This window comes from Pogona vitticeps, chromosome 3 (assembly GCF_051106095.1).
Source record: "Pogona vitticeps strain Pit_001003342236 chromosome 3, PviZW2.1, whole genome shotgun sequence".
Taxonomy (NCBI): Eukaryota; Metazoa; Chordata; class Lepidosauria; order Squamata; family Agamidae; genus Pogona; species Pogona vitticeps.
The window spans coordinates 151867628-151939716 of record NC_135785.1 but is presented as its reverse complement, the minus strand read 5'-3'; the positions used below and the strand labels follow the sequence as shown (position 1 = coordinate 151939716).

Sequence of the window (72089 nt, the reverse complement as noted above, 5' to 3'; positions counted from 1 at the left end):
TTTTCTTCTCCTTGAACCGCTGCATTTCTGCTGCACAGCTAGAAAAATGTAACTAAAACTCAAAACTCTGCAACACGTTTTGTGTGTGATGATACTACTGCTTTGTGTCCAGTGCAGATTATTCTAGGATGAAAATTGGGGAGATAAACATGAAAAGATTAAGAAATGCAGACTACTGGAGATTAAAAGTGAGGTGCAAACGTAGATTACACTTCAATATATATAATTTAATGTAAATTGACAGGAGCCCCATGGTACAGTGGTTAAGCTGTAGTACTGTGCAGTAAAGAGTCTGTTCATTACCTGAATTTGATTCCAGACTCAGATAGGCAGCTCAAGATTGACCCGTCCTTCCATCCTTTTGATATGCAGATAATACCACTTCTGATGGCACAAAGTGAGGAGGATTTAAAGAACCTCTTAATGAGGGTGAAAGAGGAGAGTGCAAAAAACGGTCTGAAGCTCAACATAAAAAACAAAAAACAAAACTAAGATCATGGCCACTGGTCCCATCACCTCCAGGCAAATAGAAGGGGAAGATATGGAGGCAGTGACAGATTTTATCTTCTTGGGCTCCATGATCACTGCAGATGGTGAGAGCAGCCGCAAAATTAAAAGACACCTGCTTCTTGGGAGCAATGATAAACCTCAACAGCGTCTTAAAAAGCAGAGACAAAGGTCCGCATAGTCAAAGCTATGGTTTTTCCAGTAGTGATGTATGGAAATGAGAGCTGGACCATAAAGAAGGCTGACTGCCAAATAATTGATGCTTTTGAATTGTGGTGCTGGAGGAGACTCTTGAGAGGCCCCTGGACTGAAAGGAGAACAAACCTATCCATTTTGAAGGAAATCAAGTCTGAGTGCTCACTGGAAGGACAGATCCAATAGTTTGGCCCTCTGATGAGAAGAAAAGACTCCCTGGAAATGACCCTGATGTTGGAAAAGTGTGAGGGCAAGAGGAGAAGGGGACGACCAAGGATGAGATGGTTGGACAGTGCCATCGAAGCTACCGATATGAATCTGACCAAACTCCAGGAGGCAGTAGAAGACAGGAGGGCCTGGTATGCTCTGATCACAAAGAGTAGGACATGACTTAACAACTAAACAACAACATTTATAAAGCTTATTAAGTACACTGAAATCCTGTACTTGTTTCCTCCAAAGTAAACCACCCTCAGAAAAGCAGCTATATATAGGAGTGCAGACTTTGAATACACATTTTATATACTACATAAAGTGTATACACACATTTCACTTATTTGAAATGTAGTGTTGGAAAAGAGTTTTACAGATAGCATGGCTTGTCAGAGAGATAAGGAAAGCAAATTAAGTGTGGACTCTCACGCTGTGGGCTAAACCGCAGAAGCCTGTGCTGCAGGGTCAGAAGACCAGCAGTTGTAAGTTCGAATCCACGCGACGGAATGAGCACCCGTCGCCTGTCCCAGCTCCCGCCAACCTAGCGGTTCAAAAGCATGCAAATGCGAGTAGATAAATAGGGACCACCTCGGTGGGAAGGTAAACAGCGTTCCTGTCTAAATCACACTGGCCATGTGACCACGGAAAGACTGTCTTCGGACAAACGCTGGCTCTATGGCTTGAAGAGCGGGATGAGCGCCGCCCCCTAGGGTCGGACACGACTGGACAAAAATTGTCAAGGGGAACCTTTACCTTTACCTTACTCACTAGAAGCTAAAATAACTAAACAAAGCATATTGTACTACAGTGGCATCATGAGAAGACAAGCTCACTGGAAAAGGCAGCAATGCAAGAAAAAGTGCAATACAGTAGGAAAAGAGGAAGAATGCACATGAGATGGATTGACTCAATGAAGAAAGCCACAGTCTTTGTTTGTAAGACCTTTTGTTTGGTGTTGCAGTCCCCCCACCATCAAGGATACACTCATTAGGCCCATTAGAAAGAAACTCAATCTGGTGGTGGACGATATTGGCAATTACAGGCCCATCGCCAATGTTTCTTTCATTAGCAAAGTGGTAGAGAGGGTGGTGGTGGATCAGTTTCAGGCACACTTGGATGAAACAAATGCCCTAGATCCGTTCCAGTTGGGCTTCAGGCCGTGCCATGGTACAGAAATGGCATTGGTCGCCCTGTATGATGACCTATTGAGGGAGGCCGACAGGGGTAAAAATTCTCTGTTGGTCCTCTTCAATATCTCAGCCACCTTTGATATTGTCGACCATGGTATCCTCCTGAGGAGGATCCCCGAGTTGGGAATTGGTGGCCTGGTGTTGGCCTGGCTCTGATCCTTCCTGGGGAATCGTCTTCAGAGATTTCAGCTTGGGGAGAGCAAGTCGCCCCCGTGGAGCCTCAACTGTGGAGTTCCACAGGGCTCAACTATCTCCCCAATGCTCTTTAACATCCGTATGAGGCCGCTGGGCAAAGTCATTAGGGGCTGTGAAGTGGCGTGCTATCAATACGCTGATGACATGCAACTCTACATCTCCTTTTTTCCAACTACAGTGGATGCTGTTCTGTCCCTGCAGTGCTGTTTGGGGTCTGTACTGAAATGGATGCAGGAAAATGGGCTGAGGCTGCACCCGGACAAGACGGAGGTCCTGAGGGTGGGCGATCATACCATCAGCAGGTTTGGAAACTCCCTCTCTTTTTGGGGGGGTAACTCTCACCACAAAGAGTGAGATACGCAGCTTGGGGATCCATCTAGACCAGGTGCTTTCCATGGAATCCTATGTGGTGTCTGTAGTCCGCACCGCCTATTTCCATCCTTGGCAGAATGCCCAGCTGCGTCCCTATCTAGATGTTGGGTCACTCACCACTCTGGCTGATGCACTCGTAATCTCGAGATTAGACCACTGTAATGCTCTCTACGTGGGGCTACCTTTGAGATCGATGCGGAAACTACAAATGGTGCAGAATGCAGTGGCCAGACTTACTGGGGTGAGGAAACATCAACAAATCGCTCCCACTCTGGCTGCCTTACATTGGCTGCCAGTTCGGTTCCGCATTGATTTCAAAGTTCTAATGCTTACGTATAAAGCTCTAAATGGTTTAGAGCCTCAATATCTGACGGAACACCTCCTCCCACCTAAATCTACTCGTATCACTCGATCTAGCCAGGAGGTGAGGTTGAGGAGCCTAATGCCGAGGGAGGCCCGGAAAGAAAAAACAAGAAACCAGGCCTTCTCGGCAGTGGTTCCTCGCCTTTGGAATAATCTCCCTTCTGAGATCCGTATGGCCCCTTCGCTGGGCATTTTCAAAGGCCAATTGAAAACCTGGCTGTTTAGGCAAGCCTTCCCTCCAATCACTACTTGATTTACTTTTTTCTTCCATCTTGAGTACTGTCTATTGATGTGCTACCTTGTTCTTATATTTTAAATTGTTTATATTATATGTTGTTAGCCGCCCAGAGTAGTCAGTAGACTAGATGTATAAATTCAATAAATAAATACATAATGCTAAGCACAAATTAAAGCATTGCCTGTAAAGAGTTACTAATGGTCTGTGGTCTGTATTTCTTTCTGTACAAGTAGTTTTGAGAAAAGGAACAAAGGTGTTGAGATGCCACACAGCTAACAGAGTCACCATTCAATGTTTATAATATCAGCACAGTGTTTCCATATCAATACAAACCCAATGGATGGTATTCATTCTTGCTGGATGATTTAATCACACCTGCCTCCCCCCCCCCCCCCAGTGGTGGCCAATGAAGAAGGGAAGGAACTGGCTATAGCAACTTCTTGTGTGTCCATGTAAAGGCAGCCACTAAGTACTCTTCTTGAACTCTTCCTGAGACATACTATCCATTATGGGCTTCCACTAGCTTGCTGCTAAAGTGATATATCAGTACATAATTGAATACGTACAACCAATGTGGTTGTATCACAAATTCAACATTTTTAGTCTTGTACTACAATAAACTATGAGGCCCCAAAGAGTGATTTTCCTTTAGGCCCATACTGCCTTCCTATGAAGTATTGCAGAAGTAGTTTTCTCCACTGAATCCTCCAGAACCAAGGCAGCAAATAGTATTGCAAAGTGGCTTTAAAAAAGCATATTTCTTTCCAACACTTGTCAGTGTAACTAGACTTGTGAAATTCTTCCCAAGGTACTTGCATTGCATGGGTTTGGAACATCTCTTTTGTTAGCCTGCTGAATGAATTGAATCATACTCCACAATGCTTTCTCACCATTAGTAAAACAGAAGAAGTCATTAGGGTAAATGTGACAACGTATCTTTAATACAGTCTTTGAGAGTCATATTTTTCAAACAATAGCAATTTGAAATAATATATTTCTGAAGGACTATTTGTCCAAGATACATATCAAAAGACTAAAAAAATGATAAACCTGTATCAAGTTGTTTACTCTGCATAAAGGTAAAGGTAAAGGTTCCCCTTGACATTTTCAGTCCAGTCATGTCCAACTTTAGGGGGCGGTGCTCATCCCGCTTTTCAAGCCGTAGAGCCAGCGCTTGTCCTAAGACAGTTTTCCATTGTCACGTGGCCAGCGTGACCAGGGAACACCGTTTTACCTTCCCACTGAGATGGTACCTATTTATCTACTTGCATTTACATGCTTTCGAACTGCTAGGTTGGCGAGGAGCTGGGAGAAAGCGACAGGAGCTCACTCCATTGCGTGGATTCGATCTTATGACTGCTGGTCTTCTGACCCTGCAGCACAGGCTTCTGCGGTTTAGCCCACAGCGCCACCATGTCCCCTTTTACTCTGCATAGTAATAGATAAATATTCTGTAGGAACAAATTACCTAAGCAGAACACATTTGTGTCCCTAAGGCTTCTATCCCGTGTATACAGGACAACATTTATTCATTCTTTTAGAATGGGAAGTCAATTCATTCAATCCAAATAAACAGCATTATGCTCAATTCTCAGCTTACCCATGCTATCTTCCACATAGCCCTTGGGTGAATGTTCCAATTTAATAGGGCAGATATTGGTGGATATCTCAGGGGCATATTAGGAGAGAGTGAGCAGGCAAAGAACTATTACTATCCATCATTTATATAACACTTGCCATTTTTACATTGTTCATCCTCACAACCATTCTGGGAGGTAGGCCATTGCTTTTGAAATCTTAAGACTGGAGAACTGGAACTGAGAGAGACAGTGATTTGCTTAAGGGCATCCAGTTAATGGAGGGCACTAATGGAATTTAGAACCAATAATATCCCAGGGCCAAAATGCTTCGGGCCTTCCATGTTGTAGGGTATTTTAATATGGCAGCTTCAATCCCTCCTCATTGGGCACCTAAGTTCATATTTGTGTGGATAGTAAACCATGTAAATGTGGTTATGTTGCCACTGCAGAATTTGGCAAAATGTCCTTTTAGGCTATAACTTCCGGGATGGGTCAGTGTATAGTCAGTGGATTCTGGGAGATGAACTAAAAAAATAAATAAAATAAAAAATAAAATAAAATAGAGAGAGGTGAGGGGGGAAATGTTACAAGCTCTTTTTCTTGCTCACAGTACAAACCCAGCTATTACAGTTGGCATAAATCACACTAATCATGTGTCAACCCATGTCAATCCACAAAGGACTGGTTTAGGCTATATATCTCATTCATGGGGGGACATAAGGACTAAAACTGGAACTTGCAGCCCTGAAAATTATAGCTTTAGGGGAATGTTCCTCTAACGCTAGTAATAAAGCAAAAGATGTTAGTCTTAATTCAAAAAGATACAAAATGTCATTGTCCTTGGCTTAGAGCCAAGCAGATCAAAGCAGGGAACTGAACAAATAATATCAACACAAATAAATCAACCCAAAGCTTTTAAAAACAAATAAACCAAAACTTTGTCAGCTTTCTGGCAGCCAGACAAAATAGCCCCAAGCTGTGATATGCTTCACATGCTATAGTGGCATCACAGAACATGCATCCTGTTGTGGCAAAGTGATCTAAATGGTGCTGTTGGGGCTGAAGGAGAAAAGAAAAAGTACAAAACACTGCCGTTGGTGCATGACATCAGGGAAAAAGGGGTCAGTTGCATGATCAAATCCTCCTCCACATATCAAATTAGTTGTGCTTATAAATCGAGCACATCAGAGCAGACATTTTTTCTGGCACAGACTTCCCCCAATGTACTCTTCCCCTGCAACCCTTCATGTTCAGAAAGCCGGTTTCCTGGTTTTGTTTTCATATTTTTTTCCAGCAATCATAATTAGTGCCATATCCAAAGCAATAAAAATTTGCACATATTCAAATTGTCCTCCTCTGAAAGTAATTTTGCAATTCATCAATTCATTTTAGGTTTGTTAAGTGATTAAACCCAGATGCTTAGGTTTTGGTAGTAACTGTGAAAGTATTTGCGTATTTCAGACGTATGCAGAAACAGGACCTCTCCTTGAAGATGTCTCATCCAGCCATTGTGATTAATGCCTCAACCCATTTGGAATATTATAACATATTATACACAGAGTTGTCTTTGAAAGGTGTTTGGCAATTTTATCTGGTCAAAAGTGTCGTGGCTGGTTTGTAGACCCAGGATGGCTACAGAGAGCATGTGACTCCTTTGTCATGACAATGACCACCAAGTCATTTTCAGGTATAATTCAAAGCATGTTTGTTTATAATATGAGTAAGGGCTTCCTATCTGGAAATCCCTGCCAAGGGATGCAAATTAGAGATATGAACTGTTCAGTCAAAACTGACAAAATGGCCCAAATCAAAGGTATTTGTGTTACGTCGTGATAAAACAAGGCGGAATGAAGAGCCTCTGTATCATATTTGATGGATGTGTAAGGTAAGAAAACAAATTCTAGAAATCAGTTTACTTAAAAATGCAAAATATATTGAAATCTAAATTGCCAATGAAACTTAAATTATTTCTGCTAAGCATAATTACAATTAGAAAAGTAGCAGTTAGAAAAGAACAAAGCAGTATTTATTACATACATGGCAATGGCAGCAGGACTTGTCTATGTGCAATATTGGAAGGTGGAGCAAGTACCAACAGTAGAGGAATGGCTACTCAGAGTCCTTGAAATGGGTGAAACGGCAAAACTCTCAGAGCTACTAAAACACAATGGTCTAGCGGACTTTAAAAAACAACAACATGGAAACCCATATGCGCATGCACGAAGGAGTGGGGGCGCTCAAGTGGGCATGGGCACACTCATGTGCTTGCATGAAGGGCGGAGGGGCACTGGGGGCACTCACACGAACATGTGAAGGCATGAACAAAGGGACTGTACAGAGGGGAGTGTGTGCAGGGAGGTGGAAGATCTGTCTCCACGGCCCGATCTGGCCCAGGCCATGGACTGGCACTGTGCCGTGGGCCAGAGGTTGTGGATCCCTGGTCTACAGGATACCCTCTGTGTTCACTACCATTTACAAAGTGACACCAAGCAGGGGAAATTCTAGTATCCATCTCCCTTTTTCATCAGTTCACCACTTATCCCCAAATACAAAGCAATTGTCAAGTCGGTTTTACAACAAGTTATGTAGGTATCTATTGCTTGGAGTCACAATGTAATCAAAATGCCTAGAAGAAATGATAGTGAGTGCCGTGCATCCCCAGTGTCCTCTGTTTGTTTTCCCACACACACAGGTTCACCTTCGGGCACGACTTGTTCTTTTCACCCTTTTTTGCTGCCACCAGAGGGTAATTACCCTCACTGTACCAATTATGAATGTCAGACTATTGCTGCCAAATATAACCAGGTTTATTTATGGATTAGGAAGTAAATCACAGAAGGAAAATCATGGACGTTCTATTATTATTCATTCAATAAATGAGGATTTGATTACATGTAAGTTTGCTTGGATTCATTCGCTTTAATCAGGGTCTCAATATATTCTGACTGTCTATGTATTTCTTGTTGCTATTAACTCTTTTATATTCTCCAACACACCAGATTTCCAATACCTTGTCTAAGCACTTCACAATCTTCTCTCTAACTGATTCTCTGTCTTACCCAGTTCTCAATCTACTCTCTAATTGACTCTCTGACTCTCCCAGTTCTCTTGACTCCGCCCCTCCTGTCCTGTCATAGGTGTGACAAACCCAGACCTACTGGGATCTGCCACACGCTAACTAAGCTGCCACCAACCATTCCCTTTAAGAAGTCACACAGACCAGGGATGGATTTTTAACCAATAAAAGAATAAGGTTTATTTAAAACAACACACAGGGAAAATAAAATGATTAGGTGAATAAGATATAGTAACGTGGCTTAGTCTCATTCATACATGCATACAGTTTGGTTCACACAGAACCCTTAACTTGAAGCACAGACCCTGAACCTATCAGTTCTGGCTAACCAACAGACACCTGAACCTATCAGGTTGGTACTCTGACACACAGTAGTACCCTGTCTGACACACAGACTCCCACACCAGCTTCTTCTTCCCAGCTGCTGCTTCGTCTCTTCTCAGCGTCTCCCCTTCACCACACAGGCTTCACATATATATACAGTATAGCCCCTCCTCCTGATGTCCCGCCTTCCACTCCCCATAGGATGGAACTTTCCCTCCAAACCCATGACAGACAGGTAACATCAGTGCTGTATGTAACACCTCCCCTCTTTATAAGTTGTTTTGTAGGGGGAAAGCTAAGGTGCTTTTTCCCAAAAAACAACCTGGATAAAACACACAACAACAGTTATACATACCATATCATACTTACTTATACTTACATTCTAAGTTAACCATAGCAATTAGGCATTTAAACATTTACCATATACATTACAACAATTTACCTTTATTCATACAAACCAAGTTCAAAAAACAGGTACATTTAACTTTTTGTCATCAATATATATACATAGTCCATGTTTCTTTCGCCGTCTTCATTCTTCAGGTCTTCTTGACAAGGCGTCAGCAACACAGTTCACTGACCCTCTGACCACCTTCACTTCAAAGTCATAGTCCTGTAGGTTTAAAGCCCACCTCATAAGTTTGCTATTGTGGGTTTTCATTGTCTTTAACCATTGCAGTGGTGAATGGTCAGTGCACAGAACAAAATGTCTTTCCCAGATGTAAGGCTTGGCCTTCTGGATCGTGTAGACTATGGCCAAACACTCCTTCTCCACGGTTGCCAAATGTATCTCACCTTTTTGAAGTTTCCTACTCAGGTAGGACACTGGATGCTGGTCACCATTCTCATCCTCCTGGCACAGAACTGCTCCTACCCCGCTGTTAGACGCATCGGTGTAGATGATGAACTCCCGGTCGAAGTCTGGAGCACGCAGCACTGGATAGTTGATTAACGCCTCCTTCAACCTCTGGAACGCCGCCTCACAGTCGCTGGTCCACGGGATGCGGTCATCAGCCTTCTTCCTCGTCAGATCGGTCAGCGGAGCCGCAATCTCGCTAAACCTCGGGATGAACTTTCTGTAGTAGCCCACCAACCCAAGAAATGATTTGACTTTTTTCTTGGTGTTGGGTCTAGGCCAATCACGAACAGCTTCTATTTTGGCCTCCAGGGGTTTTATCACTCCTCCCCCTACTATGTGACCCAAGCACTTTACTTCTGGGCTACCCAGCTGCAGTTTGTTTTCTTTGCAGAGCCTAGGCCAAAGCACTTCCTCCCCTGGGTCAAAGTGCCTCTCCCTGGCTTCCTGGTCATCCCAAGCTTTCTTTCTGACCTTTTGAGCTTGCAGGGTCTCTGTTGCTAGCTCTAGGTTTCTCTTTAGGTCATTCATCAAGGTGTCTATGTATGTCACAACGTCTTGTGGGTCATCCTGGGTGATCTGCTCCCAATTTTGTTTGATCAACTCAAGGGGCCCTTTCACCCTTCTCCCAAATAAAAGTTCAAATGGACTGAACCCGGTACTGGCTTGTGGCACTGATCGATAAGCAAACAAAAGGGATTGCAGCTTCTGGTCCCAATTGTTTGGATTCTCTGCCAAGTAAGCCCTAATCATGCGCATTAGAGTCCCATTGAACTTCTCAGTTAACCCATTACTTTCAGGATGATAGGCAGTAGTTTCCTTGTGCTTAATTCCACAGATTTGCCATAAGCGTTTCATGAGCTTTGATGTGAACGATGCTCCCAAATCTGTGATTATTTCTGAGGCAAATCCCATCCTGGACATATACCCCACCAAGGCATCTGCCACTGTGTTAGTTTCAATGTTAGTCAAGGGTATGGCTTCAGGGTACCTCGTGGCATGGTCCACAATGGTGAGAATGAACCTGTTCCCCCTCTTTGTGGCCTTGGGCAAAGGTCCCACAATATCCACCCCTATGCATTTGAACGGAGTGTCAATCACAGGCAAAGGGCACAACTTTGCTTTGGTCCTGTCTCGGCTATTCCCCTGCCTTTGACACACATCACATTGTTTACAGAACTCCCTGATCTGCTTCCCTATGTCAGGCCAGTAGAAATTCTGTGTGATTCTCTGCTGTGTTTTGTTCACCCCTAAGTGCGCAGCAAACATGTCAGAGTGCCCCCTTTGTAAGATCATGGGGCGATACTTTTCAGGTACCACCAGCTGACTTCTGATCCCATCTCCCCCTTTTGAGATATTCCTCAGGGTCTCTCTATACAAAATCCCCTTTTTCTCCAGAAATCTCACTGGGGTTTCAGGTGTTAGCTGGGCGTCAGTCACCTGTTCAAAACACTTTTGGAGAGTGGCGTCTGCCTTTTGCTCTTGTCCAAATCTGCTGTCTGTGGTTAAGGTTTCCACCACAGCTTCTGAACTCCCCTCTGCTTCCGTCTCTGGCTCATCATTACCCCCCTGAACTGTCCCCGTGGTGGCTTGTGAACGTGTAATCACTAGCACCCGTTTCACATGTTCAGCCAGGTCATTTCCCACGAGCACGGCTGCTGGCAGAGTCGATGAAATCGCTAGCCGCCAAACTCCCCTCCAGCCTTGAAAGTTCACAGGTACCTCCGCTACTGGCAGTGAGATTACCTGCCCCTCAATCCCTGCCACCTTCATGCTCTCAATTTGGGATTACATACTCCCTAGGAATAATATCTGGATGGCACAGGGTCACCTGAGAACAAGTGTCCCTCAGCCCCCGATACTGATGGTCAAGTATTCCTACGTCCACCCCTGCTGTCTCAAACAACTGAGAATCTGTTCTCACCAGCAGGCAGCGCCTGACCTCTACAAGAGGACCATTTTCCTCAGCCTGATCAGCAGATGTAGCTGTTCCAGATTGAGTCGCCATGGCAACAGGCTCCCTCAGTGGCAATGAGCCTTGCTCTTTCTGGACACAGAACACAGCTTTTGGCTTGGTTCCACTCGAATCCTGAGGCACAATTCCTTTTAGCTGCTTTAATTTCTCACACTCTGAGATTAGATGGCCCTTTCCCTGACAGAAATAACATTTTCTGGTGTATTTTGAGTCTTTCTCCTCTGGTTTTGGTTTTCCCTCCAAAATCTGAGGTCTTGGTTTCATGTCTGAGGGCTTCCCTTCACCATGGGCCCCTCCCCCTTGCTGGTTTTTCCCTGGTCCCTGAGAGTACTTGCTGTAGGTTTCTTTGGGTTTTCCTACAGATTTCTCCTCACCTAAGGGCTTTCTTATCTGATAAATAAAATCTGCGATCTCTGCTGCTTCGGCCACAGATCTAGGTTTCCTTTCCCTCACCTGGAATTTCAGTTCCCCATGCAGGACTGAATAGAACTGTTCCAGCGCTATCAAATCTTTAAGCTGCTGAAAGGTCTCTGTCCCCTCCTGAGATAGCCATTTCTCAAGCAGCCTCACCAATTGGGCCCCCACTTGGGTAAAAGTCTGCTCTGGTTTCTTTGTGAGGGACCTGAATCTTTGCCTCAGCTGTTCCGCATTTATCCCATGTCTTGCAAACACCAGTTTTTTAAACTCTGCAAAATCTCTCATCAGTTCCTGTGGCATCTCTGAATAAACCTCAGCCAGGCTACCACTGATTAAAGATCGCATGATGGTCATCTTCTCAGTTTCCCTCACTGAGAAGTCCACAAACGCTCTTTCCACTAAGGAAAAGAACACCTCAGGACAATCTCCCTTGTGGTACACAGGGAATTTCTTCAGGTCAGCTTTAGACAATTGGCCTCCCTCAGAATCCCTATTGTTATTATTGTTCTGATTCATCAGTTCCAATTTTCTTAATTCAAACGCCATTTTCTCTCTCTCCAATCTTGCTTCTCTTTCCATTCTCTCAATCTCAAATTGCCTTCTTTCTCTCTCTAATCTTTCCTCCATTTCCCTCACCCTCAGTTCATGCTGTTGGGCTAGGAGTATTTTTCTGAGTTCTGGGTTCTGCTCTCCTGTGCTGTCACCTTGCACTGAGCCAAATTCATCCTCAGAACCTTGGTCTACCTGGGGGTATTTCACTTCACCCATTTCTGCCATTTGGCTTCGAGTCAAGGGCATAATCCCCCCCCCAGAACAGGCTGCTTCAAAAAGTCAAGCCTCAAAATAAAACGACCACTTTTTTTTTCTTTTGCCTCAGAACCAGCTTTCCCTATAGATTGCTGCTGTCCTTCAGCACTACTTGCAACTGTAGCCAGCCGGAGTCTACCCCCCTCTGCTGGGCCTCTCAGCAGACAAGCTAGATCCCTGTTACTTTACAGTTTTGCCTCAGCTTTTTTCCCGCCAAAAACAGGCTGCCTCAGAGCACCCTAATCTAGTCTCCCCAGTTGGCACGTTCTTCTACTAGCGCACCTCCCCGTGAGGTACACCTAGAAGATTACCTACGCGCCTCAGATTGTCCCTGACTAGACCCCCCTTGCTCTGGGCACACTTGCCAAGGCTTTGCTGGACCGCTGGACAACTGGACCAGTCGTATCCCACACGCTGGACACCAATCAATGTGACAAACCCAGACCTACTGGGATCTGCCACACGCTAACTAAGCTGCCACCAACCATTCCCTTTAAGAAGTCACACAGACCAGGGATGGATTTTTAACCAATAAAAGAATAAGGTTTATTTAAAACAACACACAGGGAAAATAAAATGATTAGGTGAATAAGATATAGTAACGTGGCTTATTCTCATTCATACATGCATACAGTTTGGTTCACACAGAACCCTTAACTTGAAGCACAGACCCTGAACCTATCAGTTCTGGCTAACCAACAGACACCTGAACCTATCAGGTTGGTACTCTGACACACAGTAGTACCCTGTCTGACACACAGACTCCCACACCAGCTTCTTCTTCCCAGCTGCTGCTTCGTCTCTTCTCAGCGTCTCCCCTTCACCACACAGGCTTCACATATATATACAGTATAGCCCCTCCTCCTGATGTCCCGCCTTCCACTCCCCATAGGATGGAACTTTCCCTCCAAACCCATGACAGACAGGTAACATCAGTGCTGTATGTAACAATAGGCTCCTGCACTACAGCTCTAAAATGACTGACAGGAGTGACGTGTGGGCTGTCCGCCACAGTGAGCACAAGACAGTTTCTTATAGATCGGGGTCCCCAACCCTTGGTCTGTGGCCTGGTAGAGGGCTGTGGCCCTGGCGGAACCAGGCTGCGGACGCAGATCTACTGCCCCCTGAATGCATTCCCTCTGCCCCCTGTGCATGTGTGTGACCACCCCCACCCGTGCGAGTGTGCCCTGCCTACCCATGAGTACACCCCCACCCCCATACATGTGCAGAAGCACTCCCCCAACCCCCGTACATGGGTTTTCATAGCAAGAAGCCAGCTTGACCAAGCATGTAACTGAAATAAACTTGTACCTAATTTTTTTAAGCAAGTGTATTGTGCATTCCAGTATAGAAGCTGTGCATTGCTCTGCCCCGCCTACCTGCGAGCACACACCCCGTTCCCCACGCATGCTTTGGATTACTTTAATCAAATGGTATCTTCCCCAGAACCATAGTCCTAAGTATATGATTGTCTTCTAAACTGTGTCTAGAATTTTCCTTTATAGAATTCTGCCCATTGACTTGAGTGATAATGTCAGCTTAAGATGTATGTTGCCCCCAATTCACTCCATGCCTGAATAAGGTCATGCAAATTGGTGCCTATCCTATCTTTCCCCTTTTGGGGATACTCAGACCTAATGCTTGTCCTGGTCCATGCCAGTATTACTGTGTTTCTGGTTGTCTATATATTTCTTTCAGTGCAGAAAAGCAAATAACAAGGCTGGCTTATAGAATGAATGGTGCAGAAGGACAGAAGGGCTTCTGGCCAGGCAACAGCTTTCTGCAGAGCTGGGCACTGTGTTTTATTTTTATTTTTCCTCTTTTCTGCTGCCAGAAAAAATCCTTGTAGGCTTCCTAAGCCAGTGGGAAGGAAGTGAGTCAAGGACTTTAAAAGGGCAAGAAGCACTGTCCTCTTTGATTCTTTCTTAAACACACAAACCAGTGAGCCTGTAATTCTTTATGCTTGCTGTCCTTTCTCTCTTCTGCTGTTCTTCCTCTTAGTAGTGCTCTGGCCACTATATAGAATTGGATGATTTAATTAATGAATTTACAATACGAAAAGCAAAGAAGGAAGGTTCATTTCTAAGTAAAGAGTATACTCTTCCACTTTGACTTAGCATCTTCCTGAGTTTTTCTTTCTATTTTCCTACTTCTAATCTTGACACATGAGTGGATTTATCATGAGGGATCCATGGGTGTGCTGCTCGGCCCATTAATGCCTCTGAGTTCTTAGATCCACCCCATCGCCACACCAGCAATATGTCAATACCCTTGATTCTGTGCATTTTTACATATTTGTCTGAAGAAAGTACATAGCCTTGATATTAACTAGAACTTCAGAACAGATCTCAATTCATTCTGGAGATGCCTGTGCTCCATGTAATTTTATCTCTGCCCCTGATGTGAACCAACTTGTAGGGATGGGATTTTCAGATATCTTGGCTCACAAAACTTATAATTCCGCATTTTGGGAATTCTATCTGACTTATACATGTCTTACAGACAGCTCACCTGGAATAGGTATCCCTAGTTCCACCCAAGGTTCCTGATCTTGCCCTGAAGCTAGCTAGGAGCTTTCATTCTGAAATGGAAGCTAGGCAGAGCTAGGCCTAGCTAAGCCTGAATGTTTTCCAGGTTAAGCCTTTTATCCCATGTGAACCATAGCTAAGTGTTAATATATGTGTAAATGAGGCAGAACTCACAGAATGGGGAATTATGGGATGTGTAGTCCAAGAAATCTGGAAATCTCATCCCTAATGAATTGTAAATTTGTCTCATTTCATCTTGGAAGCGAAGCTGTCTATTCTACTTCAATTCAGGCTTCATAGAAATCCATTGAAATCATTCAAGCTTGGTTTGTGATTTGAGTTTCAGCCAAAGTCTGTGCATGGCCCTTATGCCAACGCTCACAGAAGCCAACCAGTACAACTTGAAGTTTGCATAGCACATAACTGATTTAGTTTAATTTAATTTTTGTAAACCTCTTTGGGATAAATTAGGTTAGAGAAGGAAAAATAAGGCAATGGGTGAGAGAGGGGAGGGGGGAGAGAGAGGGGGTACTTCTTATGAAAGAGTCTTCTTGGGAAATAGCACTAATCTCTTTATTGAAGCATATGAGGAGGTCTGCTCAGAAATGGATACATTTGAAGTTTTCACTCCCGCAAATTATATATATATATACGCTTCATTTAAAAGTTTAATAATAATTAATAATAACTGTGTGCCATCACATCAATTCTGACAATTATGACCATTTTCAGGGTACTCAGAAGCCGTTTACCATTCCCTTCTTCTGGGAATGCCCTGGGACTGTGCAACTTGCCCAAGACTGCATAAACTGGTACTTCTTATGGGTATCAAACTCCTAAACTCTGGCTTGGCAGACAGAAACCTAACTCACTGAGCTATCCAAGCCTTACCAATAAACAACAGCAATAAAATACAGCAAAATCTGGCCAGTGTTCTAAGAGTATATTTAAACATATGTGATGAGTAAATTCCTTTTTTCATGGAAAAACTGTAGTTTAATAGTGGTTTAATCACTACAAAGACTAGTTGCTAAATTTCTTGTTCTAGAATTTGGGCTGTCTGGACTTACGAGACATCTCAGCAAGGAATTTTCCAGTCCCATGAGATTGCATGCTACCAAACAAGAATGAGATTAAGTATGAAATATAGAATTAGAATTGCATCCCATCTTGGAATTAACATTTCCCACTTTGGACATACTGGGAAATTGCACCCTCAGACCCCCCAACATCAAAGGTGGGCATGCAAAGGGAGTGGTGGGAAGGAGGACCACAACATTCCTTTGCAAGCTGATAAACATTATACAGAGCAAAACTTTAGATGCAAACCAGTCTACCATATGATTACCTAACTCCAGGCAGAGAACTTCATGCTTGGAGAGCTGAATTAAGTTCCCCCAAATTCAAACTGACATTACAGCCATTACAGACATTTTGGTTGTCATGGCCAGACCATCATTTTTATTGTTTTCAGTCTTTATAAATTCTTTTTGCAGTCCATCCTTGTTTTGGTGGCAGTACCATTAAGAAGCTGAACATGCTACAAAACGTAGTTATAGAAGGGGTAGCTGTGTTAGTCTGTGCAATCGCTGAAAACAAAACATCATCATCATCATTAATCTTTAGCTTCTACTAAAGACTGGCACGTGAAAAACATGATTACCACAACGCTTAACACCCACTGATTTTCTCATGAACCAACCATGATCTCTGTATGTTGATATCTATGCCTTGATGCTATGTATACATATTTGTCATGTTATATCTACTTCTTTTATGTCTGATGAAATTGACGTCTCCACAAAAGCTCGCATTAAAAAATTATAGACGTTACTGTTACATACAGCACTGATGTTACCTGTCTGTCATGGGTTTGGAGGGAAAGTTCCATCCTATGGGGAGTGGAAGGCGGGACATCAGGAGGAGGGGCTGTACTGTATATATAGGTGAAGCCTGTGTGGAGAAGTAGAGACGCTGGGATGTGAAGAAGCAGCAGCTGGGAAGAAGAAGCTGGTGTGGGAGTCTGTGTGTCAGACAGGGTACTACTGTGTGTCAGAGTACCAACCTGATAGGTTCAGGTGTCTGTTGGTTAGCCAGAACTGATAGGTTCAGGGTCTGTGCTTCAAGTTAAGGGTTCTGTGTGAACCAAACTGTATGCATGTATGAATGAGAATAAGCCACGTTACTTTATCTTATTCACCTGATCATTTTATTTTCCCTGTGTGTTGTATTTAAATAAACCTTATTCTTTTATTTGTTAAAAATCCATCCCTGGTCTGTGTGACTTCTTATAGGGAATGGTTGGTGGCAGCTTAGTTAACGTGTGGCAGATCCCAGTAGGTCTGGGTTTGTCACATTGATTGGTGTCCAGCGTGTGGGATACGACTGGTCCAGTTGTCCAGTGGTCCAGCAAAGCCTTGGCAAGTGTGCCCAGAGCAAGGGGGGTCTAGTCAGGGACAATCTGAGGCGCGTAGGTAATCTTCTAGGTGTACCTCAGGGGGAGGTGCGCTAGTGGAAGAACGTGCCAACTGGGGAGACTAGATTAGGGTGCTCTGAGGCAGCCTGTTTTTGGCGGGAAAAAAGCTGAGGCAAAACTGTAAAGTAGAAGTGATTTAGCCTGCCTGCTGAGAGGCCCAGCAGAGGGGGGTAGGCTCTAACTCGCTACAGTTGCAAGTAGTGCTGAAGGACAGCAGCAATCTATAGGGAAAGCTGGTTCTGAGGCAAAAGAGAAAAAAAAAGTGGTCGTTTTATTTTGAGGCTTGACTTTTTAAAGCAGCCTGTTCTGAGGGGGGATTATGCCCTTGACTCGAAGCCAAATGGCAGAAATGGGTGAAGTGAAAGACCCCCAGGTGGACCAAGGTTCTGAGGATGAATTTGGCTCAGTGCAAGGTGACAGCACAGGAGAGCAGAACCCAGAACTCAGAAAATTGCTCATAGCCCAACAGCATGAACTGAGGGTGAGGGAAATGGAAATCAGAAGAAAAGAAAGAGCTGAAATCAGTCAGGCAGAGGCAGATGCCAAGAAAAGGGGAATGGACATGAGGATCAAACAGATGGAACTGAAACTCCAAATTAGAATGGTACAATTAGAATTGAAGTTCCTAAATAAGTTTATTAACAATTTATCAGTGGAAGAAATGTCAAAGAAAGAAAAGTATGAGGCTCAGGCCAGACAAAGTGAGCAAGATCTTGAAAAATATAATCAGCAAAAAGACATTAAATTAAAAGAAATCAGAGATAAGACTGAAGAAAAAGTGAAAGAGATAAAAGCTAGGGCTGAGGAAGAAATTTTACAGATCAGGGCTGAGTTTGAGGCTAAGCAAAAGGAGCTGGAAAAGAAACCCAAAGAAACCTACAGCAAGTACTCTCAGGGACCAGGGAAAAGCCAGCAAGGGGGAGGGGCCCATGGTGAAGGGAAGCCCTCAGACATGAAACCAAGACCTCAGATTTTGGAGGGAAAACCAAAACAAGATGAGAAAGACTCAAAATACACCAGAAAATGTTATTTCTGTCAGGGAAAGGGCCACCTAATCTCAGAGTGTGAGAAATTAAAGCAGCTAAAAGGAATTGTGCCTCAGGAATCGAGTGGAACCAAGCCAAAAGCTGTGTTCTGTGTCCAGAAAGAGCAAGGCTCATTGTCACTGAGGGAGCCTGTTGCCATGGCTACTCAATCTGGAACAGCTACATCTGCTGATCAGGCTGAGGAAAATGGTCCTCTTGTAGAGGTCAGGCGCTGCCTGCTGGTGAGAACAGATTCTCAGTTGTTTGAGACAGCAGGGGTGGACGTAGGAATACTTGACCGTCAGTATCGGGGGCTGCGGGACACTTGTTCTCAGGTGACCCTGTGCCATCCAGATATTATTCCTAGGGAATATGTAATCCCAAATGAGAGCATGAAGGTGGCAGGGATTGAGGGGCAGGTAATCTCTCTGCCAGTAGCGGAGGTACCTGTGAACTTTCAAGGCTGGAGGGGAGTTTGGCGGCTAGCAATTTCATCGACTCTGCCAGCAGCCGTGCTCGTGGGAAATGACCTGGCTGAACATGTGAAACGGGTGCTAGTGATTACACGCTCACAAGCCACCACGGGGACAGTTCAGGGGGGTAAGGATGAGCCCGAGACGGAAGCAGAGGGGAGTTCAGAAGCTGTGGTGGAAACCTTAACCACAGACAGCAGATTTGGACAAGAGCAAAAGGCAGACGCCACTCTCCAAAAGTGTTTTGAACAGGTGACTGACGCCCAGCTAACACCTGAAACCCCAGTGAGATTTCTGGAGAAAAAGGGGATTTTATATAGAGAGACCCTGAGGAATATCTCAAAAGGGGGAGATGGGATCAGAAGTCAGCTGGTGGTACCTGAAAAGTATCGCCCCATGATCTTACAAAGGGGGCACTCTGACATGTTTGCTGCACACTTAGGGGTCAACAAAACACAGCAGAGAATCACACAGAATTTTTACTGGCCTGACATAGGGAAGCAGATCAGGGAGTTCTGTAAACAATGTGATGTGTGTCAAAGGCAGGGGAATAGCCGCGACAGGACCAAAGCAAAGTTGTGCCCTTTGCCTGTGATTGACACTCCGTTCAAATGCATAGGGGTGGATATTGTGGGACCTTTGCCCAAGGCCACATAGAGGGGGAACAGGTTCATTCTCATCATTGTGGACCATGCCACGAGGTACCCTGAAGCCATACCCTTGACTAACATTGAAACTAACACAGTGGCAGATGCCTTGGTGGGGTATATGTCCAGGATGGGATTTGCCTCAGAAATAATCACAGATTTGGGAGCATCATTTACATCGAAGCTCATGAAACGCTTATGGCAAATCTGTGGAATTAAGCACAAGGAAACCACTGCCTATCATCCTGAAAGTAATGGGTTAACTGAGAAGTTCAATGGGACTCTAATGCGCATGATTAGGGCTTACTTGGCAGAGAATCCAAACAATTGGGACCAGAAGCTGCAATCCCTTTTGTTTGCTTATCGATCAGTGCCACAAGCCAGTACCGGGTTCAGTCCATTTGAACTTTTATTTGGGAGAAGGGTGAAAGGGCCCCTTGATTTGATCAAACAAAATTGGGAGCAGATCACCCAGGATGACCCACAAGAGGTTGTGACATACATAGACACCTTGAGGAATGACCTAAAGAGAAACCTCGAGCTAGCAGCAGAGACCCTGCAAGCTCAAAAGGTCAGAAAGAAAGCTGGGGATGACCAGGAAGGCAGGGAGAGGCACTTTAACCCAGGGGAGGGAGTGCAGTGGCCTAGGCCCTGCAAAGTGAGCAGGTGTCAGCTGGGTATCCCAGAAACAAAATATTTGGGTCACATGGTAGGGGGAGGAGTGATAACACCCCTAGAGGCCAAAATAGAAGCAGTTCGTGATTGGCCCAGACCCAACACCAAGAAAAAAGTCAAATCATTTCTTGGGTTGGTGGGCTACTACAGAAAGTTCATCCCGAGGTTTAGCGAGATTGCGGCTCCGCTGACCGATCTGACGAGGAAGAAGGCTGATGACCGCATCCCGTGGACCAGCGACTGTGAGGAGGCGTTCCAGAGGTTGAAGCAGGCGCTAATCAACTATCCAGTGCTGCGTGCTCCAGACTTCGACCGGGAGTTCATCATCTACACCGATGCGTCTAACAGCGGGGTAGGAGCAGTTCTTTGCCAGGAGGGTGAGAAGGGTGACCAGCATCCAGTGTCCTACCTGAGTAGGAAACTTCAAAAAGGTGAGAGACATTTGGCAACCGTGGAGAAGGAGTGTTTGGCCATAGTCTACGCGATCCAGAAGGCCAAGCCTTACATCTGGGGGAGACATTTTGTTCTGTGCACTGACCATTCACCACTGCAATGGTTAAAGACAATGAAAACCCACAATAGCAAACTTATGAGGTGGGCTTTAAACCTACAGGACTATGACTTTGAAGTGAAGGTGGTCAGAGGGTCAGTGAACTGTGTTGCTGACGCCTTGTCAAGAAGACCTGAAGATTGAAGACGGCGAAAGAACATGGACTATGTATATATATTGATGACAAAAAGTTAAATGTACCTGTTTTTTGAATTTGGTTTGTATGAATAAAGGTAAATTGATGTAATGTATATGGTAAATGTTTAAATGCCTAATTGCTATGGTTAACTTAGAATGTAAGTATAAGTAAGTATGATATGGTATGTATAACTGTTGTTGTGTGTTTTATCCAGGTTGTTTTTTGGGAAAAAGCACCTTAGCTTTCCCCCTACAAAACAACTTATAAAGAGGGGAGGTGTTACATACAGCACTGATGTTACCTGTCTGTCATGGGTTTGGAGGGAAAGTTCCATCCTATGGGGAGTGGAAGGCGGGACATCAGGAGGAGGGGCTGTACTGTATATATAGGTGAAGCCTGTGTGGAGAAGTAGAGATGCTGGGATGTGAAGAAGCAGCAGCTGGGAAGAAGAAGCTGGTGTGGGAGTATGTGTGTCAGACAGGGTACTACTGTGTGTCAGAGTACCAACCTGATAGGTTCAGGTGTCTGTTGGTTAGCCAGAACTGATAGGTTCAGGGTCTGTGCTTCAAGTTAAGGGTTCTGTGTGAACCAAACTGTATGCATGTATGAATGAGAATAAGCCACGTTACTTTATCTTATTCACCTGATCATTTTATTTTCCCTGTGTGTTGTATTTAAATAAACCTTATTCTTTTATTTGTTAAAAATCCATCCCTGGTCTGTGTGACTTCTTATAGGGAATGGTTGGTGGCAGCTTAGTTAACGTGTGGCAGATCCCAGTAGGTCTGGGTTTGTCACAGTTACTCTTTAAGATGCCATGACATTTTGGTCTTTTTAAAATTTGTTTTTACCTATAATATTACAGAAAGCCTGTACAATGGATGAAATCTAGTGTAAGTTGTGTAGAGCAGTTGTTGGGGAATTAAACATTTTCCCTCTGGGCATGAAGCCCCTTTGGGTCCCAAGTAATTCCTTCCATCATCAGGAACCTGGGGAGCTGAAGGGCAGGAGAGGAGGGTCTGTAATTACTGAAAATAGCTGCCAATGTGATGACTTTATTACCATCAGCAATTTTTGGTAAAGACTACCGCCCTTTGTACCTTAGTTTCCATGGGTTTCCAACAATGAAAGGGATTATGTCATGATACTGACATGAACTGCTGGTCTAGCAGTTTGTGCTGATTCGTTTAACAGGCAAACAGGTATTACACTCTTCAAAGCCCAACCTCCTCTGGTGGGCACCCACTCAGAGGCAGTGCCCAGAGGAAGTGGGGCAGGGAGGTCACTAGAGGAGGTGGGGCTTTGAAGTGCCAACACCTGTTTAACTGCTAAACAAACCAGCACAACCCACCAAACTGGCAGTTCATGTCCATCTCTACTTGGGACACATATGGGCCTTGGAACAGAAGGGGAAATGTTTAAGTTTGAAAAAAAAAAGGACTGGAAACCCTGTTTCCCCTAAAATAAGACCTAACCTGAAAATAAGCCCTAGTATGATTTTTCAGGATGCTCGTAATATAAGCCCTACCCAAAAAATACGCCCCAGTTAAGAGAAACCCTGCCCTCCACCACTGTGCAGCAACCAGAAGATGACATGACTGTATTTAAATAAACATAGCTTGTTGTACATGAAGAAAAAACATTCCCTGAAAATAAGCACTAATGCATTTTTGGAGGAAAAAATAATATAAGACCCTGTCTTACTTTGGACGGAACAGGGTATGTGGGATTTTAAGGAATTTAAGTGTTAACCTATAAACTGCCTAAAGTAGTGCTTGCACTAATGGGGTGGTAAACAAACAAACAAACAAACGAATGAATGAATGAATAAGTCATCAGCCTTACAGTGGAACCTACACAAGCAACTATATAATACATAAGACACTACCGTAAGTTATATCTGCTAGCCTACCAACTGTTTGACAATACCCACCCCAGTTACATCTGAATACCAAAATAGAAGCTTAACTACACTTTTGTGTGCAACCATGAATAGCCAGTACACCACACTGTGCGATTGCTCATAGTGTGCAGACCCAATATGTGCTATGGGGGGAAAGGCAGAAATTAATACTTGCCATGGTTTCTAATACATTAATTAATTTTAATCAAACACTTTTAAAAATGAGAAAATGACTTGCATATAAGAAGGCAGACACAGGAAGCCAAATTTTACCAAGTATCTGCCTTGTGTTTTACCCTTTTCTTATTAGGACTGCCAGGTAACATATGACATCCAGATGACAACAAATCTTTACTCTGGTTTATCGCCTCCAGTGCAACAATGTCCTGTCAGTTTCGATGGAAGAAATTATTAATGGAGGCTGCCCTTGATAGCTATCTGACCTCTGAGATAATGGAGAATGTATTTCCTCATATTGCTTCAACTGTATTAGAAAATGTGTTTGTATGGAGCAGCTGAAACAAACATCATTTGATAATTTCCAGAAAAATGCCAGAGTATAAGGCAATTATGTCCTTCGGTTGGAGTCAAACCACATATTGTTGTTTTAAAATTCCTATCAGACTCTGAGAAACTACTAAATCAGAGACAAGATGGTGGTAGAATAAAGAGATATCTAATAGCCTGCAGATAACACAGACCCAGCCCATATGCTCAGTGAGTCCACAATCCATTTAAAAATAAGGAAGAATGAGCCCTTTCCCTGAAACATGCCCATAAAATGAAATGGAAAGTTGATGCTTCATATGGAAACCAAATTTGTGTAGTGACCAATTTATGTAATTTTTTCCTCAAAATGGAGGATTGAAAGGAGGGAAAGGATGGGATTGATCACGCAGCATATAGTATATGGGTCTCTTCATGCAGTGTTCACATTGCCCATTTTATATTTGTTTAGTGCACTATTGGACAGGGTCAGTTGGCTTGGAAACCAAACACAAGCCCTCAGCCTTCCTGTGAGAGGCACTAGGCTCAGAAATGGCCCCAAACAGCCATTTTAAAATGAAACCAGCAGACAAGATATGCCTGGTTTGATACTTCCAGATTTTGGAGTTTGGGGAATCTTGGATCTCTCAAGACCCATAAGGAGAAAAGTGCTGCTCCCATTGCCTTATTTTGGTCAAAAAGGGCCATTTTGGAACAAACAAGCAAACATTTACTTGGGGGCTCTGGGGAGGCCACATGGCCCACAAAAATGCCCCACGGAGAGAATGGTGTCCACAGGTTGCATGCTATCCACCCATGGTATGGCTGAATCTCATATTTTCCACAATATCTATTTCAAGTGTCTGTTTATTTTTCCACAGGCCTGTGTATATGTGTATGAGAGGGAGGGGAAATAAATGAAGGGCGAGAGAAGGGAATACTGTACTCTGTTTCAAAAATCAACAGGGTTGGGGACGGCATTGAATTTCTATTCTAAATGTTTAATATGCCCTTTCTAACTGAGATCTACAACTGTTCTGTGGTAACATTATAATATACTGGGGGTGGGACCTAATATTTTCCACCAAACCATCTAAGGAAATCAGAGCTATTGAAAATGATTCATTATTCCTAAAACACATGTAAATATTCTTGAATAATTGCAGCTCTAATTTGAATCCCACCAACTGTTAATTTTTGACAATTGTGAATGGCTCTTTGTGACTTCCTTTCTGACTCAAAGCTAAGCTACTGGCAAAAATCCAGAAGGGGATATCTACTGCTTCTACTGCCACACTAAGCCAACCACACACTAAGTGCAACTTGGAGAAACATTATCAATAACATTCTGCCAAAGAATGTTTGCCTTCTCTGCTTCTTCATAAAGGCCTACCTCACTGTTAATTCAGTGTAAATACTGGTAGATGTATTCAACTAATGCATGTGTACAAACACCAGTTAACTTTTCTCCCCACTTTTTCAAAAATGATTTTGGTGCCTGACAGATCTTTAGCTACACTTTAGCAACTTTGGCAATTTACATATATCTATTTAACCACCAGCCAGAGGAGGATTTAATCACATCCCTGTGAAAAACAGTCCTTACAATTGCTTTGTGCTTGGGTGAGAAGTGCTTAGCTCATGAAAAAAAGGATTTAGCTTCTGGGATTTTCCTTTGTGTGCTGTCACACTGTCAAATGTAGTAAACAGAAGAGGGTATCCTGTAGACCATCTTGACTGCTGCCATTGGTGCTGTAATATTCAGATGCCCTTTGCTATGTAAAGTCCTTTGTCCTGCTGGCAACACAGCTTTTTGAATGATGAAAACAGAAGCACAATATCCCATATTCATAAACCAGAGGTGTTTTTTTTTAAGAATTGAATTTTGCTCATCATGGATGGTCCCAATATAAGTAAAAAATAAAAAATAAACATTGGGGAACTGATGTCTCCAGTAACTTAACCAAAATTTATTTGCAGATATAAAGTCTGATGTTAATTACAGGTGATTTTCATATTACCATCATGTGCACTTTCATAAAGTTCAACTGTGTATTAAACTGAGTTGAAGTTATGTGCATCTATTTTTCATCCTCTGAGGCACAATGGATAATTAACTAATGTGAACAGAAGACAGGTAAACATCCTCAGATCTCAGTCCACCACTGCTGAATGTGATAGAACTTGAGTTACATATGCTGGCTGTGGATTTACCTCTGTTCAGTAAATTTGATCCTGGCATATTCTGTGGGAATTGGGTTGACTGGGCAGATATACAGTGTGTCTTTTTTACTCTTTTTGTTGCTGTTGTACACATTGCATGGATAAATATTTTGATCTTTTGCCTTCCTCACATATATTCTCACTGATAGACACTGAGTTCTATCTAACATCCACCCAATATTTCTGGATTCTTCTGCTGCTTTGGTATTTTTGTCCTATATTCATGTTTTGTGCCTGAATTTATGTAGTGCTAAAAGCAGAGCTAAGGGACCTGTTGGCGCTGCAGGTTAAACTGCAGAAGCCTCTGTGCTGCAAGGTCAGAAGACCAGCAGTCGTAAGATCAAATCCATGTGACAGACTGAGCTCCCGTCGCTTGTCCCAGCTCCTGCCAACCTAGCAGTTCGAAAGCATGTAAAAATGCAAGTAGATAAATAGGTACCACCTTAGTGGGAAGGTAACAGTGTTCCGTGTCTAGTCACGCTGGCCATGTGACCACAGAAACTGTCTTCAGACAAACGCTGGCTCTATGGCTTGGAAATGGAGATGAGCACCGCGCCCTAGAGTCGGACACGACTGGACTAAATGTCAAGGGGAATCTTTACCTAAAGGCAAAGCTAAAGCTATGCTTTATTGTGGCTGCAGATCACAGAGCCGTGTAAGGACATTCATTGGTACATACATTAAGCTTGATTTACTTAACAGGCTCATTTTCAGACCTTCATATTCAGCAATCAAGGGCCATACTGAATTCTGAGCAGGGTTTGGTCGAGAAGCTTATATGCAAACATCTGTCCCCACCATCCTAGCTCTCTATGGATTCTGTCATGATTTATGAAAAGGGCTTCCATTGCCCCAGAGAAAATTCCAATCCCAAAGCTAAAAGCAAGTGATAATCCTGCCTTGTATTTCTTCTTCTGGGGATTTAGCACATCCCATGCCAACAGGCCAATTCCAGCTTTAGGAGGATCTTTCTGGGATTAAAATAATTCAATCTTGGAATCAAAACAGTTTCTTCCCCACTCCTCAACAACCTGATGAATCATTTATATTATGTGGGCAGGAGAAGAAAGTCATTGTGAAAACAGGATTGGAGGAGGTTCCCAAATGAGCTGATAATTGCATCAAAATGTACCATGAAAAATATTAATACATGAAAGCCACTTGGCAAAAGGTTTGATACAACAAACTATGAAATTGAATGTTTGCTTGGATATAATGATTTGGCCCCTACAGTGCTGGCTATTACTCATTCCACAGAAACAACTTAGAAATATGAATAGACCTATGAAGCTCATGAGTAATATTAGCAAATTTTGAAGCCTTTGATAAATCCCATCCAGTGGCTTGCTTCCTATGGAGCCATTTTGATAGTGCCCAGGGGATTTTATCCACTCAGTCTGCATGGAATGTTTCAAAAAGCTCACACAAATCGTGTTACACCACACAGAATATAAATTAGCTGAGCATGATGCATATGAAATTGCCTCCCATTTTGACTCTCCTGAAGTTTTGACCAGTATCCTGGTCAGCATCAACACACTCAGGGATGCATCTGTAAAAGTTGCCTTGCCAATCTGACAAGGCACTGGTTGGGAACACTCATATAGCTCGTTGCCATTTGGGTCATGCAAATTGCCCTTTCACCATGCATGGACATCAGATCAAATGAGGGGCTTTTTTTTCTTTTTCTTTTTTTAGTTGGAGCACCTTTTGTAGAAATACTGAACAGACTTCTGGCATATGAGCATTATTTTCAAAGCCTGAGCATATTTTTTCAGAATTAATTTAATTTATTAACTTTTTGGTCTTTAAAAGTGTCTTAAAATCTCATCTTATTAAACTAACACTTCAACAGTAACATTAAGGAGAGTTCTATCAGCTAATAAAACTTTTTCTTACATGTCCTCTACAAAAGGCACAAGTTACTCCATATTCATCTTCTACAAAGGGAGAGAGACATATACTTCCCCTTGAAAACTAGAAGTACAATAGGTAGCCTCAACCTTGACCTTACATAAGCATTTGGCCCCTTAATAGCTACAAGCCTTAGGTAACGCAATCAAGAGTCTATGGTTTTTCTCAAGGTTCTGAGGTTATTGTTCAAGACCATCAGGAGCCCCAAGGTGATACTATTTTTTACAATGAGATAGCTGATCACTTTAAGTATATTTCTTTAGCATAACTCTATGAGGAGCTTTGACTGAAACTATAGTCTTGATTAGAGCCTTTACTGTAGTTCTCTCCCCATTTCCCCTTTCAGATTCAAGCCAAGGTGAACAAATTCTATTACATCCCATGCACACATCAGTTAGACAGGAGGGTCCCACAGCTGGGGGGGGGGAGGGAAGGAATAGTGTATTTAGTCATCTATGGAGAATGTTTGAAATATGTTGTTTGGAGCAACACCACAGCCAGCAGAATCTGTTGAATTTATCTAAATAATTTTACAACAAAACCAGTGGCCTTTATATCAGGTGAAATTGGGGCTATTTCCACAGTCTCTACCCTATGTCTCTGTAAATGTATGTCAAGTATATATCTGATTTTCAAAGGAGGCATAGGTGTTTTTCATTTTGGAGAGTATGTATCCAGAATGATATGTGCCCCATGCAAAACCAGTGATTGAATTGGAGGCTCCCCAAAAGGGCACAGGATGGGTTGACCTCAATTTGTGCTCCCTTTATTTTTGCATGGAAGAGGTTGGAGTGGGGGCTTCTTTACACCCCCAACTTTAACTAATTTTACAACCTAACATTGCAAACACTAGTTATTAGGTCACATTCCTGCAGTTTTGATTAGGGATATACATCCTTGCTTTTCTCGCTCCCTCATCTGAGAACTGGAAACCACATAATGTTTTTTTTTCCTTGAGATGATGAGATTATTTTTCTCTCTTTCAACAAGAGTTCTCATATCTTTGAGAACAATTATTTGCAATTGAGAGAGCCAGTACAAAACCCCTGCTGATCTTATATAATTTGAGCGATCTTTCTATCTGTAAACTAGTCTACAAGTTCAGAAGCTTAAAATATTGCGGATATCATAGGGATTTCATACCTGCTACATAACTTGTGCCATAATATGAGATTTATTTATTTATTTATTTATTTACAATATTTTTAGCCACACCATTGCCAGTGGCTTCTGGGTGGCGTACAACATTAAAACTTAAAAACATTAAAAAAATTTTAAGAGACAGTATAAAATAGCATATATTAAAATATTTCTTAAAACATTAAAATTAATTCATTAAAATGCTGGGTGAACAGAAAGGTCTTTGCCTGGCGCCGAAAGGCCAAGAGTGTCGGAGCCAGGCGGATCTCTCTAGGGAGGGTGTTCCAAAGTTGGGGGGCAACAACCGAGAAGGCCCTATTCCGACATGCCATCCCCTTCACCTCTTTCAGGGATGGCACCTTCAGAAGGGCCTCCTAGCCTGATCTTAGAGGATGGGCAGGCACATATGGAAGAAGGTGGTCCTTTAGGTAACCAGGTCCTAAGCCGTTTAGGGCTTTATATGTCAAAGTAAGCACTTTGATTTGGGCCCGAGCAGCAACCGGCAGCCAGTGTGGCCATGGAAACATATGTCATTCTCTGCCATAATCCTTTCACCATTTTCTAACAGAAAGGATTGCAGGACTTCAGATGCACTGAACACATTACTAGGACACAATGCATATTATTGTCAATGGAGTATTACAACTGGTTTTCAACCCTGGTATGGAAACAAGCAGAAACATGCTTAAAGAAGAATAATTGGCCCCTCCTCTCTCCACTATTGTTTTCTCCACATGGAGAACAATGTGTCTGAAGAGGTGGGGCTCTTTTTCACACATCAGTTCCCAAAGTGAGCAAGAACCCCAGTTTTTTAGGTTCTTGCTTGTGTAAAAAGCTCATGTGCAAACAGGACCTTTTTCTTCATACAAGAATTAGGTAAATAATGACTGACTAGGGTTATGGCTTGAACATAAGCCTCGTTTATTCCTAAACCAAATGTTAGGACAAACATGATGGTACCACAGCATCTTGCCTCTCTCCTTGTTGTCTTTTTATTGGTGGCAAAACCTTTTTATTTAAGGTTTTGGCAACAGATCTTTGCAATGTATTTTTAATTGGCTGGATACTGTATTCCCTCCTGTTTGTGTCTTTTAAAGTTATGTTTTAAAACTTTTATGCTTGCATTCATTTGATGTTTTCAGTGCATTCATTTGTATTTGTTTGTGTGAAGACTTCCTGAGTCACATTCTTGGAACAAAGGCAGAATGTGTATCAAAATAAATAAATAAATAAATGCTAGAATTTTATGATTCCATCTTAAATTTCATCACAAAAAAGAAAGGCGAGCAATATATGCACAAAACAGTAAGAAATGCATGCTATTCCAATGAAAGTAAGAGCTGATCAGCAGTGTGGGATTCTGGAGAGAAAAGGCTGAATTATTTAGTCTTCCAGCTGTGACTTGTTTTCCATCAGTACTTAAAAGGAATGTAGACATTCCAATAGTTAAACTGATTGGCATTGTGTTCTGAACCTTGTTAGGACCATTAAAAACTTGATCCCTGTCAGTTCTATGAAAGCTAAGCTAAACTTTTGGATCCCATTGCCTATTATGTTAACATGGGCTAAGGAATTAACATGTATAGAGTTAAGAAAAACTGCACAGCTTCAGGGATTAAGACCATACTTCCTGGTAAGGCTAACTTGACCCACTTTTCTACCAAAATGCAGTCATGACAAAATGTGCCTTGTAAGAGTTGCTCTTGATGGAAGTGGTACGTAGCGGTGATGGAATTTATACTGGAGAATGTGAAGAAACTGAGAAATTGGAGACATATGGATTGTGAAACCTTTCTGGAAAATTCAGACTTTTTTCTCAATGGTTGGCTGAGAGAAAGAAGGAGGCAGCATTTGCTCACAAAGGAATGGAAGTACCATCTGTAATGCATTTTTTGGACTAAGAATTCAAGGCTGAGTTGACTTGTTCCCTTGTATTATGACAATTGATAAATGACTTATACTGTATAGCAGGGAAGGGGGCAGAAACTACTCTTGTCTTTATGAACATTTAAGAGAACTTGAAGCCTGTTTGGCAGACCATCTTGAAAGGTCTGGAAGGTGATGAATAAGGTATAAAAACAACTTCAGAAGTTACTGTAATTGGCTTAGTTGTCTCTCAGGAGACACTATACTAAGTTGCTGTCTTGTTTTGTGATCTCTTTGCATGCTCTGAGATTATGTTGATGTTATGCTAGTGTGTAAGTACTGAGTAATTTAGTTTTCTTATTTCTTTTCTGTTTATATTGCCCCTGTCTTTGATTTTTATTGATTGATTGATGCCAAATACTTTTGATGCCTTTTTCAAGCTTTTGCCTTTTTGCCTTTTTCACTTTCTTTAATAAAATATAAACATTTCTCCATTTGTCTGTTTTTCTAGCCCACTTGTTACCTCCTCCCAGTATGAGAGGAAACCACTAACCATTACACTCTGGGTATGATTCTATAGTCAATGATGTATCTACCTATTCAGCCCATATCTAGTTAGTTTGCGAATCAGATTATCATGGGGCAGTTTGTTAAAAGCTTTGCTGAAGTCAAAATATGCTATGTCTATAGCATTCCCGATGTCAGGATACATTACACAGCCTCTTAGCATATTCAGACATACACATATGAAAAATATTAGGTTTTCTCACCCAAGTCATTGCTATTCGCCAGTTTGCATCTATGGAGGGAAATCCATAATGTCTATGTGTTGGCCTCTGCCTGCTTCCTGGTGTTTCACACCTTGTATCTTTGATGTTGGTATCCAGTGTATGTGGCCTGTCTTCTTTCTCTTTCTTCTCTATAATTTTGCTAGGGCAGTATATTACAATTCTTTATAAAAGGTCAGAAAAATTCAGTGGGGACCCCTATTGCTTTTGCTAAAGTTGTAAACCCTTATGGAAGCAAATCCTTGATCCTTTGCATCTGCTGCAAGAGCAGGCTGGTTCCATGGGTACAGTTTTGCTATGTGAGGAAAATGACAGAAGCTTAAAGTTCTGATGAAGAAATTTGATTAAATACCAATTTGCTCTATATGCCTTTTAGAACCCTACAAGTTTGTGGTCTGGGAAAGTTTTTCAATGTTTTGGTTTTCACAAGATATGTTTTCATATTTCTTATCAGTTGTTTACATCCATGCTCAAGTGTTAGCTTGCTATGAAATAGATTTTTGCAAGATAATGCTATTTTATAACAATATCTGCTTTCAGATAACATTACCTTGCTTCCAGACTTGGCTGGAGAGTTGGCTGATTATTCTGCAATGACTTTTAACACACAGTTGTTGAAACCTTATTTTTAAAGCACTGTGTTCTTTTTCAAGATTGCATTTTTGTTTTACTGTCTCTTTAATTATTATATCACTTTATACATACAAAGTTCAAATTGTGACATTGTGATCTACTCATGGATCACAGATTTGGCTTTGTGATGGGGGGGACTAGGCCTATGTCAGAAAGAATGTTTCAGTGTGTTTTGCTGTTTCAGGACTGCTGACATATATGCATATTTTCATTAGAGTAATGTGATTTTTAAAAAATTGTTCTATTCATATTTTATATTTCAGTAAAAGATTGCCCAGGGTTTCTATTGATAACATTTATATTTTAAAAAAACTAATAAACAAGGAAAAGAATCACAATCAGGCCAGAATAAGTTAAAAACCTCACCCAATTTGAAATATAAGTAAAGTTGTGTGTATGTGTGTGTGTGTGTGTGTGTATAAAGAAAACAGAGCAGCAAAGAGAACAAAACAGAGCAGACCAGCAAGCCAAATGCCTGTTTAAAGACAGATGCCTTTGCTTGTCAGTGGTAGTCAATTGGCATGCTATTTCCAATAGGCAATAGCTTCATAACATTTTGCAAATAGCAAGGACTCCTTTCTCAGAATTGTGATGTCTGAGGAATCTAATTTCAGCAACCTGTTCTTAGCCTGCACACCAAAGACTGTCCATGTGGTAGCCACAATTTGCATTCCTGAATCTTTACACTGCAGATGCAGGGGAAAAATATAGAAATCAAAGGAGAGATTTTGAAAGTATGCCTAGAAAAAGGATCCATAGCATGCCAGTTTCATATGTGCATAAAACACTGCTTAAACACACTAAGGGGATGCATTCTGTTAATGTGTACAATTTAGAATATGCTATGTACATAAACATGGACACGTGAAGAAAAAAATAAGCAAAGAAATATCTTCCTGTGATTATAAATGACAAACTCATTTTGAACCAAAAATGTATCAGACATATAAATGAGAAAGAAATGACCATGAACACTGTCCATGAAGGGGGACCTTTATTGATGTACACATATCTACAATCACACACACATTAAATTTGGTGTAAGATCCACTTATTAAACATGCATACAATTGTGAAAAAACTCTGCATTGAAAACCTAGGTCAATTTTATTTTATTTTATTTTGAAAGGGATATTTTAGAAACAAACAACAAAGCAAACAAAATATATTGTGTATGGAAATTAGAAAACAGATGGCTTAGAGAAAAATATGACATCTTTATATAGAATCATGAATGTGGATAAATAGGGAACAGCTGTTTACCCTTTTGCTCAGAACTACAATTAAAGGATATCTAATGACTTTATTTCATAATTCTAGATTACGTGAAGGGGTAACTCACTGTTTGTTACATGCATGGAATGGTTGAAATTAAGTCTCTCTCCCTATCACAGCACCATGTTTTATGATTTATCTCTAGTACTTTTAATTTTCAGAGCAAATTTACCTCATTCATCTTTGCAACATATTTGTGCCCAAGCTTTTCCCACTTTCCTGCATATTTACCTTTATTTACACATTTCTGAACAGCCCATGTTTCCTTAAAATAATCAAGACCATATTCCTGGGTTTGAAAATGGACTAGGGCATCCAAAACCATTTGCTATTAAAAACTCCATGCACAGTCCACTGCAAAGTTCCAGACAGAAATATAAAATGTAATAAATGAAAATGTAATGGAGAGGAAACATTTCAGGTCTTACATTGTGCAGTGAGTGAGGATATTAGGCCTGGAACTAGCAAGATATGTACTTGAATCTCAGCTCCAGGTATGAAGCTCATTACTGTACATGGTCTTGGGCAAGTTACTAGCTTTCAGCTTAACATGTCATAGGGCTGGGCTCTTTGGAAGAACTACACATGAATGTATTGTCCTGTTTTTGCCTATTATTTATTTATTTATTCAATTCAATTTATATGCCGCCCAAACTACCCAGAGGTAATTTGTGAGAAGGATCAAAATCCCCAGCCATGCTTCTCTGGGAGTGCACCTTCAACGGGGCACTAAGATTGACCACATACTATAGAAAAGCCACTGAATACCCTCTGCTCAAGCCAGTAATTCCCATCTTGAATGGTTGTGAGGGAAGGAAGCATTACTTTCTTCTGGAAATGACTCTTCTTGGGGACCTTATATGAATCAAGAAGGAAGAACTAAGCTCAGAATTGAATCTTTCCTTATAGTTACTCATCTTTCATGACGGCCTACTTTAAAGGAAAGTTTTTGTTTCACCAAGATCATCAAGCATGAGTGTTCTGGCACTTTCTTTTAGGAAGCCCAGTCTCCTCTTTTGTCCCCTAAAATGAGGAGATGTGACTTCTAAATTTCAAGACCATGTGCCTCCCTCTCAGAATACACACTGCCTATCATCTAGTAGCTGAATCTCTGAAACGAGATGTCTCATTACTAGTGGGCATGTGTGTAGTTTCATCTAGATAAGACTAAAGAGAGGAGCATCATGATTTTTCCCATTGCATTTGCCCTAAACATTGCATTCTTACTTTGAATTGTCAAAAATATACCATTGGGTATTTTGTTTCCTTACTAAAGGTTTTGTTTGTTTGCAAATTATTGCAGGATAGGCTATTCACAGTAAAACTAAACTTAGCAGGTATAGAGGACACCTCAACAGTGCTGAGTGTAGTGGGTTGGTGGCTTGTGCTAAGAACACTTAGATAAGAATGTGGACAATATAACTGTTTTAATTTAAAATTCACCGGCAGAAAGTATGGTCTTTGGTCATTACCATTATTAAATACCAAGAAAAGTTTTTGAAGAATGCAGACTCCTGTGTTCTCTACCACTCTTCGCCTTGTAGGGAGGAATCAAAAAAAGGGGAGGGGTGTTCATGGGGAGATAAACAAGGGACTCTAGAAATTTGACTAGATGCTATAATAATGGGTTCTGCAATTGAACCCATTCCCCAGAATGAAGATTACTGACAAAGAAGTCACTAGTAGATGTGCAGGTGTCAAATTACATCTATTAAATGCTATTGGGTAGGAGATAAAACAGTGAGTCTTGGTTTCTGAAAACAGTCCCCATTTTACATAGCAAGGTTTAGAAAAATGGGCCTGGCCTTCTCTGTGCTTTGCCTGAGGTAATAATCTCATGGGGATGCGGCTAAGAAAAATAAGAAAGCAAGGCTAAGGAAATAATGGAAACTTTCTAATCTCTCCCCTCCTTATTGTTAAATTTGATGGACCTTTTGCTAATTGCTGTAATAAAACATAATCAGCCAGTGCTTGTGTATTTGCCAAAGAACCATATGGCTTCCTTTCCATTCCAGTTTAATTCTTCTCCACTATGGTTAGGTTGGCTGGAATAGTTCAAAACAGCTCCAGGATGCCAACAATCTGATCCCAGCAGTTTGTACGCAAGCCTGTGTGAATCTTCCCTATGAAATATAACTTTTATCAAAACACTTATGGCTTTTCAACAAATTTCTCAAGTGTTCTCAGCCTGAGCTGAAACTGTAAATACCTTTTAATGTTTGCTGTCAGCAAGACCTTGTGAATGTGGCATACATGACAATGGAATCAAGGGCCAGATGATTTGCCTGAGCTTTGAAATATTAGTAAAATAGCTAACATGTCAGGAGAGTAAGATGTTTCTTTTAAATGTTCTAGTACATCAGCATCACTACAATTCTGAGAATGAAGTATTAGTAACATGCCATTAATTGCTGATATCCTGTTATGCAGCTTCAAGTGTGCAGAGAGTATGATGTAATCATCAGTGACAAATCACTGCTCATTAAAAGCAAATCCCTCATTTAAGGTAATTTTGGAGTGCCTGTACGTGCTCCAAAATTGCCAAAGCCTTTAATCAATAGCATGGACGATGATGGCGGCGCCTCAGTGGGGGTTTGAAATCAGAGTTTTCCTTCTCCTAGATGGGCTGCCTTCCAGAGCTGAATGAGTCCCACCTACCCGGCTTGTTCCCTCATGGCATGGATGGCGATGGCGGCGCCTTAGTGGGGGTTTGAAATCGGAGGGAACAGGCTGGGTAGGTGGGACTCGTTCAGCCCTGGAAGGCAGCCCACCTAGGAGAAGGAAAACTCAGATTTCAAACCTCCACTGCCTTGTGGCTATATCCACCGATGGAAAAGGCTTCAGGAGCTAACCTCGAGGCAATATCCGGAGCCTGAGTCCCGGAGGCAGTTTGTGTCCTGTCAACTACTGCGACATTACTGAAACCAGTTGTATTGGCTCTCGCCTTTCCATTGGACTATTTCAGTGACGTGGAGAGGGGGATTTGCTGGTTGGGTAACAGCCTATCCTCCATATTATTTTACTCAGGCTTCGTGCTCTGGAGAGGACACTCCAGCTTCGCATACAGCATCAAAACACTAGACGCTGTTCCAAGTCCCCCATACAGAGCATGTTACCATAGTCTCTTGAGATTGAAGGATGCCTGCGATGATGATAATCAATAGGGATTTGCCACTGTTGATGACATCACCATTCTTTTGCATGTGGAGCTGCACAACAGGATTTTTACTACTGTATGTACATGTTTTAAAATGGTGTCTCTGTATACTACTTTGTACATATACATGTGTGTGCACATACAGTATATGTACTGTATGTGTGTATGCTTAAAATAGGAGAAGGAAAACTCCGATTTCAAACCTCCACTGCCTTGTGGCTATATCCACCGATGGAAAAGGCTTCAGGAGTTAACCTCGAGGCAAAATCTGGAGCTGGAGTCCTGGAGGCAGTTCGTGTCGTTCTGCCAACTCCTGGGATGTCGCTGGAACCAGTTGCATTGGCTCTTGCCTTTCCATTGGACCATTTCAGCGAAGTGGAGAGGGGGAATTTGCTGCTTGGGTAACAGCCTATCCTCCATATTATTTTACCCAGGCTTCGTGCTCTGTAAAGGACACCTCAGCTTCGCGTACAGCATCAAAACAATACTGAAAGGGATTGCCACTCTCGAATTGGCCTTCTCAGCCACACTAGCTGCTGTTCCAAATCCTCCATGCACAGCACTTTACCATAGTCTCTCAGGACTGAAGGATGCCTAACAACATCCTTAAAAATAGTCAAGTTCCCCCGAAAAGAGCCTAATATTTTTAAATAACTTACTTTTTATTACTAAAAAAGTAATAGCATGTTAGTATTAATGTTAAAGTGTGTAAGAAAGAAGTTTGGAATGCCCTCCATATCACAACAAAATTAATGCATTACACATAATGCTGTTTCATGTCACATGTCATTTCAACACTGTGACTGTTCCCTAAATCTCAAGTATTTATTATTAAACTGACTGAGGAAACTGAAGGCAGAAAACACAGATCAAGATGGTATAGGTTGGGGGGGGACACCAGTTATTTCACCAAAATTTTCCTTTGGATATTACTTTCAGAACATTATATAGTCAATTACTTATACAGACTTCTGCTGTTACTAAATTTCAGCCTTCACCTCTCCCTGATCATAGCTTTCTCATTAAGAGGCTTTTGGGTTTGTCTCTTACAGCTGTACTACACATCAGTGACAACCTAATGGTGTCAAGATCACCACTCTGAGGAACATCACAGTGGCCTGTTTTTGCTTTTAACCCAGATTTGGGATACAATCTGTAATATCATTTAATTCTTGCCAAGTTAATGAGCAAAGAAACCTCATCCAAAATAGAACATACATTGTTATTATTCTATCATTATATTAATCCATTGAGCTTAGAGAATCCAGCTACCAGGGAAGGGTTTTACTAAACAATATGCCTCACTTCTTCCTTAATCATATCTTCCCACCTATAAAATATATTGGATTAGTTTGAAATATTTAAAGAACAAACCGGGAGGAATGTGTTCCCCCATTTTAAAAGCAAAGACCTTGGGGCAAAAAAAACCAAAACCTGTAGAAAAAAAATATCTGCATAAAAGCATGGAATTTGTACTGCTCTGAAAAAATATTTATATTCCAGTTCTGTGAACAAATTCAGACAGTATCCAAAATTCAACTCTTTGTAATCTAATTACTTCTGTATCTGCTTTAGCTTTCCAATCCCTTTGTTCTAAATTATTCAGACCTAGTTTACACAAAACAGCAGGTCAAAAGGTAAAACTTTTCCCGGATAGCACTATGTCAAATTGAAGACATCATATAACTGAATGCCCCTCCTATTTGAGAAGCAACTTGCTTCTTCATGTAAAACATGACACACTACAGAGAAGGGTTCTTGCTTAATTTTTTCCATGCCAAATTATGTTTTCCAGGGATGTTTTCCTCCCCTAGCTGTGTGATCCTTCAATTGCTGTGTGAAGTGGTACAATCCATCCATTAATGTTTTATGATCTCATCCGCTATTCTGCATGCTGGATGTGAATATATGGGAACACTCAGACCCCTTTCAATCTTACTACCAAAGAATTTCCCCTGACTCTGCCCAAAGGTGGCCTTTTCTCCTCTATTCAGTCAAGGCATAGGGGGAAGCAGCTTCAACAGCAGTTGTTCCTGTCCCCTAAACCTTGTGCTCCCCATAAACCTTGACCTCTGCATTTTGGAATGGGGAGAGAGGTATTTATCACAGGTGGGAGGTACTGAAACACAGTCAGCAGTGGCAAGGGGTGACATTAACGGCTGTGTCACTGAAGCCACCCTAAGCCACATAAGCAAGCCTGTCACTCTCAGGTAGAGAGGAAAACTCTGTTCCGTCTTCAGTGTTGAAAAATAAATGTGTTACCAGTCCTGACCATTTCTGTAGAAAGAACAGGGAGAAACAATATCCTCCCCTTTACCTTAGACGCAAAATGTTTTGCAATAGCCCTGATCAAAAGCAATAGACAAATGGATTTTCTGTACAAAGGACAATGCAGGTGCAAAATGTGCACGCATAATCTAGAGACATGGTTACCAAGGTTCTCAGTCTTGCACAGGACCTCTTCTTACCCTACTCCCAATGTACAGTGGCTGAGAGGGCACAACAAGGTGAGGACAGAGCCCGTAGCAGTAATCTCAGTGTTTCTACATTCCGGTTGAAAATGAAGAGCGTGAAGTGGAGTTGAATCTTTTTAGTCCAGGCAACCTCTGTTGTTTCTCCCTTCTGTGCTGTGCATACAGCAGGGATGGGGCACATGTGGTCCTCTAGATCAGTGGTTCCCGATCTTGCCTCACCTGATATTGCATTATAGCTCATAATCCCTAGTCACAATTTATGATCAAGTTCGAGGCCACAAACATCTGGCAACTCAAGGTTGGGAACCACTGTTCCAGGTCATTTTCTTAAACTTAAACTCCCATCATCTCTCCCCATTGGCTTCACTGGCTAGGGATGATGGGAGTTTCAGCCCAACAACAAATGGACAGCTAGATGCTGGGTACCAGAGGTATGTTGGCTCTGGACATGGAGGTTTCTTTTATCAAATGTGGCTTATTTTACTTTGTATGTAAGTTCTTTGCAAAGTTGTTAAAAGTGATGTGCCACTCAGATTTTATTGGACTGCAATCTCCAGAATTCTCCAAGAATTCCCTGTGCAGAATTCTGGGAGATGCAGCCCAGAAACACAGGCTTACAGGCCAGCTGTATTTGCCAGTGCCTTTTTCACAATGTTTCTACTTTCAAAAACAAGGAAGCTGCTCAGGTGCTACGTGGGAGCCCTAGATCTTAATATAGATCTTAACGGGCTCCGAGACTACACTTGATCACCTCCAAAAGTATTGCACTACAAATCACAGAAGCTGACTTCAAACTTATGTTCATTATCATGTGGTGCATATGGTATGCACCATATTGGGGTAATCTGATTGATAAGTACGTAAAACTTTTAACTGTGTGGGAATCCTCATGTTTTGCATCTGACTGTCTTTCCGGCAAAAATAGATATGTGATACAGCAAGTTCTCCCCTCCTTTTGTTGTTGTTGTTGATGTTGTTGTTGTTGCTGTCCTGAAAACCTAGGATTACAGCATTAACTTTTTTGAGTGTCATGCTATCCACTATACTGGTTCTCAAAAAAGGCATACAGCTACAAACTGCTTTCTTATCGTTGTTTATGTTTGCTCCAAACACCTACACATGACAAAGGAAATCTCTCTTGCAATATGTACAGCAAAATGATGTGCACATCTTCTTGTGAGTAAACCCTGTTGCCCTCAATTGGACTTACTCCAAGGTGTTTTTAAGGAGTACCCTTGAAAGCAGATGTGCTGGGTGTATTTCTCAGTCACCTGTACCAACACAAATCTGACATTTTTCCTAGTTATTCACATTAACTGTATTGAAAGCAAAGCCAAATGTGTTCAATGAATGTTGAAGACAATTTATATTTTTAAAAAAATATATTTTATTGTTAGTACAACATACAAATATGAGAAACAGAGTGAAACAGAATAACAGAAATGAAGGGCATTAAATCATGGGATCATTTGTTAAACTAAAGTGTCCATCTTTACAAATTCTTTGATTTGGTGATTAATTCCCCCCCTCCTTTTTTAATGGTGTGATTTCTTCCTGTAACCAACGCACAAGTGGATATGGGGACACCTGGTGGCTGTACTTCAGGATAACTTCCCTTTGATGAAAATAGCATCATTACCTGAAATTGGAATGAAATCCACATTGTGCGTTTCAACTGATAGCCTTTGCAGATGGCATAGGTATTCCATTTAGAACAAAATGGTGGTGTCAGCAATTCCAAAATCAACTTTCTATTCTCAAATGAGACTTAACGCAGCAATTGCACTTTAAGTTATACTCTCTCTCTCTCTCTCTCTCTCTCTCTCTCTCTCTCTCTGTGTGTGTGTATGTGTTTTCCGCCTGCCACAAGTTAAGTGTGTGGGTCCTTCCTGTAGCTAAAATGACATCATCTGAGCAAAATGTGGCTGTATCAGTAACGTAAAAGATTGCAGAAGGGGGGGGGTATTTTAGAAATGTAAGTCTACATGAAGAGGCCTCCAAAACAAGTCAATGGGAACTGCTCAGTGAATCTGAAATGTTAATGGTGGATGAAAAAGCAGATGGGAGAAGTAATGGAATGGAATATCCTGGAGAAGGGCATCACTGAGTGATTGAAGCACTGAACAGGAGCAATACAATATTTTTCTTTATCCTCAAATTTTATTTTCCCTGCTGGTCTTGCCAGCCCTGTCTTTCACAGAGTAGCTTTTCAGACTACAACATTTTATGGCAGGTTCCATTAGTATATATTGCTATTGCTCGTCTTTCAGGAGGTGCAGAGTTCCTAACAAGGCAGGTGCTGACCTGAAGGAGAGCCCATTTGTTTTTTGTTTTTTTAAATGCAACTGCATCATGTTCTTAGACCACTCTGTAATTCAGGCTTGTTATTGCCTGCTCTTGTCGAGTCAGTGCATTGTTTAACTGAAAGGTCATAACAACCTAAAATGTCAAACAGCAGAGGTAAACAAATGACAAGGCCTGGCTCAAATGTGCTTGCCTACAATCTGTGGTGAATGAATCCAGCCCCCCCATCCCCCATTTCTTTTCCCCATCTTTTTCTTTTTCCCCTTGCATGACACATTTCTCCTGCTTTGGTAAAAAGGAAAACTATCCTTATATAATTGGTAGAACCAATCATATTCACAGGCATCTTTATGCATTCATTCTTTGACTTGGTGTAAACTATACCATTAAACACATGATGCCAGCATTTCTTGGGCTACCTTATCTTGTTTGCTTAGTTGCCCAAGGCTACTGTCCAATACACTCAGAGATGCTGATGACCCAAATGTGGATTATAAAAAAGATGTTGCATTCTGATGTGAAAATCTTACCTCAAACTCAAATGATGCCAAAGTGGCTTCCAATGACTTATCCCCTGCTCTGAGAAAAAAAAGATATGAGGGTAACATTTCAGGATGACAGACTGCATTTTATGAAAACTAGCACATTTCAGTCTGTAACTGACAGAGCCGCATGTTAATCAGGATGTTCAAATTTTCACCTCTGTTCTGAACTCACTAGGAATAAGATGGAATCTCTTCTTCCTCTGTAATGTGGAGATAATGGTATCAAGGTGCCTTACAGGTACCTCACAAGGATTGTGAAAAATGCTTTGAATGTTCTAAAGATGCAATAAGTGCTAAGCACAGTCACTGCCTACCCCTTTCATTTCTTTATTGTAGTTCTATTACTTCCTTAGGTGGAAATGTGACATCTCAAGACTCATACATTAAGAAATGTTGGACATTCTGTCCCTATTTCTTGACTATATGGCAAATTCAGAGAGTAATATAGATTCGGGCAGGTTTTAGTATATTGACTTATCTGTTGTTTTCAATACTTGCAGGGTGAAGGCTGTTTTGATAGGAGGGATCAATTGATATCCAAAAACAACCCACTAAGCCAGATCTCTCCCTCTCTCTCTCTCTCTCTCTCTCTCTCTCTGTGTGTGTGTGTGTGTGTGTGTGTGTCCCAGCTTTCCCTGGGATTTATCAGGCTCCACTCCTTCCTTGACAGTCATGCCACAGATTATGTGGCTTTCTCTTGGAGAAGCAAGTCCAAAAGTCACACCTGATGTGTGTTTTTAAATATGCCCCTCCTGTCCCATTTTATGGCAACAACCAGTGCAGAAAAGCTCTCAGCCAGAAAATGAGCAAGCAGCTCCTTCAATCTCTGCTTGAGTTACTGAATGGAGATAACAAGCAGCAAGTGGCACATGAGGGGATTTTGCTATTGTTTGTGATCAGTTATTGGGGATGATAGCAATGAGGCTGTGGGAAAGCAAGCAATGAATCATGGGGATCTCAAGGTGAGCTTTTTGGTCAGGATCAGTAACAATATTATGAAGTGGATCTGGAAATACCTGTAGTATGGGGATAATTCTGTACTGATTAGTTTAAACTGATTAGAATATAGTTTACTAATTGGTACTGTGTTTTTCCCTCCCTGTTATTCTGATAACACTGTACAGAGAGGGCATAACTGGAAAATATGGGGCAGGTAGCTTTTCTCATTTAATTCGGTTTTTACCTTTGCATTTTCCCTCAGATTTTTTTATTTGTAGTCTGGATCTTATAGTCATTGGCGGTGCTTGCATAGTCTTGAATAGCAGCAATATTTTCTACTTCGAGAATAGGTTGACCTACTTCAAGATTAGGTTGCCTCTTCATTGGTAAAGCAATTTCTTTATTTCCTCTGTTACGCTTTCTGGGTATGTCCCCTGGACAAATTTGGAGGAATTCCATGATTGAGTTCTGTTGTATTGATAGCTAGTCTGGCTAGAATAATTCATCACTGATCTTTGGAGGCATGACACTGCTACCAGCCTTGACCACTGGTTGGAGAACTGGATATATTGGTGCCCTTCAGTAGTTTTAAACTTTATTCTTGATTTGTACATCTGCTTAGTCTTGGCAAATCTCTCTCTCTCTCTCTCTTTTATACACAGAGAGAGAGAGAGAGAGAGAGAGAAGAAGAAGAAGAAGAAGAAGGGGGGAGAGAGAGCTTTCTATTTCAGCTTCACTAATGGCTTAAAATGAAACAAGGACAGTTAAGATCAGATTTGTTGTGCTTTGAGAACAACTTTCTGTGCTGCTGATTACTATTATCATTGGAGTTTTATTTACAACCTTGCATGCTATCTGTAGTTTGAGTGACTGGGAGAGACTTTTCTGGACTGGAGTGATCGTGTATCTATCTGTACTAACCAATGATTACTTCCATCCTTTGAATTCAAAGAGAGTTCCGCCTCTCTGCTGATTGTACTATTCCTCTCGTTGGCGGGTGGCAACTGTTTGTTGCAGTTGCAGTTGATCTGTTCATTTGGTTGCTAGTATATGTACATTAAAGAGAACATGTCCGTAATTTCAAGTAGCTATAATAATTTTTAAATTCTTTCTCTTACAAATGTCCCAGAGTGCATTACTGAGACTTTAAGTGCTAGTTGATGAGAAAGGAGTGGATTCTAAGAAATTTGAGGATATTCTCCTCTGTGGATCTGTATACTTCTATTGTGTAGCAAAAAAGGAAATTTTATCAGAAATTGAAAATTCTGCAACATTTATCATTTTCCCACATGAACTTTTGCTATTATTCTGACAGTGTTTTTGAAGATAAAGGAGATACGGGACACAAGAAATCGAGTTAAATACAGCCATATTTATTAAACAGGACTGCAAAGGGAAACTGTGCAAGAATATAATCTCCAAGTTAGGCTATCCGACTGCATAAAACAAGGCCTCTTTATCCAGGCTAGGAGGACTTTTAATTGTAGTACATTTGGTTTCACCACTGTCACTGTAGGGAGACTCGCCCCACTGCTCACCGATGCCTCCTGAGACCATGATAAAAGTAGGTGCCAAAGTTGATTTCTTTTCACCTCTGAGCCTAAGGACCTTGGTCTGCAACCCTCATAGACCACCAACTGAATAAAGGTTCCTATGGTGCTTGACAGCCCTATCCCTTTGCCCTTTGAGAGAATTCCCACATTAACCTGTCAGGAGATCAAATATAACTAAACTTCGCCCTTTAAGAGGATTCCCACATTAACCTGCCAGGTGATCAAACGTAACCAAACCAAACCAAAGTATGGGAAAAAACATATCAAATGACCAAATTAACACACCAGATAAAACTCAGCTGTGGATTAACCAAATATAACAGATCTAAAATGCTGAAGTCCTGAAGTCCACTAACTTTGGAGAATAAAAATCTCTCACTACAAAATGGAAACGCAGAGAGAAAAATCTTACTTGGCCTTCAAGTGACCAACTAAGTTTGTATTAAATGCAGGGAGGCAGAATAGGTGACAGAATTACAAAACAGGCATGAGAGTGATATGGAGAACCTGTATTTCCACAATCCTCACTTTCCTCCAGAAGGTAAATTACCATGGAGTGAAAATCCACTTCAGTCTGAACTGTGCTCCAGAGAAGGTCTGTGTTCAACTGCCCTGAAGGAGCCTTGTAGCACAATGGTTAAACTGCAGTATTGCAGTGCAGACTCTGCTCATGACCTGAGTTTGATCCTGGGCTCAGGCAGTTGGCTCAGGTTTGACTCAACATTCTATTCTTTTGAGGCTGGACAATTGAGTACCCAGCTCATGGAGGGTGGGGGGAGGAGAGGGGCATGTGTAACCTGCACAATTAAGTTACATACCACCTGGGGAGAGCTTTAAGCACTATGGGGTGGTATGTAAGCAGCACACTTTGCTTTGTTAACAAGCACTGCAGGAGTGGCCAATGACCAAGACATGATCAATCTATTTTGTTGGTTGTTGTAGGTTTTTTCAGCTGTCTGGCTGTGTTCTTGAGGTTTTTCTTCGTAATGTTTCGCCAGTCTCTGTGGCTGGCACCTTCAGAGGACAGGAGTCAGAACTCTGTCTGTGCTCTGGTGCAGTCTGTGGGATAGTTGAGTATTTATAGCTGTGGGATCAGCTTTTTGTCCTTTTCAGGAGATTGGGTGATTATGGGGATCAGCATGTTTTTTGTTCTGGGTGTATTGTTGTGATAAGGGAGAGAGATGATCTATCAGTGTGATTGATGGGTGTCGGTCTTTTGTGTGCAGTGATCACTGGTCCTTGTAGCTGGGTAGTTTGTTGACCTTTTGCAGGCTGTGTTTTTCAGTGCTGGGAGCCAGGCTTTGGTGAGTTTTAGATTTTCTTCTTCTTCTTCTTTGAATCTCTGCTGGTGCTGGTGGATATCAACTATCCCACAAACTGCACCAGAGCTCAGACAGAGTTCTGACTCCTGTCCTCTGAAGATGCCAGCCACAGAGACTGACGAAACATTAGGAAGACAAACCTCAAGAACATGGCCAGACAGCTTGAAAAACCTACAACAGCCATTGGATCCCAGCCGCGAAAGCCTTCAAGAACACAATCTATTTTGTACTTGATACTGTTTGTTACCAAGTCATCACAGTTTGGCCAAAGAGGCTTTGCTGATGAGTTTCTATGCTTGGAGATTATATTCATGCACAGTTTCCCTTTGCAGTCCTGTTTAATAAATATGGCCATAATTAACTCATACTGAAAGACAAAAAGCTGAGCAGATGGTGTTTAGAATTACTTCAGATTCAAGCAACAAACTTAGAATGGGGACACATGTCCAAAAAAATGAAAGCTGACCAGGTGTTCAAATTGCAGAAGTCAAGAAGATGCCTTATATCCTGGCAGAATATTTGTACCTTTAGATCAACATCCCCAATGGCTACATTGGCTGGAGATGATAGAATCTGTAGTACAAACAAATATGGAAGGCACTGGGTTGGGGATGCCTGTTTTACTCTGCCTAGTATTGACTTTCCCAAAAACTCTGGCAGAAAGCCTTTCTTATAACATTTTGCCAAATCCGTTTAGGACTTCTAGTTTGCGACCCTTGCACCAATACCTCTGTTAAATTTGCAGAATAAAGATACTGGAGCAAGAGTGGACAAAGTGTTATTGGACTGCAACTCCCAGAATTCCATACTATTTGGTATGTTGGATAGGGGTGGCAATCCAAGATCACCTGGGGGTTAACATGTTGCCCAGTGTTGTATTAGAGACTGATGAACTGCAGATTTTCTACAGGCAAAGCTAGCTCTGCCATTGGTAGTCACCCATTTAGATACAATGTTAATTGCTTGAATGTAATAAATGGATGCAATTAGCCTGCATATTTTCATTATGTAAAGTGCAACTATGGAGAAGTCTCAGAAACTTACCACAGTAACACAGCAGCTTTGAGCACCAACTGGTATAAAGGCAGGGCATTTTTTTTTAAAAAAAGAAAGAACACCTAAGCAAATAAATTTAACTCTTTCCCTACCACCTTCGCGAGGGAAAAAAAAACTAATTAAAAGCAATACTTAAAAGTATTGCAATGAATTTGTTTGTTTGTTTGTTTGCTTGTTTGTTTGTTTGTTTGTTTGTTTATTTATCCTCTTTTCCGGAAAATAAGACCTAACCTGAAAATAAGCCCTAGTATGATTTTTTTCAGGATGCTCATAATATAAGCCCTACCCCCAAAATAAGCCCCACTTAAATGAAACTCCACCCTCCACCACTTGTGCAGCAACCAGAAGAAGATGACATGACTGTATCTGAATAAATGTAGATGGTTGTCCATGAAAAAAAATAAAACATCCCCTGAAAATAAACCCTAATGCATTTTTGGAGCAAAGAAATAATATAAGCCCCTGTCTTATTTTTGGGGAAACGGGGTATTTACTTATTTACTTATTTACTTATTTACTTATTTACTTATTTACTTATTTATTTATTTATTTACACTGACAGAATTACTGGCAATTTTGCAGCAGTGCCAATAGTGATCTGGGGTGTGAGTGTGGCCCACAGGCTTCATATTGCCCATGCCAGATCTAGACTAATGAGAAAGTAGGGAAAGGTAGCAGAGGCAAGAGGGGATGAAGAGGTATGAAGGTGTGTTGTGATACATTATTTGGCTTCATTTCTGTTGGAGATGAGAACTAAGATAGAGTTGTATATAAGGAGAGATACTGCAGTGGGAGGAGGTCCATATGATTTCACAGCCTCATCTGATACTCAAGGGCCAGACTATATATTACTTTAAGCCTGATCCTAATTCAGATAGAGTCTCCTATGAGCCTTCATGAAATTAATATAGCCTATGTGTGATGGGATAAGGTGTTATTCTTGCGGGTATCATCAAAGCTCTTTGGATTTTCCTCAGAGATCCTCAGATGTATTGCCATAGGAAGATCCTTTCTTGATCTCTTTCTTTTTACTGTAAAATCTACTGCCAAAGCTAGACAAATGGCACCATTCTGTTCTTACTCAGGAAGTACATTAGAAAGAGGGAGGCTCACCAGTAGGGTAAGACACTGCCAGGCGGAAAGCCCCAGCAAAGGACATTATCACATGTTTCCCCTGCAGGGTTTTACTTCTTTGTGTGTTTTCATCTACGTATAATTACCCAGCTGACCTAATACCACCACCCCACTGAAATTGTCTGCATTATCTGTCTACTGTTCTTACAAGTGCAGTGTTCCTGTTCAGATTTTGGTCTCTTAGTTGGATGAAACAGACACAATTAGCTTTTTAAAAGTATGTGTTTGGAAAGGATTTAAAAAATAATTAATCCCCTGTGGCACATAAATTCATTGTTGTAACCCAAAATGACCTGCAATCAATAAATATGGCATTGAATAGATAATTGATAAACACACTAGAGCTGTGTGGAAGTCCCACTCTCCTCTACCCAAAGTCTGGGGCTGATCTGTTCTGTAGCCTTTAGGAAATACCCCATTCTGTTCTATCCCTGGATCTGCAACATTATTAATCTGTCTTCAGATTTCTATTTTTTTTTTTGGGGGGGGGAGGGAGTTCAGGGAGGCAGAGAAACCCAGATAGCTGTGATTGGGGGAGATCACCAATGCCCTGATTGTGTGACCTATCCACTCAAAGCCCATATAATAACTATCTTTTTACAATGGTTGTAGAAACACACTCAATCTTTTGTAATAATATTTTAGCAAAGCTTACTAAACTAAATGGAGTAAGAGAAAGAGAAAAGGAGAATTCCAGAACACAAGAGGCTATCTAAACAGTGACAGACGTCTTTTTCTTCACCTTACAACTACGCAAAAAGGTTGGCAGAGCTGCAGTGGCATGCACATCTACACACACACACACACGGGTTGGAGCGTCTAGGGGAGAACTTAGGCTTTATTGAGGAATTCATCTTCCACTTGCCTTCTTGTCCAGAGCCCTAGCTCAGTCTACTGAATCACTTTTGATTTTCTCTTTCCTCAGTTCAAATGACTAATCATTTTTAACTCTACAAATACCAACTGGGATGTGAAAGATTGATTGTGGTGGTGTGCTGCCCCAGGGGTGAACAGTGGCTCCTTGTCCTGCCCTAGAATCACTCTAGAACTGCATAGATGCCCTTGATTTGGTCCATTTTTGGCACATTTGTTCAAAGAAAGTGCACAAAACTTGTAGCTGAACATGTTAGAGGAGAAAACCAGAAATGCTAACTTTGTTCATGGATGAGGAAGGAAAAGCAAATACAGTGGACCCTCGACTTACAGACGTCTCGACTTACAGACTTTTCCAGTTACAGACTTCTCTGGCTGCAAAATTTAGGTTTGACTTGCAGCTGGAGAATCGACCTACAGACCAGAAAAAAACCAAAATGGAACAAAAACGGCCGGTTACGGATTAATCGGTTTTCAATGCATTGTAGGTCAATGGAGACTCGACCTACAGACTTTTTGACCTGCAGCCACCGTTCCAATACGGATTAATTCCTAAGTAGAGGGTCCAGTGTAAAATAAGCTAATCTTATTAAGAACAATATGTTTGTTTTGAATATATGGATTGTTGCTCTCATGTACCACCAATTCACTTTCATCCTATGGTGCACTATGAATTAAGGACCTCCAAAAAGTCCTGTCTTTAGCAGACCTTGCAAATTAAAATTTGTGGCTTCCTTTTTTGAATCATTCCATCACATCTCCCTCTTTTCCTAATATACGTATTCTAGTTTTCCTAAAAATTTTCAATGAGTCTTGTTTTCATGTGATGTGTCTAACTATAACAGCCTCAGGCCAGAAACAGACGTAAAAATACTTGTTTCCTGACTGATCATCAAAATTGATGCCAGCAATGCCTGTGAAGTCTGATTTCACAAACACAGAAAGACTGCCTCAATCACCTCTATGCAATATTAACATGTTTTCAGCTCTAATTACAGGCTATATTTCACATCTGTTTCTGGTCTCAGGTTAGTCATTTTAGCTTCTAATGGAATTTCAGGCTTGATTTCATCTAGAAACCACTTGATTGTATTTCTAGTGGTTCCTGGTATTTGCAAAGTAACATCACATTTCAACCAGTCATTATTTTTTCTTCACTTTCCATCTTTTGCATTGGTGCACTATGACGCTAAGCAGCTTTCACATCCCTACTCCTCAGGAATATCACAGTATGGATGAACTTAGCCTTGGTCTATTAGGTAGAGGAAATATCTGTTCTTTTGTGTGGAACATTACAAGGGCTGTTTTTACGAGTGAGAGCATGGAATGTGGAACATGCACTTTTCATCAGCAAAGAAACCTCTCAAGAGATAAATGTAACTCGGGTCAGCTCCGAGATGAAAGTGGGATGGATAAATAACACATGAAACTATCACTTAAGTGGAGAATGCAACAGACAAATTCAACATTGTGCAACAAATGCTGCTTAAAACAATTATGTACAAATGGGAACAAGCTGTGTACAGTACAAATGCAGTAATTCCACTGTTTTGTGGCTTGTGATTATTATAGTTGAATGAAGTTAACAGGTGAATGTGGGAGGAGGTGAAGATAGGAAATCCCTCCTAACTAATGAAGCTTGAAATCCCTATGAAACATATGGGGAAGTACATGAACATGAACTGGATGAAGTACAGGTTTGACTGCATAATTTCTGTGAATTATGAGGTTTTGCTATTGCAAAATGCCAAGGGCATTATCTTTCTGCTCCCCATAGGCATCACAGTGCAGAACTTCCTGTCATACAAATAGGACACATGAGAGCAAAACACACCAGGCTACAGCATGGGGCATCAGCCCTTCTGCGGCTAGTATCTAGTGATTCAAGTTATGCATGAACAGCCCACCTTTGCTTTGCATTATTGCTTGGCAAAAGAGTGCCCAAGGATAGTTAACAAGCAGGAAAGGAGTAGACAGGAAGCAGACTGGTTAGGCTAGTTTCCCCTTTGCCCTTTCCATTATAGAGGAACTTAGGATAACACTACCAGGACACAGTACAACTGCATTCTAGCACCCAATGGATGGATGTGTTTTAGCTTCAGAATTTATTTGGATTCCAAAGCAAAGCAGGAGACTTTGTCCATTTCGGAAGTTCTCTGAAGAAGAAGTGAAGGAACCAGTGCTCAAACTGAAACAGGTGTCTGCAAACCAAAGAATGTTGATTCAGGGGTTTAAAAAGCTGAGGATTTTTTAAAAAAAACATTCACCTTGGAAAACAAAACTAATAAGTCTAACAGAACCAGGAAGCCCAGAGCAGAAGGAGATTAACATCTGAAGTGCCAAAGATAAGGCAAAGCTTTCTTGAAAACCCCAAACTCAGAATCCCTGGAGGGAAATTCCTCTCTTCATGTGATCAGTGTGTATTTTGCTAGGGCAACATGTTCAGAATAAGAAGGAGATACAAATTGCTTCTATTTTCAGGAGATAAAGAGAAGTGAATGGTTTTTCTTTCTTTCCTTTTTTTTTTCTTTTGAAAAGCAAAGCTCAGTTCAATCAACTGAGTGAGTGCCTGAGTGTGTGAAATGTATACCATTATGCTGGATTTGAGTGAGGCAGGTCACAGGAACAGGACCAAAGAGATACCTAAATTGCATGGTTCCCAGTCAGGTGCAGGGAAAGGCAAAAAGAAGTTGATGGGAATTTTGACTGTGCGCTGGAGGTCAAGCACTAGTTGATGCACTGAGTTTATCTCCTGCCTCCATCTGATATCTGAGCCATTGATTTTTTCCTATGTCCATGTTTTTAGACTGTTCAGTTCTTCAAAAAGAAATATCTGGTTTATGAATCTGGGATATTGTGCTTCCGTATCTATGATACAAAATGCCAGTAAATGGCCTGATATTGCTGAACAATATCATGCCTGTGTTGCCAGGAGGAAAAAGGATGCCAAGTTTTACATAGCAAAGGGCTGCCTGAATATTGACAAAACTCATGTCAGCAGTCAAGATGGTCTAGGATACCCTCTGGTGCTCATTACCATTCACAAACAGATACCAAGCAAGGTAAAATCCCAGAACCTGACTTATTTTTAAACACTTCTTACCCAAACGCAAAGTAATCGTATACTTTTGAAAGACCTTTTTTGAGGATCAACATATCCCTTGCAGCTTGATTTTTTCAATTTTTTTTTTAAAAAAGTATGTGGGCCAACCATTCTCTTTCAAGATAAACAAGATTGGTCTTTTCAGTTTATATGATCTATTTTAAATCTTGGGATGCTTTAAGGTTACCTATTTCTAAATGTGGTAATAAAACTTCAAATTCATGAGCAGACTGCCTGCTACATCTGTGCCAAATTTGATGCTGATCCAAAGCCCAGTTTCAAAGTTATATATATATATATATTGTTTGGGATGCCCCCATTTTTAAAATTGCCTTCTAGAATGTTGATTTTCTCTGCCAGCACAAGATCATTGCCGAAGTCTTGTGCAGCAATAATTCGGACATACTGGAATATGGGCAAAATACAAATCAGCTTGAAGAAAAATTAGTTGTGATTTGTAAGTATCTGAGACCAAATTGAAGTGGATGGTATTCTATCATCCCTTACTGCAGCCATTCAGCATATTAAGCAGAAAGGTCAAGGTGGCAGAGACTGAACCCCATGCCTGAGTGGTGGTTAAATCTTACTTTGGCATTACAGAGGGGCTAACAGTTTTCACTGCACTTGAGGCAACAGACTCATGTATCAAGACCTGAATGGGTCATATGACACACTTGACTATGTCGCCCTTTAGAGAGGGGTACTTGAGGGGCTTAGGAGAAGCAGGTTGCAAATGACACCACCACTCCCCAGCATTTGTTAAATGAGGCAATCTCATTTTGTCTAATAGCAGGGCTGGTTCTGGCTGATGCTCTCTGCTTTAGAGGATGTTTATGTAACCTGGTGTGCTACAGATGTTTCACTTACAGCTCCTATAAACCCCAGCCAGCATAGCCAATGGTAAGTGGCTGTGAGAGCTGTGATCTAAAATGTCTGTTTGCTTATTCTTATTTATAGAGTAGAAATGTCCCAGGGATGTGGCTAGGTTTCATCTTTTATGCTCTAAAGCCGTGGTTCCCAACTTTATGGCATGGTGTTCCATGGCATGACTAAGACTTTAGGGCAGTGGTTCTCAACCCTGGGTCCACAGATGTTCTTGGACTAAACCTCCCAGAAGCCTTCATCACCAGCTGTGCTGTCCAGGATTTCTAGGAACTGTAGTCCAAGAACATATATGGACCCAAGGTTGGGAACCACTGCCCTAAAGCCTTCCTCCTGCTCATCAGACATCTGGGAATGTGGACACGCAGGTCTCAAAAGAGCCGTATGCCTTTCTGTGGATGTGTGGAACAAAGTGTGGCATCTATCTATCTCCTTCTGGGAGTCTGGCAAAGTAGCAGGCACTCAATCCTCTCTTTGCCAAATGTTTTTGGGGCTGAATCGATTTGCCCTTGTCATCCACTTGTTTCTGTTTCTCTGTGTAAGTCAGCCAGACCTACTTACATTCTGTGTATCAATTCTATGAGTGATTTCAGATATCCAAAATGAAATGAAGGACAACCCACAAGGCAGGAGATTCATCTCAAGAACAAGCCTCTCTGTTGCCAGGTATTCTAGCACTGCAGAAGACTGAATACTTTCTATACATGTAGCTCCCTCCTCACTACTAGACACCGGTAGATTTTCTGCATTGATGCACTGACTTTTCCATGCATGTCTACACCATTTACTGGGAAGTGCTTTCTAAAGGAGCAAGCTGATTGGGCTGCTTGTCTCAGAGTCTGAAACCAGATGTTGCATATGCTTTAGAAATGACTCTTTAAAAAAAAGAAGTAAATCTGGAATTTGAAAAAGCCTCCTTTCCAAATCCACTAGTGAGAAAGGTGTTTCAAGAGGTCACCTTCCATCAGAGTCTCAGGATTACTTCTATGCCCTCATTTTCCACATTTGCTCCTACCTAGTCAGCATTTTGCCTCCTGCAGCCCGGCCAGCCAGCTGGAAATGAAAGAAAGGGGGGGGGTCGCTCGATCAGGAAAGCCTGTGATTTTATTTTATTTAAGTAATAGGCCCTTCTCGCTATGCCTTTCAGCCGCCTGCCAGCAAAGGGCCGGCCACCCATGTCTGAAGCAGTATTTCTGCCTCCCTAAAGCACAAGCAGCGAGGCTGATTCCTCATGCCAAGGCATAAACGGCATCATCATAACAAGTAAAAGAGATGAGGTGGGGGGGGAGAGAAGCGCCCGACGCTTTTGGCCGCTTCGAGGGAAGCGAGCATTCCCGAGGAATGCCAATTCGGTGCCTCACACTGCCATCTACTGGCCGCGGTGCCGTACTGCGGCGCCTTCTGCTTCTCCCCTCCTCCTGCAAATCCAGCCGTTCCACTGTGTCGGGGGGTCGCTTTGGCTACAACAGCCGCTCCAAACCGAGTAGTACTGGAAGTAGCTTCGTCTGCTTCTCTCCCCCTCCCTCTCTCATTCTCACATGCACTCACCCTTTCCCGTGGAAACGCTCCGGCCCGGGGCTGCTCCCCCTCCCCTCTCCCGTCTTTGCCATCCGAACCCGGGCGAAGGCGAAGACAAGTTGATCACAGTTGTCGCTGGGGCAAGCTGCGCGCGTGTGTGCGTGTGAGCGCGTCTGCGTGTGCGCGCGTAGTGTGTGTGCGTCTGCGTGTGCGCGCGTGTGTCTATCTCTCCATCCGCCCCCTCCCGTCCTGATCTCCTTCTCCGCTTCTTTTTCCACGCTCTCCAGGGAAAGAGATGCTAAAAAGGCTGGCGCTGCGTCTCTTCGGAAGCCGGGATCGGTGAAGAAGGAGCGACGCCGTGGGGCTTTTTTTAAAAAAAGGGAAAAAAAAAATAAAACCACACATACACACCCATCACATGGAATAGAGCGTTGGTTGTGCTTTTTTTTTCTCTCTCCCCCCCCGCCCCGCATTATTGGAAGTGCTGGTGGGGAGGCTGAAGTGGAATGCATCAGTGGGCGCCCCCGCTTCAGGACGCGGAGGATCGGCGCCAGCCGGAGGCGGATCGACGGTGGGGGCTCCCGCGGAAGAGCCGGCGAGGAGGACCGGCGGAGCAGCAGCAGCAGCAGCAGCAGCACTCGCCGCCGCCGCCGGGGAAGACGACGGCTTCCCTGCGCCCTGGTCGCCAGTCCTACCATGTCCAGAGCGCGCTGCAAGAAGAAGAAGAGGCGGCTTAAAGGGGCGGCTCGGCGGGTCCTGTCGCGGTGCCAAGGCGGCTGCTTCTGCTCCCAGTGGCCTCAGCCCGGGGCGTGGGGACATGGTGTGAGGAAGGAGGAGAGGAGAAGGCAAGCGTTGAGGAGAGGCGAAGGAGGACGAGGAGGAGGAGGAGGAAGAGAAAGCGGAGGAAGAGGTGGTGGCGGCGGCGGCGGGGGGAAAAGGCTCCGCCGGAGGAGAAGCCTCTGCCGCTGAGGAGGGAGAAAGTTGACCTCTTCAATGGGAAGCGTGAGTATCGCCGGCGAGCAAACGAGGGAAGCTGCTCTCCCGCCCGGCGGAGCCGGTGTGTCGGCATGTGTGTGCGCGCGCGTGTGGCTGTGTGGGTGTCCGTGCGTGCGTGTGCAAAGGCGAGGGGGGGAAAGTGACTTGTGGCAGCTGCCCATCCCGTTGACGGCGGGAAGTCGGGGCTATGCACCCTCCATTACGTACATGTCGCCCCCTTCTCGTCCTCCCCCAGCTGTCGACTTCCCGCCGACCCCACCCCCACCCGCGCCCCGCTCGGGCCCTCGCAGGCATGCTCGTCAGCCCCACTCGCCGCTCCCCCCCCACAAACGAGCCCCCTCTCCCTCCCCCGCCAGTGCCCTCTTCTCCGCCCTCCTTTGGCTCTCGTCGACAGACCGCGGGCTTTTCCCACACCTGCCCCCTTCGACACCCCGTGGGGCCCCCACTTCCTGCCTCTTTCCCCTCTCTCGGGCCCTACGGATACAAATGGCCATTCCCCTCATACGCCCCTTGGCTCGTTCGCCCCCCCCCCCGCGACCACCATGGCTGCCCAGACCCTCAGCGATTGTTCTCCTGTTCCCCTCTTTCTCCCCTATTCCCATCCCGCCCAACCCCAGCCTTTCGCCATCCCTTACGTAGTCCACCGTAAAACCCTTTACCCGTTTTCCACCCTCTACCATCGCTGGATACCCACGTCTCCCCCACCCCAACACTCACTCCCCAGTGGCTGGCTTCTCCTCTTTTGGCGGGGATGGCGGTTAATGGTGGAAGAAACCTCAGCCAGATCTCTCTGGCATGTCACCTCTGCTTCAGCCTCTCCGGCATCAGTCCCGATTGACCCTCTCTCCACGTTGCCCAGACTCGCTCACCGTGTCTTCACACTGTCCTTCTCTGATGCCCACCCCAGGCCAACACTTACCCCTGCTGTCCATTGAGGGTATCCACATTTTTCTACCCAGGGTCCCATCCCTGCCATCCACTCCTGGCTTCCTTTGGGATTCCCATTCACTCTTTTCCTCCTTCCCTCTTTCATACCCCCCTTTATTCAGCTCACCCTTCTGTCTCACCAGCTTTCTTCCCCCCCTTTCCACTAGCTGTGGGAGGCAGCCCCTGGCATCACTAGTGTTTCTCTGTGTGTTTAGGGGGACACCATACCAGCATGTGCAAGTCTCTCTCTCTCTCTCTCTCTCTCTCTCTCTCTCTCGCTCTGTGTGTGTGTGTGTGTGTGTGTGTGTGTGTGTGTGTGTGTGTGTGTGTGTGTGAGAGAGAGAGAGAGAGAGAGAGAGAGAGAGAGAGAGAGAGAGAGAGAGTGATTTGAGTGTCTTGCTATCCCGGCAGGCAGGCAGGCAGGCAACCTTCCCCGCTGCATTCTCCACCGCCTTCCAACTCGCCTCTGCCTGGGCGGCTTGCAGCACCCAGAGAGCAAATAAGAGAGGTGGATTTAGGGGTGGCATCAAGGTGTGGGCCCTGGAGATTTTGGCCTTCAGTAAGTCGTGGGGGAGAGGAGGAGGAGGAGGGAGAAGTGATTGTCCATGTCTCCTTGCTGCTCATGGCTCCCTGTCTTCCCTCCTCCTATAAAAATAAAACCAACCCCATTGCTCCTGGCTCCCACTGCTGGACCAGTTGGGAGAAGGGGTTTTGCTTGCAACTGAGACATCTGCTTCAGTGCGGTAATCTAAGGGGTGGAACTCATTTTCCCCCCAAAGGAGGGGGGCACTGAAAAAACTGGGCAAGGGAAATAGTCACACTGTTTTAAATGTGCATGCAGACACACACATGCACACATACACACACAAATACACATTAAAAGGCAGTTTTCCACTTCTCCTTTTCTTTCTTCCTCTAGCCTTTGCAATGAGATCTCTAAGTCATCCCCTCTCTATGCCACATCCAACTTTATCTGCCTGGGCTTGTGCCCTCTTTCCACCACCTCTGATACTATGAATGCAGATGGATGTGCATTTATCTTATTTTATTTTCTATTGAAAGCCCCCCCCCCAAAAAAAAAAAATCCAGAAGGATTTATTCATTTATTTATGAGTGATCTATGGGGAGGGGGAAAATTAAGCAGTTCACTGATGAATAGCTCCAGAGGAACTGGCAATGCTGTTGAAAGTGGAGGGAATCCCCCCACCCATTTCTTGCTTGATGCATAGAGTGATATATTGGGTTTTGTTTTTTGCCAAACGATTGCAGTGAAGAACTACAGATTTCTTCTCTAACCTGTCTGCATTCTGCAAGATACTTGAACCCCAGACAGGTGCTTCTAATCCATTAGCCGTTAAACTCAAGGCTCAAGGCAGGATGACTTACTAATCCATTCCTTCAACTGCCTTCTTCCCTAAAACAGTTTCTTCTTTCTTCTGTTTTGCACTCGGCCAACTCCAAAGTAAAAGCAGTGTTTGAGAGAAGACAACATAGGCTAGGAAATTAAAGAAATGGAAATTAAAGAAACAGAGATCCCATGTTCCAGTGGGCATGCCATTCAGAGATTCAAACTGAGACACAGGTCTGAGAAGAGGGCACAAACATAGGTAACTGGGTGGGTGAGAATATTCCCCAATCCACTATTCTTGGATGCCCTCTCTTCAGAAGGGGTGGTGGTCTATGAGGAGTCTTGGCAGCCTGGAAACAGGAACTGCACAGCTTCTAGATTTGGTGATGATCGCTGTCTCTGAAAGCTGCTTAGCTCTCTCCATTGCAATTAAACTATTTTGTCAAAAGATGGGGGGAAGAGCCGATATGTCAGATATGGCTGAAGCTGCAGAGACAGTCCTCAGATCCAACATATTTGCCAAGTTATGGGTGAGTGGCTAAGGATAATCTTTTCACTGTTTCAGTGTCTGTCTGTGTGCATATATGTGTCTTTTAGAGAGGTTCTGTGTTGTATTACTGACTTTTGACTGGTGTCCTTGTGAAAATAACTCATTTACTGGCAAATCAATCCTGAAAGGAATTGGTGATGATGACTGCTTTAAGAAGTCAGCTTCTAATAACATTCATAAATATTTCACCAGTGGCTATCTCTGTCTTGTCTTTTTTTAGAGGGGGGGCAACCCCATGAGATGATGAGGGGGCGTATATTGAATTGCTTGATTGGAGGATTCCTGCGCTTCTGAAATCCTCCCCCCCCCAAAAAAAAAAAAACAGAAAAAGATGTTGACTGGCATTTTGTATAGGCTCATACAGCAGGACTATTAAGGAACTGAGGTATTTTCGTAGATTTCAGGCTTTGGGGCTCTTGTGTGCGAAGTACAAAGAACCTTGTTGCTTTCCAGCATTACAATGGTTGTTTCTATAGACCCCTGCAGTGAAATTTTAAGGAATAGTTAAAGAATACATTAGGGAGAGCATCATGTGTGAGAAAAAATGGGGGAAGACCTTCTCTTGCAAGTCGCTGTTCATTTGGAAGGTTCTGAAAAGGAGAAGGAAGGCTGTGCGGGCAATAGGTGAGGATGGAAACCTGTAAAATGGTGCTTCTGTTCTCAGAAATTAGCAGCAAGTAACTAAATTGACAGCCATTTTATATATACGTTTATGAAAGCTCTCTCTCTGTGTGTGTGTGTGTGTGTGTTTGTAGAGTGGTCGGGAAAAACAGATTGAAATAATAAGGGAAATAGATGGAAATGGTGTTCGGATTATGAGTAGAAAGCTTTTGGATTGTGAACTTATTTTGGGAAGATATACATTTAAAATCAAATTAAAACACAGTCATTATTTAATAGTAGCTACATCACTACCTTTCAATCAAAACTTTTGGTGACTGGAAGAAAATTTAAGGTTTAAAAACATCCCCTTTCCCTTATGTTTTGACATCTATAGCATTGCCGTGATTAGGTTTCATTCCTCACAATTGTATCATGATGGTGTATATTTCCCTCCCCACCCCCTTGCTGTCCACAGGAGATAACATGTATGCTTGCTGCTCTACGGTGACTCTGGAGCAAGATCTCAATAGGAAAATGCATATCTGGATGGTGCAAACCATAGCCTTTGCTTTAACATCTCTAGTCCTGGCATGGGCAGAGAGCATTGAGTATTATGGGGAGATATGTGACAACAAATGCCCTTGTGAAGAGAAGGATGGCATCTTGACGGTGAGCTGTGAGAACCGGGGGATCATCCACCTGTCTGAGATCAGCCCTCCTAAATTTTCTGTCTACCATCTGCTTCTGTCTGGAAATCTACTCAACAGGCTCTACCCAAACCAATTTGTAAATTACAGTGGGGCATCCATTTTGCATCTGGGGGGCAATGATATACAGGACATTGAAACAGGTGCCTTTCATGGGCTGCGGGGCCTAAGAAGGCTACATCTGAATAATAACAAGCTGGAAATACTGAGGGATGACACTTTTGTGGGACTAGAAAGCTTGGAATATCTCCAAGTTGATTACAATTACATCAGTACTGTTGAACCTAATGCTTTCAGCAAGCTGCACTTGCTGCAGGTGCTGATTCTGAATGACAATCTCCTCTCTTCATTACCCAACAACCTGTTTCGGTTTGTGCCCTTGACTCATCTTGATTTGAGGGGCAACCGGTTGAAACTACTTCCGTACCTGGGTCTCCTGCAGCATATGGATAAGGTTGTGGAGTTGCAGCTGGAGGAGAATCCATGGAACTGCTCCTGTGAGCTGATTGCTCTCAAAGATTGGTTGGACAGCATCTCCTATTCTGCCTTGGTGGGGGATGTGGTCTGTGAAACTCCTTTCCGTTTGCATGGAAGGGATTTGGATGAGGTTTCCAAGCAGGAGCTTTGCCCAAGAAGACTCATCTCAGATTATGAGATGAGACCACAGACACCACTGAGCACCACAGGGTATTTTCATACCACACCAGCCTCTGTGAATTCAGTGGCTACATCTTCCTCGGCTGTTTACAAATCACCCTTGAAGCCCAAGGGGACACGCCCACCCAACAAGTCCAGAGTGCGTCCCACCTCCCGCTTGCCCTCCAAGGATCTGGGTTACAGCAACTACGGCCCTAGCATTGCTTACCAGACCAAATCCCCTGTGCCTTTGGAGTGCCCTACAGCTTGCACTTGCAACCTTCAGATCTCTGACTTGGGCCTCAATGTCAACTGCCAAGAGAGGAAGATAGAGAGCATCTCAGAGCTCCAACCCAAGCCGTACAACCCCAAGAAGATGTACTTAACTGAGAACTATATTGCCCTGGTGCGAAGGTCAGATTTTGTGGATGCCACTGGGTTGGATTTGCTCCACCTGGGCAATAACCGCATCTCAGTCATTCAGGACCGGGCCTTTGGGGATCTTACTAACTTGCGGAGACTCTATCTGAATGGGAACCGAATTGAGAAGCTGAACTCAGAGCTTTTCTATGGTCTTCAGAGTTTGCAGTACCTCTTCCTGCAATATAATGTGATCCGAGAGATTGAGGCAGGAACTTTTGATCCTGTACCTAATTTACAACTTTTATTTCTCAACAACAATCTCCTGAGATCTTTGCCTGTGGGCATTTTTTCTGGCTTAACTCTCTACCGGTTGAACCTAAGGAGCAATCATTTCTCCTATCTTCCTGTTAGTGGGGTGCTTGACCAGCTGAAGTCCCTGCTTCAGATAGATCTGCATGAGAACCCATGGGATTGTACATGTGATGTGGTGGGCATGAAATTATGGCTTGAACAACTCAACACAGGGGTCCTTGTGGATCAGGTAATCTGTGAATCCCCTAAGAAGTTTGCCGAGAGTTACATGAAGAACATCAAAGCAGAGCTGTTATGTCCAGACTACTCTGACATTATAGTTTCCACTCCCACTCCATCTTCCATGCAGGGACCAGTAAGGACCACCCCCTTCTCCAATTCTGGGCAGTTCAACAGCACCTTGGAAGGGGATGACTCAGCATCACCTTCTGGTGGCTCTTCTTCCTCTTCTTTTTCTTCCACGGTGCCTTTGTCGGTGCTGATTCTCAGCCTGCTGCTGGTCTTCATTATGTCTGTGTTTGTGGCTGCAGGCCTATTTGTGCTGGTCATGAAGCGAAGGAAAAAGGTACAAGGAGACCATGCCAGCACCAACAACTCAGATGTGAGCTCCTTCAACATGCAGTACAGTGTATACACAGGTGGAGGAGCCCCCCATTCTCATCCACATGCCCATCACCAGCAGCATCCACAGCATCTTCACCGTGGAGGTGGTGGTGGAGGAGGTCCAGCTTTACCCAAGGTGAAAACCCCTGCTGGACATGTCTATGAGTACATTCCTCACCCTTTAGGCCACATGTGCAAGAACCCCATCTACCGGTCCAGGGAGGGCAATGCAGGGGAGGATTACAAAGATCTTCATGAGCTCAAGGTGACCTACAGCAACCATCACCTCCACCCCCAAGCCCCACCACCCCCACAAGCCTTGGGGCAGCCTCCAGTGGCTCCAGGGGGCCAAGAGGAAACCATCCGAAGTCCCACGTACAGTGTGAGCACCATTGAGCCTCGGGATGAGTTGCTTTCCCCTGTTCAGGATGCTGATTGCTTTTACAGGGGCATTTTGGAGCCTGACAAACACCCTTCTTCCACCTTGGGGGGCAGTAGCCTTCCTGAGTATCCTAAGTTTCCACCAACTGCCTACACCTATTCCCCTAACTATGACCTTAGGCGCCCCCCTCATCCTTACTTGCATCCCGGCCCAGGGGACAGTAGGCTCCGGGAGACGGTGCTCTATACTCCCCCAAGCACTGTTTATGTAGAGCCCAACAGGAACGAATACCTGGAGCTAAAAGCAAAGCTAAATGCAGAGCCGGACTACCTCGAAGTATTGGAAAAACAGACCACATTCAGTCAGTTCTGAGACCTCCTTTTCTCCTCCTGTCCTCTCCTAGAGCATTTGTATTTAATAGCCACACACAAAGAAACACAATGTTCCCTTCCATGTCCCTTTTCTCCCCAACCTGCCTTTTCTTCATTTTGTTGGAAGGTGAAGTGCCTTGGCACAAGAATTTCCAGCTTCGGGGAAAATTATGGAAAGGGTGTGCTGATTCCATAGTTATAGATCATTCTCTCTCTCTCTCTCTCTCTCTCTCTCTCTCTCTCTCTCTCCTTTTCTTTCTCCCTCCCTCCCCCTCTCTCTCTGTTGTTTGGTTTTGTTTTTAAACTGCCAGTAGGAATCAATGGATTGAGTAAACTAGGCACAGAATTTGTTCTCTCACCCCTTTATATGGTGTGTGTTGTGCTAAGGAAAGCATTGGGATGTGTATTAAAATGTTTCTTGTAAAACTGGATGTCAGAAAGATCATAGAAATCACTCTCCTCCCCGCTTTTATGTTGGATATGCACAGCTGACCATTTGTTGTCCCCCCCCCCCCACACCCCACCCAATGCTTGGTTGAAAAGTGCAGGGCACCAAATTCGTTTTTCTTTTCTTTTTAAAGCCATGGATGGCTCTAAATGGCTTTGGGGGAGCTGGGGGGGGACAAGATTAGCACACCCTGACTTTAATACAAGGTTGTTTGTTCTTTCCCTTCCTTTTTTTAAGGAAAAAAATGAAAACAAAGGATGTATTTGTATGTTTCTGGACTTTTGAATTTAAAAAACACATACACAATATTACGATCTTTAAAAGGATCGCCATAGATGTGGACAAATCAATAAAGAGTTCAGAGATATATGATCCGTAACTGATTAGTAAAAATAACTTATTGAAATATATACAAAAATATTTTATTGTAGCTCCTATTTTTATAAGCGCGGTAGCATTTCCTTCACCGGTAAGGTCTAGTCCTCTCATATGGAACAGTTCATGGGGCCTCCTTGCACATTAATGCTTTGTTTGTTTTTAAGATGTAGAACTAAAATGTGACACAAAAGGTATTTAGAAATGTATATCATGCAGCTACAAGGAGAGTCAGGATTGTTTTATATACACTTGGTGGCACACCCTGGTTTGTTGCTGTATAATGTGAGAAATGATCCTTTAGCACTGATTGTGTAGGCAAGCATTTGGCAAACACATAGGGTTATATCCTACACCATTGATTTCAGTAAGAATTTAAGCTCTGTAACTGGCACAGATTCGTAGCCTTAGACATGCATCAAACCTTCAATGCAGGATTCTGCTCATGATGCACGGTCTTAGGCTTGCTAGAGCATCGTTCCTATTCAGCCATAGTACTGGATGTTTTTCCAGGGTGCCAAATAGCTTTCAGGATGAAGCCCGGAGTCTGTGATTTGCTCAGGTTGTGTTACACTGCTTTCTGAGCTTCCTTTCCAAAGCTGCAATGGTCTCTGGAGAATGTCAGAAATCACTGAAATTATTAATAATCATCATGACCAAATCTTAAGAGACAATCTGAGGGGGGGGGGGAAACCATGTCAGAAAAAGAGATTTATATGATACGTTTTATTGTTGGTGTTGTTCATGAATTATTATTCTAAGGAGCTTCCTGCTAGGGTGAGGGTGACTAATTTGGACTAATTAGTGAGAGACATGTGGAAATAGTCTGTTTGAGCCAGGGAGATGGTGATGGTTTATATTCAAAATTCAGCTCAAATATCATAGTTTGGTAATGTCTGTCACCGATTTTTGATTATTGGTTCAACAAAAATGGCCTTTGTCCAGCTCCATATGTGTAATGGCACCACCAGAAGCCAAATGATGGACTGCATAAGTCTATTTATGAATTCTTAACTCCATTTGGGCACCAACCAGTGGGACATAAATCCATAAACACAGCATCACTGTATGATGGGACAGGTTGCGGTCTCATATGTATCCCAGCACATGTATTTTTTTTATAGTTTATGAATAAACACTTGATAACAATTTGAAATGGAAGAAAATGACATAGTCTTTACATGAAGTCTAATGGTTTGTTTCTAGTGCCATTTGTTGCTCATAAAGAAAAGTCTGTCCATACTACATATTTTTCCTGAAATGATGGATTTAATAACATTATACTCTTGTCAATGCTTTCTTTAAGTTGTTCTATAAGCTTGCTCTGCTGATTCATCCCAAAGGCATAAACAATATTAGATGGCTGTACACTTGCACTGTATGTGGTACTCGAGTTTCACCTTGAATTTTTTCTCCATTCTACAGTTTCCATTTTATAGACATGAGAATAGGTAAGTTATATTTTGTATGTAAATTTTTGCCTTGTATCATATACAAGTCTTCTATTTTGAGGAGGAGGAAAATTAATTTTGTTTAATGTTTTTCCGGGGGGAGGGGAAGAAATGACTTTTCTTACATGTACAAAGAATTTTGTTTGTGTATGTTGTTGTTTTTTAAAGAGAGACTACAAGTTTTCTTTTTCGTTCCACAAAATAATTTTTCCTATTTCTAAATTCCACCCCCACATTCCACACACATATTCTTACAAACCTGAAGGGAGTATATTGTGCCTTGGAGGTATATTTAAATATGTGGAAATGTTTATATTTTATATACATGAAAATTACCAGGAGTTACAATGTCCAAGAAATTTTTCAGATGTAAGTGTTATGAATTTTGATGTGGGGCTGTCGTTGTTTCTTAGTAAGTTCCCATTAAAAATTGTATGAAACAGGAAGTGAAAATGTTGCTTATTGTAGTAAGTCGCAACTAGACCAGGTTCACTAAATCAGAGAACTTATTGAAGAGTTGACTTGCCAAATCCCTTCTGAATCAACGGGCCTGCTCTAGTTGTGACTTACTATGCTAAGTAAACAAGATTTCAGCCTGCCTTTTTGTTGAGAACAAAGAGATTGGTTTCAGTGTTGTATGTATAATGTCAGAGAGGATTATAAGGAGTCAAATATTGATTTTAGAGATGTCAAGATGTGAGCTGCATAGTTTGTATTTGAATTTTAATTCATGATATTATCTGGGCTTATTTATAATTGGTAATTTATCCTCAGAACTGACTAGGAAAAAGAAATGTTGTTTTTAAAGTGTAGGTGTTATTAATTAATCAATTCATTAATTTTGCTTGAATAAAAACTGGGAGATTAAAATGATGATTTGGTTGCAAGAGGCATAGATGAATTTAGATATCCATGTAATTCCTATAGCAATTCCACTTGTTCCTAGGATTGCTACCATTTTTTTTCTGGCAGGACTTAATAACTACTTTGATAAAGGGCACAAATTCAAGTCAAGCACCTTCTTTGTCGCTGCCTGTCATGTAGCTCTTAGCAGCTAAGTCCTGCCAGGGAAAAAAATGCAATTAACATATTTATAGCTCAGTCCTATCACATAGAGACTCACTGAGTCATGGTGAGTCAGTGAGTTATAATTTTCTAGGAGCACTAGATGTCAGTGAGAACTAAGCTTACATGTGAAGCAAATGTTGGCCATGTAAATTTCAGGTTTTGTGAATTTGTCCAGACCTTTAACCCGTGACAAGGAAGTGTGACTGGGGCACTCATTTCTCATACTTTACAGAGTTTGTCTTTCATGTAGTGCAGTTTCATGGCGGTTTTATGTCTGCTCATGCACTGCTACCATAGGGAATCCTCAGAGTGGAACTTTCTGTGCCGTCCAGACTGGGTTACCTGGTGGAAGTTAACATTTATGGTGATTCTTGATTGTTCTTCCCCTCTAGTTGCTTACTCCGCTTCACAGAATTGGGGGAGCAGAATTATGCTTGCTGGCCTCTTCCCTCAGTATCTACACTAGGGGTGAGGAATGAGTGACTTCTCACATTGGAATTAGCCCCTAGGCAGTGTAACCAGTGGTATGGAATGATGGAAGTTGTAGACCAGCAGGGGAGAGCCACCGGTTCACATTCAGTAAATTCATGAACTCTCTGTGCACAGCTGCAGTTATTTACATTTCCACATAGCTGGGATGCTTGGACAGTAAGGTTTCTGATTGTGAGGATGAATCTCACTCAATACAGTTGATCATATACAGGATATGATTATGAAGATATGTACAGTAGGTGCATTCCCATTTCTGCCTTCACAAGTAGAGTGTATTAAAGGAGGGAAATTCATTTGTGGACAGTATTGTTTATATACACCATGATGTAACTATGAAAAACAGCTATCTGAGAGGGTGGCCTTATTATGGTCAAGTTTCTTTGCACTGTGACCATCCATACCAGAGTGAGGATGCTGTCTTACATTATTATTATATTACTGACAATTTGGGGCCTGTTCATGAAACCTACCATCAACAGTGCAATGGAGCTTACCAGTACCTTGCATTATCACCACAACATTTACACATATAAGAATAGAGAGAGATGATTGTGGAATTTTCTCCCTCATGTTAAAATAACTTGGCTGTCTCCAAGCTGCATGCACCTTCATGGGAGTGCAGGCATTTTCTGTGTTCACTTTTATTCTGCCTTGTCTGATGATCCATCACATAACAAAGTGTTGTGCATGTTATCTTAGTGTATTTGTATAGACCTTTGCAAGAAATGATGTCAGGCAGATTTTCTCTTAAATCAAGAATGTGCTAGAGAATGTATTTTACATCACTTTCTTTAAGCAGTTTCTTTTGCTTTTTGGTACATTCATAACAACAGGACATTTAAAAGGGGCATACATAAGCAGTGGGCTCATTTGCCTTTCTAGGTAGTAGAAAGCTGTCTAGAGTACAGCAGCTGTGTCAGTGGACCTGACATACAATTGAATACTGGCTTTTCTACCAGTTTGGGGGGCAGCCAGCTAGGTGAAGTGGTGCAGGTGGGCAATGGGGGCACATGCACCTCTGTGCCCAACACATAATCAAGGCTCACTTACCACAGTGCTGGGCTGCTGGGGCTCTTCCCTGCCTAGAATTAAGCAGATAGATCCCCATGATGAAAGTAATGAAGACAGAATCTTGAAGAGGCTTATGCTGCAACCTGAATAGTAATTTATTGTTTGTTGAAACATTTTTACGTTGCTCTTCGTAAGAAGTGGGCCCAAGATCAGTGGGGAAAAAAAAGTCAGATTTGCAAGGGGAGATAGGAAAAGAAGCAAACCATGCTTCTACAACTAGAAGCTCTGTAATGCACAAAACATTTCATTAGCTCATTTATGTTCAGTGTATTTTAGTTTTACAGTTATAGCTGGAAGGGCTATAGTTTAAAGTCCACTCTGTGGGCAGAATAGTTTTAAAAATCTACCTATTTAGTTCCAGCTATATAATTGGCTTCACAATATCATATAATATAATATAAACTAGATAGAGAGCTTCTTCAGAAATGCCAACATCGTAATAGCAAGAGGTGCCAGTGAATAACATGATTCTTGTCCTAATAATTGCTTTTAAAATAGAAGAGATGCAAATTGAGTAGCAATTTCTGCACTTGAAGTAAATTAGGCTGTAGTCCTATAGCCACCTACTTTTGTGCAGCTCCTCAAATTCAGTAGGACTTACTGTTGAATAGACATGGTCAGCATTACACACCTTTCTCTGTTGTCTGTGTTACAGAGCTGCAAAGCTTATAGGGCTGCAGATGCTTATTCTTCTAATAAGTTGAGAAATCAATCAGAGTTTTAATTGATTCTGTAGTGGCAGCCAATTTTAATGGCAGTGGCAAATTTTAATTAATGGGGCTGAGAGCTAAGGGCATGCCTATCTGTTCTTAATCCTTTTTTTCTAATATAGTAAAGAATGAAAGAAGAAGGGGGGGGGGAAGTAAAGAAGTCCTTTCAGGAATATCTTTTATTAAGTGAATTGTACATTTTTAAATTCTTTCTTTAATATCTCAAAACCATTGTTGACATTTTGGTATTATGCACCTGTATTTAAGATTGATAGATTAATTGGTTTCAAAGGCAGATGATTTAATGAAAGAGATTTCTTTACTTGGTTGGCAGCCTTAGTTGTACTGTGGAGATAAGACAGTGAGCTACTGCTGATCGAAGGAGCAATATTGTCTGTACCATCCTTTTTACAAACAAATTATGAAAACCTTTTGGTTTGAGCCTTGGTTTTTGCTTGACCTTGGGTTTGTGAAGAGGGTTGTGTGTGCATACATGTCCTTGCGTGCGTGTATATTTTCCTCCTCTGCAGCACTATCTTTTAAAGCCTTCCATGTTTGACAGATGTTGAATTTGCTAAAAAGAGAGTATTATCTACCTGTGTATTTTCTTTTAGAACAGCCTAAAATAAAGAAATCTATAAGGGGAGTGAAGATTGATAGAAATGGGTTTGTTTGATTGTAAAAACACATAGGCCTGATTGCCAAGTTTGCCTGCTGAGGTGGCAGGCACAAGATAATTTTACCTTGTCAGTTTCACATGGTGAAATAATCCTCAGAAATGTGTTCTCCAAGGGTGACAGCTGGTATTTACTAAATCAGGGGGAGAGCTTGCAGGTGGACGTGGTTAAGTACTAGTTGTCACCACGTGGGGGTACATGCATAAGAAATACACCATATGAAACTGACAAGGCAAAAATGGAGCATGGCTTTACCACATGACACATGAACATGGGAATGCAGTTGTTGACCAAACAGGTCTTCTTATTCTCATTCTGCTTTATTTTCCTTAGCTGTGTCTAAAACCAGATCATGGGAAGGGATTATTTGACAATGCTCATACATAAAAACTTGAAACATTGCTAGATCGCAATTCAGTATTCATGAGGTGCTCTTGAACAGACATATAATTTCTGTCATATTTTCATAGGTCTGATTTTAGATAAGGACAAAATGTCTTTGGGCAAAATGTGTGTGACATGCAGCAAAATCCTATGTATATTTATTCAGATGTAAGTCCTGTTGAATTCACTGGGCCTAACATAAATGTGCTTAGGGCAAGAGTGGAGGATCCTAGAAGCCAGAAGCTGTTCACACGCCCATGTCTTATACAAATCTTATATTAAAAAGGCATATCTGTTTTTCTGATATCTCCCCTCTCCCAGTGTTCATACAAAATAGTTTTTGTTTTAAGAAAAAAGCCTGTTCAACTATCTAGCAGCCATCATCATCATCATCATCATCATCATCATCATCATCATCATCATCATTATTATTATTATTATTATTATTATTATTATTATTATTGGGGTGGGGTACAGGGGGTCAGGACTGCTGCAGGGGATCTGTTGTCAACACCCAACTGGGGGGACTGCAATCTGAAAAAAACACTGTGTATTTTATCTGAATACAAAAGTTTCCCTTTGTTCCAACTCATGCTAGAGAGTAACAAACTTCTATGTTTCATATTAATCCAACTTAAAAAAATCCCTACATTATTTCTTCACAAATTTTAAGATCCTAATTTTGGTATGATCTTAAGAATTGACCAAATTCAGCAGTTGTTTGGAATAAAGATGAGGACTGTGATGGATCTGCCTAACACATATCTGTTAAAAATGTGGTAGGTCCATCACGTTTAAGGAATGTTTTTTACCATTGCTATACCCCAATAAACTTCCATGGTCAAGTGGAGATTTGAACCAAAGTCTCATGAGTCCCAGTTTGTCACTCTATGAGCTACAACATGCTGGTTCTCACTGCCCCTGTAGAGTGCCTATACTATGGAGAGGCAGTGATCACTGCTGAGGGCATGCTTTGCAGCTTGAAAGATCAGGAAAAGAGGAATTGCAACTATACTTTTACACCACCGAGATGACTGACTACCCAAGGATTTCGCTCCAGGCTTTTAAGAATGAAGACTTTTGAAAGCTTCTGTGGCAATGAGGACAGTTTTCCAATTCTCTTCTTCACACTGTTTTCCCCCTTTAAATCAAATTATTTTGTTCATGTTTATGAAGGAATTTGTAAATGGTAGTAGTTTCCTTTAAAAATTCAAACTAAAAATCAAATGTGCAGCTATCTCTAGTCTACTTAGGTTGGCAGCATCTTTCAAGGATCTTAGGCAATTTTTCCTGATCTTTCAAGTTGCAAAGCATGTCCTTAACAGTGATTACTGCCCCTTCATATTATAGGCACTCTACATGGACAGTGAGAGCCGGCGTGTTGTAGTGGATAGAGTGACAAATTAGGACTAATGAGACTTGGGTTCAAATCCCCACTTGGCCATGGAAGTTCATTGGAGTATAGTGATGGTAAAACAATTCCTTAAATGTCTCAGATAGCTTGAAAACCCTATTAGCCTCACTATAAATCAGATGTGACTTGATGTAACGTAACACAACTACATAACATCTCCTGGAACTTGTATGAAGTATAGGGTGTGAAAATTAACGGCCAATTCAGTATTTGATTCATGTGGAAGTTTTAAAACAATTTGTCACATTACAATTAAATAGTTTTTTTTTCTTAAAGAAAGAAAGAACAGCAACCATGTAATATTCATAAAATGTTCTGGTTTTATATTCTGACTTGGGAGCAACTTTTATAGAAAATAGTTTCTGAATATTATGTACAATGAAGTCTGTATTTACGTACATGTATGTATTGTGTGTGCAGGTGTGCATGCACATGTGTATCTATAAAAAGGACAACATTGCCTTATTCTGAAACCAGCACCCACCTAGACAATATGGTGCAATATGGAACCACTTGACTACACTATATATTTGTCACAATGATCATGTATTTTGTTTGACAGGTGGATGATTCATTTGGTGCAGTTGTGTTTGGTGCCGTGATGTTTGAACCAATTTCCCAATGCAGACCGGGTTTTGTTGTGAAGGTTGTGCAGTATTTGTTTTGGTTTTTAATGATAATTTTTACTAAATGGATGCAACTGATGACCCTAACAACTCTTTGAGTTAGATGGAAAGTCTGGTTTTGATATTTTTCCTTGCACAGTGTAGGGGCAAACCACACCATACTCAGAGATTTTGTTCTTGTGTGGCATGTCCATCTCTGCTGTGTCACTTAGCCCTGTGCACCGTCTGAATCAATTTGGCATTAAGCATTGGATCCTGCTGCCAGTGACTCCAGTTAAGGGGGTGGGTGGGTGAAGACAGAGAAACTGAGTTCTGCCAAGTAATGATAGCTATGTATAGAAGTGTACAAAAAGCTCAGGGAACCTCCACCTAGCAGTGCAAAAGCAGTGAGATATCACTGGTCACAAAACAAGGCTGTAGATACATGTTTGTTTTGATAGATCACATATGTCTTGTGATACAGAATGCAAGTGGGAGGGAGACTAGTATTACTTGCCGTAATTGTGCTGGCAATGTTTATCCCTCTAGGACCTTTGCAAACATTAAGTATTTTTATCTGTCTAGGTACATTTTGAAAGGTGAACTTAATATGTTACTGCAACTGTGTGGGAGCCCATTAGAGCTGGATTCATCCCAAGCTGTTCCTGCAAAGCTTAAAGCGTGTGCTGTTTCTGTAATTTCTTTTTCTGTGGAGGAAAAAATCATTAGTTTTCGTCCATAAAATATCCCTGTATACCTAAACGTGTGCCTCTGCTAGGGAATGGCTCATGATCAAATCCAAAGGTCCCAGTGTTTGTCAGGCTTTCAGCAGCTTATGGATGGCTTTGTGGAATGCACACATTTGTGATGAGGAAGAATATGATGTTTAGTTTATTTAACTTCTGGATCATTTTCCAAAGCTCTCTCTGAAAGCATTATGCTTCTCCTTAGAGGAATTTGGGGGAAAACTGAGAAGACCAGCCGTGTGAGCAAATGGGATCCATATTTTTTTCTTTACTGTAGTGTTGCTTTTTGCGGTTGTGCTCTTGCTAAATCTGATTGTGCTTTTTCTTGTCTTATGAGTGGTGCAGTAGGGATTCTATAGCACACCAGCATACAGTAATTTTGAATTATGTAATTGTAATTTATTTTTAAATACATATACCTGATCTTACATTTCAGTCTGAATGAGGTGCTGAGTGAGGTACTCCTTGCAGTTTCTGTGCCACTCAGAAACTTGGTCTGGAGGATTTCTCAACATTTCTGATGCATTTTTGAGAGCAGGAAGGCAGATCAGCGCCCTTCTCCAGTCCATGGGTGCAAGCAGTTCCATCAGTGGAAACACATGATTTAAAAGTAATCTGAATATGTCTTGAGCCATTCAAAAGACTGGAATTCATATCTACAATATAACTGCAAAAATCTCACATTTTTTGTGTGCAATAGTGGTAGGAAAACTGGTTATTTGAATTCACCCTGAGATTTGTGTCTTTAAATAACTTCTAGAATACTTATGGGTGCATTTGTTTGAAAGAGAGATCGGTCTGCTTGTGTTGAAAGACTGGCTGATGGTAATGACCTTTATATTTGTGTTCTTAAATGATTTATTTTCATATTGTACATCAACAAAGATCATCTTTTCAACCTATTATCTCTTTTCTAAAGGCTCTTTTGGCATTAATTTTGA

General features: G+C 42.1%; 1 protein-coding gene and 1 long non-coding RNA gene across 2 annotated transcripts; one reads left to right on the top strand and one right to left on the bottom strand.

Annotated features, from left to right (window-relative positions):
• Positions 1-22874: 22874 nt before the first annotated feature.
• On the bottom strand, positions 22875-54025 carry LOC140705805 (uncharacterized). The gene is made up of 2 exons (XR_012085330.2): positions 53940-54025; positions 22875-50607 (listed from the first exon to the last, which is right to left on the bottom strand). It is a non-coding gene; the product is annotated as an uncharacterized LOC140705805 (long non-coding RNA).
• Positions 54026-54182: 157 nt separating this feature from the next.
• Positions 54183-63696, top strand: SLITRK5 (SLIT and NTRK like family member 5). Its single transcript, XM_020803130.3, has 2 exons — positions 54183-54911; positions 58809-63696. The coding sequence occupies exon 2, from the start codon at positions 58817-58819 to the stop codon at positions 61706-61708; it is 2892 nt and encodes a 963-aa protein (XP_020658789.3). The 5' UTR covers positions 54183-54911; positions 58809-58816; the 3' UTR covers positions 61709-63696.
• Positions 63697-72089: the final 8393 nt, after the last annotated feature.

What these genes read in the sequence shown, in the direction of transcription:
- SLITRK5 (XM_020803130.3), top strand. Translation starts at nt 58,817, where the DNA reads ATGTATGCTTGCTGCTCTACGGTGACTCTGGAGCAAGATCTCAATAGG.